Raw genomic sequence first — 71,841 nt, forward strand, 5'->3', positions numbered from 1 at the left:
TCTGTAACTATGAGTCCGTTTCAGTTTGGTTTTGTTAATTTGTTTTATCTTTTCGGATTCCACCTATAAGTAAAATCATACAGTATTTGTCTTTTTCTGTTAGACTTATTTCACTTAGCATAATATCCTCTAGGTCTTCCATGTTGTTGCAAATTGGAAGATTTCATTCTTTTTTATGGCTGAGTAATATATGCATATGTAATATATCACATTTTCTTTATCCATTCATCTGTAAATAATGCTGCAATGAACATAGTGGTTACATATCTTTTCGAATGAGTGTTTTTGTTGTCTTCAGATAAACACCCAGAAGTGGAATTGCTGGGTCATATGGTAGTTCTATTTTTGTATTGTTGAGGAATCTCCATAGTGTTTTCCATAATGACTACACCAATTTACAATTCCATCAACAGTGTACAAGATGCCTTTTTTCCACATCGTCGTCAACACTTGTTTGTTGAATTTCTGATACTAGTCCTTTTGACGGGTGTGCGATTCAAGCTTGTTTAACTCTTCTCACGGGAAAGAACCAAAGAAGGAAGGTTGAAAATATGGGGCAATTGGGGGTGGTTGCTGGGGCAAAATCCTTGAAAAGGCAAAAGGGAATGAGCTGAAGAACACAGACTGAAGGACTGATTTTAAACTGGAAAAAAGCTTCCCTCTGATTGAGAAGTACAGCCCTATCCGGTTTGGCTCAGAGGATAGGAGGTCAGCCTGCAGACCAAAGGGTCCTGAGTTCCATTCTGGTTCAGATCAAGGGCACGTACCTTGATTGCAGGTTCCTTCTTCCACAGCCCGGGTGCAGGAGTTTCACTCACATGGACATTTCTGTCTTTCCCTCTCTCTTCCATGCTCCCTACAAATCAATGGATCCTCAGGGAGGATTAACCACAACCACCAAGAAAGAAGTACAGATGGCCTTGGCCCCTGTGCTGTGGTTAGAGCAGCGGTTCTCAACCTGTGGGTCGCGACCCCTTTGGGGGTTGAATGACGCTTTCACAGGGGTCGCCTAGACCATCGGAAAACACATATGTAATTACATATTGCTTTTGTGATTAATCACTATGCTTTAATTATATTCAATTTGTAACAATGAAAATACATTCTGCATATCAGATATTTACATTACGATTCATAACAGTAGCAAAATTACAGTTCTGAAGTAGCAACGAAAATAATTTTATGGTTGGGGGGTCACCACAACATGAGGAACTGTATTAAAGGGTCGCCTCATGAGGAAGGTTGAGAACCACCGGGTTAGAGTGTCAGCCTGTGCACCAGAGGATTGCAGGTTCAATTCCCAGTGAAGGGCACTGCACTCATCTGTACAGTATTTAGCGCCACAGAAAGCCAATGGGGTGGATCTCCAGTTATACACCTTGGATTGCAAACCGAGTAGAAAAGGAGGAGATAAATGAGAAATAAGCGGTTCAAGTATGGAGATCTGAATGGAGACAAAGAAAAGCTGTGGGTGGGCGAGATTTCAGGAACTTGATTTCAGAATTGGAACGCTTCGGCGATGACAAAGGATTGCCCCCGAAAGTCCTTTCTCAGCCACCACGCAGCTCAGGTGTCCGGGCGCGTGACAGGCAAACCAGAGACCCTGGCATCCCCGCGGCCCCTGGAGACAAAAGGCCCCGCCCCTCGCGGGGCGGCAGCAGCCCGCGCGTGCGCAGTGCGCCTGTGCGGGTCAAGCCTGCGCACGGCGCCCCGCGCCCCTCCGGTTCCGGTTCCACTCTCCGTCCGTGGGCTGAATGGGCTTTGGGTTCTGCACCGCCGGGGAGTGGCGGGCGGTTGCTCCTCTGTCTCCGCGAGCGCCGGTGACTCGCCCTCCCTCGGCCAGAAACCCTCCGCCGGGGCCGGCGCAGGAGGAGCGGCGCCTCTGAGGGCTGCGGCCACCCCGCCGGCCTCGTGTCTTTCCCTGGCGGCGGCGGCGGCTTCTTCCGTGGGACAGTATGTTCAAGAGAATGGCCGAATTTGGGCCTGACTCGGGCGAGAGAGTGAAGGTCAGTGCCCGCCCCCCCCCCCCCCCCCGCCCCGGTCCTCCCTGCACGGCGTGGGGAGGGCCGCGGTGCCCCCCGAAGTTTCCAGGCGGGAGCGAGTCCGATCCCAGAGGGAGCATCTGTGTTTCCCGGGGCCCCCACCTCACGGCGTCACCATCTCCTTCCGTCCCCCACAACAAAACAGACTTCGTGCTGGCTGGGGAAGAAGGGGGCGGGGGGGGGGGGAGGGGGGCAGAACGCCGGACACAGTTGCCCAGGAAACCAGCCTCTCTGAGGCTGGGGAAAGCCCGCCTCGGTTGGTCCGCTGGGGTCCGGGTCGGCGGGTGCGACCCACCCGCTGGGGAGGGTGGGAACAGCAGCAGGTGCTGGGTGAGCCCTCCGGCTACCGAGCACGGTGGCCAAAAGCTTTTCCCGGTTCTCCACTGCGGTCCCCAGGGAGCCTGACGGAGGCCGGGTTACCCAGAGCATTTGCCAGAGCTGGGAGGTGGAAAGGACAGACAACTTGCCCAGGTTCATGGTGTTGCCAAAGCCATGCCTGGATATTAACCAGGGCATGCAAAGCGCATTGCCTGGCACATAGGGACATGGACACCAGCTGCTTCAGTGTTTAGTTCAAGTTATCATAGAGCCTAGCATAATGTTTGACACAGTGACACGTTTCCCTCGCACTTTCTTACATCCCCTCAGGCGCACGTTCATTTTTAAGGCAGGACCAACTGGTTCCCAATATAACACCTGTTTCTACCCCTTACGATGTTTATTTATCCCAGAAAGCAAGTTTTTCTTTAAAAAGAAATTACCCACTTTTGCACCAATCTAGCTAGTATAAGTTTTTAAAGAGTTCTTGGAGAAACCAAGATGGCGGTGTAGGTAAACACCGGAAATTGCTGCCTCACACAACCACTTCAAAAGTACAACTTAAAGATAAAACGGACATCATCCAGAACCACAGGAAGGCTGGCTGAGTGGATATTCTACAACTAGAAGGAAAGAGAAAAGCACACAGACTCAGAGGAGGCCCGGAAGTAAAGTGCAGAGGTTCGGAGGCGCACAAGGAAAGGGCTGGCAACTGAGGACACGGCTGTCTTTTTCAATCGGGAGGAAGAGACAAGCTCCGACTGCTCTAAAGTCCAGTTCTGGGCGAGTCTCTGAGGACCCAGACTCATACTGGGAGAAACTGGACTGTCTGGCTTCGGTCGGAACTGGAGGGTGGCTTTTTCTCAGAAGTGCTTTCGGCGATTATTGGGACACTCAGACGCAGGCCTCTTAGGGTAGGACTGAGGAGCAGCCATAGCTGCATGCTCCGCCCTGAGACCTCGCCCCACCCAAGCTTTGCAAAGAGGCTTTTGCACATGAAAGGCCTGGCCCTTTGCAATCTGAAAATTACCTAACAAACTGCAGCTGGGTCAGAGAGACACAGAACTTCCAAAAGAAGGCCCATAGCCCCGTAGCAGTTTGCATTCCTTCACAGCTGGGCCTCATCTGGGCACCTCCAAACCTCAACCAAAGAAGAGAAATCTGCAGATCTCTCCATAGCTCCTGCTGGATAGCCTCAGGCAGAGGCTAAATTAACACCTCCTTAGAGATCCAAGAGCCAGTGTACGCAGTGGTCAGAGTGGGACCATCCACATTACAATTCCTCAGATCCATAAGGGACACACTCAGGGGGCAGACTCAGTGAGCACTAAAGCCCATTGAAGCAAGTCTTGCCCCAGAAGGGTGTCTCCAGCACAGAAGTTCTCCCACTGCAGACACAGCTGATTCTCACAGCCAATTGGCCTGGAGGTCAATTCCTCACAGTGATACCTAGAACAATCAAGACTAAACTATAGCAGGATTGTGCACAAAGCCCACAAAGGGGTGCACCAAGAGTATCCACCTCAGGTAATTGCGGAGGCTGAGCCACTGGGCCTTATAGGACACCTAGCACAGAAAACCACTCTATCAACACAGGGAAGCATAAAAAATTCGGAGACAAAGAAACAGGTCACAAATGACAGAAATGGAGGAAAGCAAACCACTGGATATAGAGTTCAAAACCACACTTTTAAGGGTTTTCAAGAACTTTCTAGAAATCGCTGATAAATTTAGTGAGACCCTCAAGAAATCTAGTGAGACCCTCGAGGATATGAAAAAGCACCAACTAGAAATTAAGCATACACTGACTGAAATAAAGAATATTATACAGCGATCCAACAGCAGAGTAAAGGATCGCAAGAATCAAGTCAAAGATTTGAAATATGAAGAAGCAAAAAACACCCAATCAGAAAAACAAAAAGAAAAAAGAATCCAAAAATATGAAGATAGTGTAAGGAGCCTCTGGGACAGCTTCAAGCATACTACAAACAATCGGGGGGGGGGGGGGGCGGGAGAGAGAAAACAAGATGGCGGCATAGGTTAACACCGGAGATTGCTGCCTCGAACAACCACTTCAAAAAACAACTAAAGACAGAACGAACATCATCCAGAACCACAGGAAGGCTGGCTGAGTGGAAATTCTACAACTAGGAGGAAAGAGAATATCATACCCAGACTCAGAGGAGGCGCAGTGCTAAAGTGAAATACTCAGGTGCGGAGTGCGCACAGAGCGGGCTGGCGGCGGAGGGTGCGGTTGTTGTTTTCAATCGGGAGGGAGTTTCAGACTCTGAGCTCCAGATCCGGGCAAGTCTCTAGGGACCCAGACTCAAACGGGAGAAGCGGGACTATCTGGCTTCGGTCGAAACTCAAAGGCAGTTTTCTCTCCGAGGTTTGCAGTGGTTGCTGGGACTCTGTGAGGCAGAGCCCCTAGGGACGGAACTGAGAGCAGCCATAACTGCTTGCTCCGCCCGCCCTGTAGATCCCCAGGGACCCACCCCGCCCAAGCCCTGCCCAGAGCCTTTTGCCAAATAACCTCAGGCAAATGCTAGATTAGCACCACCCTAGAGATCCAGCACAGAAGCTCTCCCACTGCAGACACAGCGGACTCTCTTAGCCAGTTAGCCTGGAGGTCAAAATACCCCCGGTATTGCCAACAACAATCAAGGCTTAACTACAACAAGACTGCCCACAAAGACCACTAGGAGGTACACCAAGAAAACATAAAAAATGCGGAGACAAAGAAACAGGACAAAATTGTCCATGGAGGATATTGAGTTCAGAACCACAATTTTAAGGTCTCTCAAGAACTGTCTAGAAGCCGCCAATAAATGTAGTGAGATCCTCAAGAAATCTAATGAGACCCTCGATGTTGTGATAAAGAACCAACTAGAAATTAAGCATACACTGACTGAAATAAAGAATATTATACAGACTCCCAACAGCAGACCAGAGGAGCGCAAGAATCAACGCAAAGATTCGAAATGCGAAGAAGCAAAAAACACCCAACTGGAAAAGCAAAATGAAAAAAGAATCCGAAAATACGAAGATAGTGTAAGGAGCCTCTGGGACAGCTTCAAGCGTACCAACATCAGAATTATAGGGGTGCCAGAAGATGAGAGAAAGCAAGATATTGAAAACCTATTTGAAGAAATAATGACAGAAAACTTCCCCCACCTGGCGAAAGAAATAGACTTACAGGTCCAGGAAGGGCAGAGAACCCCAAACAAAAGGAATCCAAAGAGGACCACACCAAGACACATCATAATTAAAATGCCAAGAGCAAAAGACAAAGAGAAAATCTTAAAGCAGCAAGAGAAAGAAACTCAGTTACCTACAAGGGAATACCCATACGACTGTCAGCTGATTTCTCAACAGAAACTTTGTAGGTCAGAAGGGAATGGCAAGAAATATTCAAAGTGATGAATACCAAGAACCTACAACCAAGATTACTTTATCCAGCAAAGCTATCATTCAGAATTGAAGGTCAGATAAAGAGCTTCACAGATAAGAAAAAGCTAAAGGAGTTCATCACCACCAAACCAGTATTATATGAAATGCTCAAAGGTATCCTTTAAGAAGAGGAAGAAGAAGAAAAAGGTAAAGATACAAATTATGAACAACAAACATGCATCTATCAACAAGTGAATCTAAGAATCAAGTGAACAAATAATCTGGTGATCATAATAGAATCAGGGACATAGAAAGGGAATGGACTGACTATTCTTGGGGGGGAAAGGGGTGTGGGAGATTCGGGAAGAGACTGGACAAAAATCGTGCACCTATGGATGAGGACAGTGGGTGGGGAGTGAGGGTGGAGGGTGGGGCGGGAACTGGGAGGAGGGGAGTTATGGGGGGAAAAAAGAGGAACAAATGTAATAATATGAACAATAAAGATTTAATTAAAAAAAATAAATCTTTGATGCATTAAAAAAATAAAAAAATAAACTTTGATCTATTCTCTGAATGGTGCACAATTGGCAGCCTTTCACACTATAACTTCAGCTATCGAAGATCAAACTGTATACTCCAAATGCTTTTTCTTAGATGGCCCAGGCAGTAGTGGAAAAACATATCTTCATAACGTTTTAATACATTAGAGGTCATGGTGGTACTGTTTTACCCACAGTGTCTACAAGAATTGCTGCAAATTTAACTTCCTTTCACTGTGCACAAATCCATGCACTGGACCACTAGTCCATATATAATCAGCCAACTGGTGAGGGGGCTCAGAGCAGGATTTCCAAGGTGACGGAATGTGCTGGGAGCCTTTCCATCCTTACTGCTTGACACAGTCGCTGCTGGGAAGAAACATCTGCACAGCATGTTTCAAGGGACCTGGCGTATATGGCATATTGTTCTTAATATGTTTGCTCCCCTTCTTAGTGCTATGTGTTTTAACCAAGGTCACCTCTCCGAGAAAGGTTATTTCCCCAGGTAGGGATTTTTCCCTGAAATTAGGGAGGAAATAAAACCCCTTAACTAAGTGCCAGGAAGATAGTTAATCACTTTAACTACTAGCAATCACACTTAAGCTACATAATCTTCTTTACTCCCTGGAATGGAGATAAGAAACGCCCTAACCTTTGGAATAGAAATTGATAGGATTAAAATCAACTGGTATAAATACAGATGTAACAAGACAATAAGACACAGAACCTGGTTTGCTATAACGGTTTGAGGGCAGGAGGAACATCGTCCGGCATCGTTAGAGCTCCACTGAAATTGGGTTGATCTGAGCTTGCCACCAAGAGCCTAACAGTCACCATGATGCTGAGCACGGAAGGCAGAGAGGGTTTCGTGGTGAAGGTCAGGGGCCTACCCTGGTCCTGCTCTGCTGATGAAGTGATGCGCTTCTTCTCTGATTGCAAAATCCAAAATGGCACATCAGGTATTCATTTCATCTACACCAGAGAAGGCAGACCAAGTGGTGAAGCATTTGTCGAACTTGAATCTGAAGATGAAGTGAAATTGGCTTTGAAGAAGGACAGAGAAACCATGGGACACAGATATGTTGAAGTATTCAAGTCCAACAGTGTTGAAATGGACTGGGTGTTGAAGCATACAGGTCCAAATAGTCCTGATGCTGCCAATGATGGCTTCGTCCGCCTTAGAGGACTCCCATTTGGCTGTAGCAAGGAGGAGATTGTTCAGTTTTTTTCAGGGTTGGAAATTGTGCCAAATGGGATGACACTGCCTGTGGACTTTCAAGGGCGGAGCACAGGGGAGGCCTTTGTGCAATTTGCTTCACAGGAGATAGCTGAAAAGGCCTTAAAGAAGCACAAGGAAAGAATAGGCCACAGGTACATTGAAATCTTTAAGAGTAGCCGAGCTGAAGTCCGAACCCATTATGACCCTCCTGGAAAGCTCATGGCTATGCAGCGACCCGGTCCCTATGATAGGCCAGGGACTGGCAGAGGTTATAATAGCATTGGCAGAGGGGCTGGGTTTGAAAGGATGAGGCGAGGTGCCTATGGTGGAGGGTATGGAGGCTATGATGATTATGGTGGCTATAATGATGGGTATGGCTTTGGGTCTGATAGATTTGGAAGAGACCTCAACTACTGTTTTTCAGGAATGTCTGATCATAGATACAGAGATGGTGGGTCCAGTTTCCAGAGCACCACAGGCCACTGTGTACACATGAGGGGATTACCTTACAGAGCCACTGAGAATGATATTTACAATTTTTTCTCACCTCTTAAACCCATGAGAGTACACATTGAAATTGGACCCGATGGCAGAGTTACTGGTGAGGCAGATGTTGAATTTGCTACTCATGAAGATGCTGTGGCAGCTATGGCAAAAGACAAGGCTAATATGCAACACAGATATGTGGAGCTCTTCTTGAATTCTACTGCAGGAACAAGTGGGGGTGCTTATGATCACAGCTATGTAGAACTCTTTTTGAATTCTACAGCAGGGGCAAGTAGCAGTGCTTATGGTAGCCAAATGATGGGAGGGATGGGCTCATCCAACCAGCCTAGTTATGGGGGTCCTGCTAGCCAGCAGCTGAGTGGTGGTTACGGAGGTGGTTATGGTGTTCAGAGCAGTATGAGTGGATATGACCAAGTGCTGCAGGAAAACTCAAGTGACTATCAGTCAAACCTTGCGTAGGTAGAGAAAGAGCATTAAACAGCTACTACAGAAATGAAAGCTGAGCATTTATGGGGTTGAATAGAATGGGAGGGCTGTCTAGCATATCCAATGTGGTTAATGGGAAATAGATTCTGATTACTCTAGGTCAACTTTTCTCTCTCTCTCTCTCTCTCTCTCTCTCTCTCTCTCTCTCTCTCTCTCTTTTAAGAAAACAAAGGTTATGTTTAATACTTTTGCATTACAGGTTTGTGATTTATGCGTACTGCAAAATGGGAGTCAGAATTGTTTTCAAGCTCAGTAATTTTGAACACTGAAATATTCAGTATTGACCGTAACTGTTAAAACAATTTTCATCTTTCCTCAAGTTAGTTTATGTTGTAGGAGTGTACCTAAGCAGTAAGCATATTTAGGTTAAAGCAATTCTCTTATGTTAAATGTTGCTTTTATACCACAAGACATCGAAAACTTTGGATGTGTGTTGAGAAACATGCTTTTCTGTAAAACTCAAATATAGGGACTCTGTCTATAATTCAAAGTGAAAACATTTGGCATGTTTGTTAATTCTAGCTTTTTGGTTTACTATCCTATAAGGCATGTGAGTGTACACTTATTTTTATTAAGATCTTGGACAATTTTGAGATGTAATACCAATTGATACTTTAGGAGTTGGGTCATGTCATTTGTATAAAATTCTGAAGCTTTGATTTAAATCTTTCCTTGTATTGTGATTTCCATTAGTCATATTGTACTAAATGAAACTTGTTAAATAAATCCTCCTTAAAAAAAAATCAACAATTCTTTGAACTCAAGACTCAAATCTGTACATTGAAAAGGCACATTTGGACTAGGAAATATTGACCCAGAATGATGAGAACAAACAGAGTTCTGTTTGCTGCAATGGCAGAGCAGATGACTTGGGCCTGCTCTCTCACTAAAAACAACCAAAAAACCTGGAGAAATTATACAGGAGTGGGCAAAAGTAGGTTTACAGTTGTGAGTATGGGAAATGTTTATTACTGTATTGTTCATTAATTATTGTATTATTTATTATTATTATTAACCTACTTTTGCCCACCCCTGTATATCTGTTTGAAACTATCAGGAAGCAATGCATAAGGATTTATGGGGTTAAAATCTGTGATGAGGCTGCCCACATGGGGGCAGCCTTTCACAGGCTGTCAGAGCCTTTTAGAGAGCACTCAGGGGGAAGGAGGGTGTGAGTCCCAAGAGTCCATAGGAAAGGAGAGATGAGTTTGGCACTGGGGACAGCCTCTGCCAATTCTGAAAGTAGAGGCCAAGAGGTCTAGAAGCTAAAGACAGTTTTTAACAGATGCATGGGGCTGAAGGGACAAAAATTAGAGTTGAAGGCTGCAAGGAAAAATTAGATACCTCAGGTTTTAATTTGAAATGCGAAACAGTTCATCCAGATTCCAATGATCTCAATCTTGTTTGGATTAAAGGGACTACAAGTGACTAATGTCTACCTGCCTGGCAGAAGCAAAAGTAAGTTATCTAGGAGCACAACATCGTCCAGAGCTTTGAACTGTCTACAGTTCGTCGAAGGTGATTCTGCGGCTCAGTTCAAAATAACCGGACTTGCCAGGAGTCAAGATATAGACAAAAGTCAAGAGAAATGGCCATGGAAACAGGTCTGTACGGGATCTGATGCTCTAAGCCAGGGGTCAGCAGAACATGGCCCACAGGCCAAATCCAGCCCTCCACCTGTTTCTGTAAATCAAGGCTCATTGAGTCACAGCCACACTCATCCTTATGTGTGTGTGTGGCTGCTTTTGTACTGTTAAGAGCCTAGTAACAATGTAGGCTAAATAAGTATTATCTATTATAATCAGACTAGAGGCCCGGTGCACAAAAATTTGTGCACTGGGTGGTGGGAGGCGTGGGAGGGTCCCTCAGCCTGGCCTGTGCCCTCTCGCACTCTGGGACCCCTTGGGAGATAACGACCTGCTGGCTTAGGCCTGCTCCCGGGTGACAGAGGACAGGCCCAACCCCTAGGTGCAGCCCCTGGTCGGGCTCAGATCAGGGCCGACTGGGGAGTTGGGGCGCCGCCTTCTTCATGCACAGACCAGGGCGGATTGGGAGGTTGCGATGCCACCCTCAGTCACGCTCAGGGTAGGGCCGATTAGGGGGGTTGGGGCACCGCCCCCTGTCACACTCAAGGCAGGGTCGATGGGGAGATTGCGGCGCCACCCCCTGTCACACAAAGAGCAGGACCAATCAGGAAGTTGGGGCGCTGCCCCCTGTCACTCACAGAGCAGGGCCCATCAGGGGGGTTGGGGCTCCATACCCTGTCATGCACAGAGCAGGGCCGATCAGGGGGTTGGGGAGCTCCCCACTGTCACGCACAGAGCAGGGCCCATCAGGGGGTTGAGGAGCTCCCCCCTGTCACTCACAGAGTAGGGCCGATAGGGGAGTTTGGGCACCGCCCCCTGTCACACACAGAGTAGGGCGGATCAGGGGGTTGGGGCGCCGCCACTGTCACACTCAGGGCAGGGCCGATGGGGAGGTTATGGTTCTACCCCGTCACACACAGAGCAGGGCCCGTGGGGTGGGGGGATTGGGGCACCACACCCTGTCACACACAGAACCGCAGGGGGTTGGGGAGCTCCCCCTCTCAGGCACAGAGCAGGGCCGATCAGGGGGTTGGGGCGCCTTCCCCTGTCAGGAACAGAGCAGGGCCAATAGAGAGGTTGTGGCCCCGCCCCCTGTCACACACAGAGCCGCAGGACGATCAGGGGGTTTGGGCGCTGCCCCCTGTCACGCTGATCCCGGTGCTGGGAGGCATATTACCCTTTTACTATATAGAATAGAGGCCTGGTGCATGGGTGGGGGCTGGCTGGTTTGCCCTGAAGGGTGTCCTGGGTCAGGGTGGGGTTCCCCACTGGGGTGCCTGGCCAGTCTGGGTGAGGGGCTTAGGGCTGTTTTCAGGCTGGGACTGAAGCTCCCAACTGCTCCTTTTTTTCTTTTTTCTGTTTTTATTCTGGGCCAGCTTTAGCTCTGATGCTCCAGCTCTTAGGCCTCCGCTCCTGAAAGCAGCTATCTGGTTTGTTTCGGTTCTATAATCGAAACTCTGTATCAACTCCAGCTCTGAGATCCCGGCTAGCTGAAAGCTGTTTCTAGGGTTTTGTTTAGCTTCTATATTTGTAACTATGTTTCTTAAGCTGCAAGCTCAGAGGCCGACAAGGCAGGCGGGTTCGGAACGTTGGTTTCCTCCGTCACTGAAGCAAGCAAGCCTCATGTTAGTTTCAAGCTGCCTGGCTGCCGGCCGCCATCTTGGCTGGCAGTTAATTTGCATATCACCCTGATTAGCCAACGGGAAGGGTAGCGTTCGTACGCCAATTACCATGTTTCTCTTTTATTAGATAGGATAAGTCCTATCTATCCATGTTTCTATCTAAAGTCCTTCTCTAAGTTAATACCTAATGAATAAAATAAAATGTTAAAAATTGCTAGGAAAGTGACCATATACAGGTTTGTGGAAGATGGAAAAGAACCCTGAGCTCCAAAGCCTGAAGTATTTACTGTCTGGCCCTTTACAGAAAAAGTTTATTACCCCCCCAATCTAAGCAGCTACTTCAGTAATAGTGGAATAGTAAACAGAGGATCAATATAGCCAACAATTGTAAAAGATAATAAAATAGATAAACCCTAATGAGGCTCATGAAGAGAGGGACAGGGAGTGAGGTGAAGGTACAACTAACCAGTCTGAGGAGTTGAAGGGGGACACTAACATAAATTCTGCATAAATGAAAAAAATAAAGAGCATTTAACAAACAAATTATGCTAATAAACTTAAAAATTTATGTTCATTGGAAAAACTATCTTTGCTGTTAAAAGTCTTACAGATGTACCTGGTCCTCCCCCCCCCCCACCCCCCCGACCAATTGGCCCTCTCCATCCCGCTCATCTGAAAAATTCTTATGGCAAACACCAACTTACCAAAAGTGACAAACTCTAGCTGGTTTGGCTCAGTGGATAGAGCATCGACCTATGGACTGAAGGGTCCCAGGTTTGATTCTGGTCAAGGGCACATGCCTGGGTTGTGGACTGGATCCCCAAGTAGGGGATGTGCAGGAGGTAGCCAATCAATGATTCTCTCTCATTATTGATGTTTCTATCTCTCTCTCCCCTCTCTCTTCCTCTCTGAAAGCAATAAAAGTATATTTAAAAATAGAAAGAAAAGTAAGCAGTCCTCTGTCTATTAAAGAAATTGAATTTCATAATTCCCACAAAGAAAACAAGAGGTGAATTCATTCTAAAGTTCAAGGAAGAAGTAACACCAATTACAAAAAACCTTTTAGAGAATAAAAAAGGGTAATCTGGCCTCACCTGAGCAGGGTGAGGAGGGAACCCATGCCAGTCCCAAACCAGTATGTGGCAAAGAGCCCACGGGAGGTGATGAGGCTGCCCACATGGGGGCAGCCTTACATAGGCTGTCAGAGCCCAGAGATAAAGATCAAGAGAGAGAGGACAGGTGGGGAGAGAGAGAGAGAGAGAGAGAGAGAGAGAGAGAGAGAGAGAGAGAGGTGAGAGTCCCCAGTGTCCATGTGGAGGAACAGCCTTGTAGAGTGTTAGGACCCAAGGTGAATGAGGGAAGGGGTCCTGAAGGCTGCATGCTGGCACGGGAGTCAGAGCCTGAGAAAGGTGAAGGAAGCCAGCTGGGGGTTGTGACAGCCTGGTGAGGAGGGCATCCATGCAGGGGGGTGTCCTTGTGTGGGGTGGCAGAGCCCAAGCAGGGAGAGGCGATGTCTGGGTGGGTAAGAGGGGAGCAGTGGACATGAGAGGTTAATTACATGGGAGACTGAAAATAGGTAGGTTTCTCATTGTCTGAGAAGACAGTTCCAAATACAGAAAGGGTGAAGTCTAGAATGAGCCCTTTGGTTTTGGATTGGAGTTTTATGTGCATAAATATATTTCCTATGTTTGTCCGTGCCACCACCTGCTGGTCAACACACATCATAGTGAGCAATCGAACTCCCGTTCTTCTGGTTGAACTCCTGAGGTGACACTTTGCACATTAGCCATATATATATATATATATATATATATATATATATATATATATATATATATATATATATATATATATTTAACAAATGTTAAATAAGTGGAATCATTCAGCATGTATACTTTTGAAACTGGCTTTTTTCATTTGGCATACTTCCCTTAAGGTTCCGCCAAGATGTGTGTATCAACAGTTTGTTCCTTTTTCATTGCTGAGAAGTATCCCATGGTGTGGACATACCATGGTTTGTTTAACCTCAGTCACCCATTAAAAGAAATCTGGACAGTTTACAGTTTGTGGCTATTAAGAATAAACTGCCATAAACATTCATGTACAAGTTATCTTTCCTTTTTCCTTTCTCTCTGGGTAATCACCAATCTTGATGAGTCAAACCTCCTAAATATCTCTTGAACCCTATTCCACCACCATGTGCCATCTGGATTACTTGTCACTTAAAATATATATGTTGGAGAGAGGAGAAGGGCGGTATGAGAGAGGCAGGGAGGGAGGGAGGGAGGGAAGGGAGGGAGGGAGAGAGAAAGAGAGAGAGAGAGAGAGAGAGAGAGAGAGAGAGAGAGAGAGAGAGAGAGAGAGAGAGAAAGGAAGGAAGAAAGAAAGAAAGGAAAGAAAGAAAGAAAGAAAGAAAGAAAGAAAGAAAGAAAGAAAGAAAGAAAGAAAGAAAGAAAAGTAAAGAAAGACTAATGTGAGAGAGAAGCATCGATTGATCGCCTCCCATATGAACCCTAACAGGTGACTGAACCAGCAGCCTAGGTGTGTGTCCTGACCGGGGATCCAACTGGCAACCTTTCGGTGCATAGGAAGACACTCCAACCAACTGAGCCACACCAGCCTGGGCTACTTGTCATTTCTCTGGCAGCAGGCCCTGAATCCAATCTAGGGTGATTTTTTTTTAAAGCTTTTGATCCTGTTACTCTCCAGTTTCATACTTATGAATAGCTTCTCATTGTCTTGGAGATTATGTCTCAAATCGCACTGCTCTGCTCACCCCTCTAACCTCATTTCTCTTCACCAGTTTTCACCAGACATCCTCGCACATCTTTCAGTGTCTGCATGGCAGATGGAGGAAAGAGCAGGGGTGAAGACAGAGAAGAGGGTGAGTGCATGGCAGATGCCAGCAAGGGTAAAACCGCTGTCACTGGTGGGAGAGCACATGCAGAGTTCCCTAGGCTAGTGCTCTGCATTAGGCTTAGTGATTGCGTGGTAGGTTTCAAACACAATAACTTGCAGCACAGTATTGATTGGCACTACAGTAGAATTAATTCCTCTGGTGTGTGTTAAATCTCATTATTTCCTCTTGGTTTGAACCTGACTCAACACACAACAACAGCAAGACCATGGAGTAAATTAATGCACAAGTTAAATGGTTTCTGGAACTTGGATCATGTCCGGAGACTCAGGAAAGAAATGATCTTGCTTACCTCCGGGGTTAATGGAGACCTGAATCATGGAACCAAAGAGCCATGTTCAGGAAACCAATTTAACCTCTAGGGCTCTCACTTCCCACTCTCCAGTCACAGTCTAACCAGAGCAAGTCTCCATCCAGTAGTCTAGGTAATGGTGCAGTGGGTGGACATCCGTATACCCTAAGAGGGTGCAAGAAACATCACTTTGCTTTATTTTTCTGAATCAAACAAAACTTACCTCTAAGTCCCACTTCCCCAAGTGCTGAGGCACTGAGTCCTTTTTAGCTCCTTTGGCTGCTGCTGTTTGAACACTTGGAGCTGCCCAGGAGCTTCCAGGCATCTCAAGAAACTACAAAGTCCAGCAACTGCAGAGCCTGGGTGACCTTGGAGCTTCAGGCCGTGCCTGAGATGTCCACACGGGGGTTAGTGCCCACGCTGACAGGCGAATTCGAAGGCAGGATGCGCCTTCTCTGAGATTCACCGAGTCCCAAGGCAGGGCAATTTGTGATCCATGTCCCCAGCAGCTACCTGCCTCCAAGAGGCTCCTTGCCGTTGCACCCTCTGGGCCCCACTTGAAAGTGGGGATGCAGGGCCCTGACACCCTTTGAACCAGGAAATTCAAAGGCCTATCGTCTTACATCTGGCCAAACTGGCCTCCTCAATGCCCTTGGCCTCAGTGGCTCTCCTCTCCTCTTTATCGTCCCCCTAAATGAACTGAGTCTCCCAAACAAAAGCCTGCATGAGACTTAGTGTCACAGGAGCTTGGCAACTTGTGTTTTATTCCAAGAACTACAAAGGCTATTCTTGTACTAGCTTTCTTCAGTCTTTTAAAAAAAGTAATTATGCAATAAAATGATTCTACCAAAATTGCACTGTACTGAGATGGTCTCTCAGGTTACTCTCTATATAGCTTATGTGCCAATTTACTGCTCAGTGAAAATGAACATTTAACTTCTTTCCTTTTTGGGGGGTGTGTGGGGGATGGGCTCAGCCCACACCTCTTGTCCCTCCAGCAGGTTCAGTGACTTTCCTTGGTCCTGCAGGAATAGATGAGGTTGCCACACAACAGAAGGGGACAAAGTCAAGAACCTCCATGGCTGGGCGCGGGGTCTGGCGCATCAGTCAGCCACATGTCATAGAGTCAGAATGTTGAAGTCTACAGTCTGGAGTTGGCCTCTGCGATCTCAGGCCACAACTCAGGGGACTGGAGATAGGGAGCAGTCCCTCCCCACTCTGTCCTCTCCTCCTCAGAGGAGTAGTGAACCCATGGCCTGGCTGCACTGGGCTGAGGGAGGGTGTCACGTGACCTCTCCCATGTCCGGAGCCCTGCAGCACAGCAAGGTAAATGTACACAGGAGTCAAATCCCTGCACAGCTGCTGACCACACACATCCCTTGTCCACTCTGGGCCTCAGTTTCCTTAAATTTTAAAATGAGAACACATAAAGGCATCCTATCTCATAGGATTATTCTGAGGATTAAATCACTTAGTATCCATGCCCTGGTCTTCCCCCTGAAACCTGTGATCCCTGCCCCAACTCCAGCAGTCCTCTCTCCCTCAGGTATCAGCAGTCCCGAACCTAATTTCTTTCCATTGAAATCATAGAGACCATTGATCTGGGTTCAGATGAGCTGAACAGGAGAAAGATGAGTATAAAATTAAATGCAAGAATGTTCCTGAAAAATATCACCGAGTTCATACATACAGAAGGATGCTGAAGACTTCAAATAATCATTAATGAGGAATTCTGCACATTCCTGTGTATGGATGTCATTAGTAGTTTGGTCATTGCAGGTCACATATGCTGAAAGAAGAAAGCTTAGAAAATGCTAAAAAATACAAAGTAAATGAAAAATCTGAGAGGTGTTCGTAAATAACCACTGCAAACATTTCAGTGTATGTTTTTTAGTTCTTTCTCTAACACATTTAAAACATTTTATCGCAAATTATGTATGTGTATTTTTTAAATTCAAGTGAAGTGTTTTAAATTTGATGGTGAAAAATAGCCCTAACCTTTCTCATGTAATGCCCAACATTAGAGGTAATCTCTTTTTCACTTTTCTAGCTATTTCTTTTAGTATTTACTGCCATGTGTCTCAAGATCATGTTGATTCTACTAGTTCTCGATTTTCAATCATAGATTTTTTTATTTATCTCCACCAAGGAAGATGAAAATTAGCCCCCCCCCTCTCTCTCTCTCAGTTTCCCCTGCCATTGCTGTTCCTCTTTCTTATTTTTTAAAAATCTTTATTGTTGAATGTATGACATCTGTCCTCTTTTTTCTCCCATTGACTTGTTCCTCTTTATAAGCATTCACACTCACAGGTGAGTATAATATGATAGCATAATTTGGTTGTGTTTCCATTCTTGTTTTTTCTTGGTATTAGTAATTGTTTTTCTGTTTGTTTAGCTTTCCACGTGCTTATTCATGTACTGATTCATCAGCCAGAGTGTCAGCCAGAGCTGTGAACCCCCCTTCAGTGGGTTCGGACATCCCAGGCCTTCTCTGCTGTTTTCCCCATGAAGTCCACACTTGTCCACTCTCCTGGGGCCTCGCTCCCTCTTGCTCCAGTCTGGATCGGGCTCTCTTTAATCTGCAACACAGCTGTCAACGTTGGACAACACTGCTTTCTTCATTTGGTAATTTCCTCCACTTCCCTTCTGTGTTAGAACCCTGTTTCCTCTCTTATTTGCTCTTTTTTAAAATGGAACATATCCTTCAGAGCCACCCTAGTAACAGGTGCAAAGAGGCAAAGTTTTTCTGTCCTTCTGTATCTGAGAATGTCTTTTTCTTCTTCCTCTCACAATCGACTGTTTAACTGGATATAGGATTCTGAGTTGAATATCATTGTCCTTAAATGTTCAATTTTCTCTTTGTCCCTGTTTTTCTGAAACCTGATGATGATGTGATGTGTATTGCTCTGGATTTAACTCCATACCATTGTACTGGGCACCTTTGATCTGGAGACCTTGTGTCCTTCAGTTATGTAAATTTATTTTATATTTCCTTTTCCTGTAAATTCCTTTTTTAAAAATATATTTTTATTGATTTCAGAGAGGAAGGAAGAGAGTGGGAGAGAGTGATAGAAACATCAGTGATGAGATAGAATCATTGATTGGCTGCCTCCTGCAAGCCCCCCACTGGGGATCGAGCCCACAACTCAAGCATGTGCCCTTGAACAGAATGGAACCTGGCACTTTCAGTTCGCAGGCCAACGCTCTATCCACTGAGCCAAACTGGATAGGGCTTCCACTTAATTCCTTTTAAGAATTCCTATTAATTGGCCGTTTGATCTCTCTTTTTTTTAAGAATATGTTTTTTATTGATTTCATAGGGAAGGAAAGAGAGATAGAAACATCAATGATAAGAGTCATTGATCAACTGCCTCCTGCATGCCCCCTACTGGGGATCAAGCCCTAAACAAGGCATGTACCCTGACTGGGAATTGAACCAATAACCTCTTGATTCATGGGTTGACCATCAACCACTGAGCCACACCAGCTGGGCTCTTTGATCTCTTTATTCTCTAATTCTCTCATCTTTTCTCTCCTGTTTTGTTTTGTTTTTTTAATCTGTCTTTTTATGCTATTTCTGAGAACATATCTCAAATTTATCTCTAACTCATCTAGTAACTTTTTTATTCAGATCAGGGGCTCCTTTTTTATTCTCTGATTATTTCTTTATTATAGTATCCTTACTTGTTCCATGGATATGGTATTTTGTCATTTCTCTGAGGTATTCTAGATGTTCTTTAGGATTGACTTGGAAAGAATATAAAGAGAACCAAAGATTATTTATTTTAATGGGCTTCTCTCTCTTTGGGTCGGAAAATCTGTCTCATTACTTATTATTAAAGAATTAAGTTCAGCTGGCGTGGCTGGGTGGTTGAGCACTGACCTATGAACCAGGAGGTCACAGTTCTCCAGGCCTGGGTTGTGGGCTCAATCCCCAATGGGGGGTGTGCAGGAGGCAGCCAATCATTGATTCTCTCATCCTTGATGTTTCTATCTTTCTCTACCTCTCCCTTCCTCTCTGAAATCAATAAACATATATTAAAAAAATAAAAAAGAATGAAAATTAGTCCTAGCATGAAAAAAGTTCTTAATATTTTATTAAATCACAAGAACCAAGTAGTCTCTTAGAGTCAAAACAGTGAATAATCTTGGAAGCCAGCAGAAAGAGACCGCAGTTGAAAAATGAGGGGAACAACAAAAGGGTGACATTTGTGTGGCTCAGAATCTATCTTCATAAACAGATACAGAAGCACAATTTCTTCCTTCCCTCCCTCCCTCCCTCCCTCCTTCCCTCCCTCCCTCCCTCCCTCCCTCCCTCCCTCCCTCCCTCCCTCCTTCCCTCTCTCTCTCCCTCACTCCCTCTCTCTCTCCCTCCTTCCTTTCTCCTCTCTCTCTCTCTCTCTCTCTCTCTTTCTTTCCTCACCAGAGGATATTTTCAAATTGATTTTTAGAGAGAGTAAAAGGGAGGGGGGAAAAGAGACAGAGAGAGAGAGAGAAAGATTGATATGAGAGACACTCATTGATTGGTTGCCTCCCCCACATGCCCTGACCATGGCCAGGATCCAGCCTGCAACCAAGGTATGTGCCCTTGACCAAAATGGGACCCTTCAGTCCGCAGGCCGACGCTCTATCCACTGAGCCGAACCGGCCAGGTTGGAAGCACAATTTCTATTGAGTTCTGCCAGCATAGATTTTAAAAAATTGCACAGCATCCTCATATGACCATTTTTAAAGGTAACATGTAGGCAGAAATATGTGTTTATATAGTGTAGGGGGAGAAAAAAACCTTTTGTTTATAAAAAAATTTTTGTTTTCTAAAATATTCCAGTAATGTATTAGACAAAAAGTCATTAAAAAGTTATAAAAAATTCATCAGTTCATGTAATCCCGTGTAATTAATTCTTATTCTGCTTGATTTGGGGTTAGCAGTTTCAAGTGTTTTCACAAAACATCAGAGTAAAATAAAAAATTATCTGTGGTTGACAAAAGACTTAAAATGGTGTGGTTATAGGTCTGATGAGAGTTTATTTAAATGCAATTGGCAAAAAAAAAAAGTTAGTGATTTCTCTGACATACAGCATTTTAAGATGGTAGCTGAAATTATGACAGATAACATTATACCAAGACATATCAGATTTCTAGAAATTTTACACCATTTCTGGAACACTTATATTAATAACATATACCCATACAAATGTAACTCAAGGAACTATTAAATATCATTTTCATTTCCCATGCTTCCCATGTAATTTAACATATCAAATAAACCTGATTAGTTTAATATTTCTCTGTTCATAAGAACAGAGAACAAATCTTTGAGATTTCCCAGAGGCCATTTAGCAAATCTCAAAGTCAGTTTAAGGTCAAGAATAACTGTCTTTAGAATTTGATTTTGGGAAGCTGTAAAAAAATGTTGAAAGGTTTGAACACTGATTAAACAGGATCACGGGTTAGTATGAAACAATACTTGTCACTTACTCAACCAAAGTGACAATAAAAGATTTCACACACACAATTGCCTTTTGGCTAAGAACAAGTGTAGTTTCCAAGGCAAATACAGGAAGTAACACACCAGGAAGAAACCTAGTCTCTTTGAACATTGAAAAGACTCGGTTTTCCCTAAGTAATCAAAGACCCGATAAAGGAAGGACACGAAGTACTCAGGTGATTATTCTGAGGAGGCACAGAATCCTTGTTTCCCAGGCAAGTTAGTTAACAGGTAAAGAGGAATCTCTTTTTAAGTTTTTTATTTTATTTATTTTAATTTTCTAGCACCATTTATCCCCTCTATGCCCTCTTCCACCTCCAGCACAGCCCTCCCCCGCCCCAATTACCACACTGTTGTCCAGAGAAATCTTTTATTTTAACAGAGAGAGAACATTAAATTCTAGTTTTGCACAGGTACACTATCATTATTAAAGCTTATTTAACAATCCTTGTAATAAATTAACTCAGTTTTCCCCAGCTTGACCACACAAGATAAGAATTCCTCCCTTGCCCTAACCGGCTTGGCTCAGTGGATAGAGCATCGTCCTGGGGACTGAAGGGTCCAGGGTTTGATTCTGGTCAAGGGCATGTACCTTGGTTGTGGGCGCATCCCCAGTGGGGGGCGTGCAGGAGGCAGCTGATCGATGTTTCTCTCTCATCGATGTTTCTAACTCCCTATCCCTCTCCCTTCCTCTCGGTAAATAAATCAATAAAATATATATAAAAAATAGATTTAAAAAACCCAACTTACATTAAAAAACAAACAAACGAATTCCTCCCTTTTTCTCTCCCTTTCTCTAGCTCTCTTTTCCTTATTTTATTTTATTTTTTAAATTGTTTTATTGTGAAGTATTACAAAGAGTATTACATATGTCTCCTTTTTTCCCCTGCCCTTGACAATTCCCTGGCCTCCACTACCCCCCAGTGTCTTATGTCCATTGGTTATGCATACCCCCTCTCTGGTCCCCCAACCCTCCCCGGCCTTCCTGCAGTAGTTTGACAGTTTGTTAGAGGCAGCTCTGCCTCTGTATCTATTTTTGTTTATAAGTTTATAATGGTCTCTATTATCCATGAATGAGTGAGATCATGTGGTATTTTTCCTTCATTGACTGGCTTATTTCACTTAGCATAATGCTCTCCAGTTCCATCCATGCCGTTGCAAATGGTAAGAGTTCCTTCTTTTTTACAGCAGCGTAGTATTCCATCGTGTAGATGTACCACTGTTTTCTAATCCATTCATCTACTGATGGGCACTTAGGCTGTTTCCAGATCTTAGCTATGGTGAATTGTGCTGCTATGAACATAGGAGTGCATATATCCTTTCTGATTGGTGTTTCTGGTTTCTTGGGATATATTCCTAGAAGTGGGATCACAGGGTCAAATGGGAGTTCCATTTTTAGTTTTTTGAAGAAACTCCATACTGTCTTCCATAGTGGCTGCACTAGTCTGCATTCCCACCAGCAGTGCACGAGGGTTCCTTTTTCTCCACATCCTCTCGAGCACTTGTTGTTTGTTGATTTGTTGATGATAGCCAGCCTGACAGGTGTGAGATGGTATACCTAATTGTTGTTTTGATTTGCATCTCTTGGCTGATTAGTGACTTTGAGCCTGTTTTCATATGTCTCTTGACTTTCTGAGTGTCCTCTTTTTTTTTTAAATTAAATCTTTATTGTTCAGATTATTACATTTGTTCCTCTTTCCCCCCCCCCATTACTCCCCTCCTCCCAGTTCCCTCCCCACCCTCCGCCCTCACTCCCCACCCACTGTCCTCATCCATAGGTGCACGATTTTTGTCCAGTCTCTTCCCGAATCTCCCACACCCCTTTCCCCCCCAAGAATAGTCAGTCCATTCCCTTTCTATGTCCCTGATTCTATTATAATCATCAGATTATTTATTCACTTGATTCTTAGATTCACTTGTTGATAGATGCATGTTTGTTTTTCATAATTTGTATCTTTACCTTTTTCTTCTTCTTCCTCTTCTTAAAGGATACCTTTGAGCATTTCATATAATACTGGTTTGGTGGTGATGAATTCCTTTAGCTTTTCCTTATCTGTGAAGCTCTTTATCTGACCTTCAATTCTGAATGATAGCTTTGCTGGATAAAGTAATCTTGGTTGTAGGTTCTTGGTATTCATCACTTTGAATATTTCTTGCCATTCCCTTCTGGCCTGCAAAGTTTCTGTTGAGAAATCAGCTGACAGTCGTATGGGTATTCCCTTGTAGGTAACTGAGTTTCTTTCTCTTGCTGCTTTTAAGATTCTCTCTTTGTCTTTTGCTCTTGGCATTTTAATTATGATGTGTCTTGGTGTGGTCCTCTTTGGGTTCCTTTTGTTTGGGGTTCTCTGCCCTTCCTGGACCTGTAAGTCTATTTCTTTCACCAGGTGGGGGAAGTTTTCTGTCATTATTTCTTCAAATAGGTTTTTCAATATCTTGCTCTCTCTCATCTTCTGGCACTCCTATAATTCTGATGTTGGTATGCTTGAAGCTGTCCCAGAGGCTCCTTACACTATCTTTGTATTTTTGGATTCTTTTTTCATTTTGCTTTTCTGGTTGGGTGTTTCTTGCTTCTTCTCATTTCAAATCTTTGCCTTGATTCTTGCGCTCCTCTGGACTGCTGTTGGGAGTCTGTATAGTATTCATTATTTCAGTCCGTGTATGTTTAATTTCTTGTTGGTTCTTTATCATAACATCGAGGGTCTCATTAGATTTCTTGAGGATCTCACTACATTTATCGGCAGCTTCTAGACAGTTCTTAAGAGACCTTAAAAGTGTGGTTCTGAACTCAATATCCTCCATTGACAGTTTTGTCCTGTTTCTTTGTCTCCGCATTTTTTATGTTTTCTTGGTGCACCCCCTAGTGGTCTTTGTGCGCAGTCTTGTTGTAGTTAAGCTTTGATTGTTGTCGGCAATACCGGGGGTGATTTGACCTCCAGGCTAACTGGTTATGAGAGTCCGCTGTGTCTGCAGTGGGAGAGCTTCTGTGCTGGATCTCTAGGGTGGTGCTAATCTAGCATTTGCCTGAGGCTATCCGGCAAATGGCTCTGCACAGGGCTTGGGCGGGGCGGGTCCCCGGGGATCTACAGGGCGGGCCGGAGCGAGCAGTTATGGCTGCTCTCAGTTCCGTCCCTAGGGGCTCTGCCTCACAGAGTCCCAGCAACTGCTGCAAACCTCGGTGAGAAAGCTGCCTTCGAGTTCCGACCGAAGCCAGACAGTCCTGCTTCTCCCGTTTGAGCCTGGGTCCCTAGAGACTCGCCCGGATCTGGAGCTCAGAGTCTGAAACTCCCTCCCGATTGAAAACAACAACCGCGCCCTCCACCACCAGCCCGCTTCGCGTGCACTCCGCACCTCAGTATTTCACTTCAGCACTGCGCCTCCTCTGAGTCTGGGTATTGTAGTAGAGCTCAGGAAGTATGTCTCAGCGCTGTGGCTGTTGCAATGGCGTGAGCTCACTCCACCATGACATGCTTCCTCGGCACACCAGGAAGTAGCAATGCCCACCTGAACTAGCTCCTAGAGCCACATGCATAGTACCCCAGCCTTTCAGCCATTGGTCACCTATAGCAATGTGTCTCCCTCTGATTGGTCACCTATAGCAATGTGTCTCCCTCTGATTGGTCGCCTATAGCAACGTGTCTCCCTCTGATTGGTCCCCTCATGCTACATATACCCCTGTAGTTCCTCAATTAAACGGATCTGCGTCAATGAACCTGGTCCCCGGAGTCGTGCATGCAGACGCCCTAGCGCGTTGGGGCTCCGTCGTCCTCATCCCTGAGGGACCCCCTGCTTCATCTGGTGCCCGAACGTGGGGCCCCCGGAATGGCTGGATGGGTGAGCGACCCTCTACAGTTAAATGGGAAACTTTCCCCCTTCGGTGAGAGCGCCACAAGCGTGCGCGCTCCACGCCTTACTGCAGAGCAGGCGAATTAAGGTCTCTGAAAAGGAACTCCAAACTCATTGGGAGTATCTATTACAGTCCAATCTGTGGTTAATCGAGGCCCCCATTTGGAACCCCTCCACTCGGGAGAAGGTCTTGAAAAGGATTCGACCCGCTGAGGTCCACGAGGAAAAACCGTTACCCCCTTCTCTGACATTCCGGCCCCGTCGCCCGGAAGCCGCGTCTCCATCCCTCCCTCCACCCTGGGCTCAGCTCCCAAACCGTCATGGTTTTGTTACTGTCGGTGGGATTCGCAAAAGGCACCACCAACTCCTCCATTCCACCGTCAACTGTCAACAGCTGCTGCAAAGGGCACCAACTCCCGCATTCCACCTCCAACTGTCAACGGCTCCCTCAAAGGGCACCCAGTGCCTTCACTGACGCGAGGAAGCATTACTGTGCAGCAATAATAAAGTCCCTTAAAACTTCCACCAACCCCACTTATCTTAGATATACTTATCAAGGCTCAGCACAAGTAGGAGAACTCAGAGCTATAATATACGCCCTTCTCTACTGTCAAAATAGTCCAGTCAACTTATTCTCAGATAGTGCTTACACGGTGCATACGGCAAAAAAATATAGGGTATTCCACCTTAAGAGTTAAAGATACCCCGCTAGATCAGAGCCTCCAACTCCTAAAGGACATCCTAGAGAACCGTAAACAGCCCTGGTATATCCAACACTTACGGTCTCATACTGGCCTACCAGGCCCACTTTCCCTAGGCAACGCAGAAGCGGACAAGCTAGTTCTTACCCTACAACCTATAGAAGAGGCCAGACTCCTACACACCAAATTTCATATGTCAGCCTCCTCTCTCCATAAGCTCTTCCCCCATCTGCCCCTAGCTCAGTGCAAGCACCTCATACGTGCTTGCTGATCCTGCGGCCCTCTACTACCCTTCGGGCCTTTACAACCCAGAGGGGCCAATCCCCAAGGACTACAGCCCAATGCCATATGGCAAGCGGATGTCACACACGTCCCAGCATTTGGCAAATCGAAATATGTCCACACAGTCATAGATACTTGCTCAGGAGCTACGTTTGCCCAGGCCCAAACAGGGGAAAAAGCCAAACATAGCATTGCCACCTTCAAGGCTGCCTTTCTCATCCTTGGATTCCCGTGGGAGGTAAAAACTGACAATGGACCATGCTACACCAGCACTCTATTTCAAGACTTCTTAAAATCACATGACATCAAGCATACCATGGGCATCCCCTATAACCCTCAGGGACAGGCAATTATTGAAAGACTACACAGGGAACTCAAGGCCCAACTGATTAAAGAAAAAGGGGGAGTGATAGGGAGAAATCCTCATACACTACTAACCCAAGCCTTAACTACCCTCAATTATTTTCATTCTGATAAGCATGGATTAACCCCTATGTACAAACATTGGGGAGGACTCCGGGACATACCAACACCTCTTCCTTTGGTCCGGTGGAGAGACCCACTCACCGGAGCCTGGAAAGGCCCCGACCCGCTCTTAACCCAGGGGAGAGGGTTTGCTTGTATTTTTCCAGAAGGCGACAAAAGTCCCGCGTGGATCCCTGCTCGTGACGTCAAACCCTACACCATCAACGATGAGTCGTAGATCACCACCATCCCCCCCCGTGGAGGAAATGGAGGACCTGACCATAGAAGAGAACCAGCCCCGACGGCGGAGACGACCTAGACACCGACGAGCTCACCCCATCACCTGGGGTGACATCAAGGCTCTACAAGACCAAGCCTTGCGCATGGCGCCAGAGGGGAACCTGTCGGCAGGAACATTATTCTTGTTGGTGTGTGCTATCATCACAGCTGGTAGCACGGGTGCACACAGATAAGGACTGTGGACTGTGATACCTCACCCTGGCGTTCTCATGCCAGTTGGTGTTCCCAGTTTCCAGTGGCACGTACCTCTGCTACTCCTTTTACCCATCTATAGGGCCGCCCTTCTATCTCCTTCTGAGTAGTGACAACTCCTTTGCTTTGGCGCTAATTAGAAAGGAAGGGGGAGATGTAGTAGAGCTCAGGAAGTATGTCTCAGCGCTGTGGCTGTTGCAATGGTGTGAGCACACTCCACCATGACATGCTTCCTCGGCACACCAGGAAGTAGCAATGCCCGCCTGAACTAACTCCTAGAGCCACATGCATAGTACCCCAGCCTTTCAGCCATTGGTCACCTATAGCAACGTGTCTCCCTCTGATTGGTCGCCTATAGCAACATGTCTCCCTCTGATTGGTCGCCTATAGCAACGTGTCTCCCTCTGATTGGTCCCCTCATGCTATATATACCCCTGCAGTTCCTCAATTAAATGGATCTGCGTCAATGAACCTGGTCCCCGGAGTCGTGCATGCAGACGCCCTAGCGCGTTGGGGCTCCGTTGTCCTCACCCCCGAGGGATCCCCTGCTTCAGGGTATGATATTCTCTTTCCTCCTAGTTGTAGAATTTCCACTCAGCCAGCCTTCCTGTGGTTCTGGGTGATGTCTGTTCCGTCTTTTAGTTGTTTTTTGAAGTGGTTGTTCGAGGCAGCAATCTCCGGCGTTAACCTGTGCCGCCATCTTGGTTTCTCTCTCCTGAGTGTCCTCTTTTGAAAGGTGTCTATTTAGGTCCTTTGCCCATTTTTTGATTGGATTGTTTATCTTCCTTTTGTTAAGTTGTATGAGTTCCCTATAAATGTTGGAGATTAAACCCTTATCCGTGATAACATTGGCAAATATGTTCTCTGATGCAGTGGGCTTTCTTGTTGTTTTGTTGATGGTTTCTTTTGCTTTGCAGAAGCTTTTTATTTTGATGTATTCCCATTTGTTTATTTTCTCTTTAGTTTCCAATGCCCTAGGAGCTGTATCAGTGAAGAAATTGCTTCGGCATAGGTCTGAGATTTTCTTGCCTTTGGATTCTTCTAGTATTTTTATGGTTTCCCATCATATATTTAAGTCCTTTATCCATTTTGAGTTTATTTTTGTGTATGGTGTAAGTTGGTGGTCTAGTTTCATTTTCTTGCATGTATCTGTCCAATTTTCCCAACACCAGTTATTGAAGAGACTATCTTGGCTCCATTGTATGTTCTTGCCTCCTTTGTCAAATATCAATTGAGCATATTGGTTCGGGCCAATTTCTGGGCTCTCTATTCTATTCCATTGATCTATATGTCTGTTCTTGTGCCAGTACCAGGCAGTTTTGAGAACAGTGGCTTTGTAATACAGCTTGATATCTGGTATTGAGATCCCACCTACTTTGTTCTTTCTCAGGATTGCTGCAGCTATTCGGGGTCTTTTTTTATTCCAGATGAATTTTTGGAGAGTTCGTTCTAGGTCTGTGAAATATGCTGTTGGTATTTTAATGGGAAGTGCGTTGAATTTATAGATTGCTTTGGGTAGTATGGACACAGCGTCATAGGTTAGTATGAAACAATACTTAAGTCACTTATTCAACCAAAGTGACAATGAAAGATTTCACATACACAATTGCCTTTTGGCTAAGAACAAGTGTAGTTTCCAAGGCAAATACAGGAAGTAACACACCAGGAAGAAACCTAGTCTCTTTGAACATTGAAAAGACTCGGTTTTCCCTAAGTAATCAACGACCTGATAAAGGAAGGACACGAAGTACTCAGGTGGTTATTCTGATGAGGCACAGAATCCTTGTTTCCCAGGCAAGTTAGTTAACAGGTAAAGAGGAATCTCTTTTTAAGTTTTTTATTTTATTTATTTTAATTTTCCAGCACCATTTATCCCCTCTATGCCCTCTTCCACCTCCAGCACAGCCCTCCCCCGCCCCAATTACCACACTGTTGTCCAGAGAAATCTTTTATTTTATCAGAGAGAGAACATTAAATTCTAGTTTTGCACAGGTGCACTATCATTATTAAAGCTTATTTTAAAAAACCTTCTAAGGTTAGGCACAGCCTTTCAGTGTGGGTGCACGCGCAGCGCAGGCGCACTTGCGCTCTGCTCGAGGAGGCTTCTGCTGGGATGGCAACTAGCTCGTGGGGCATGGTCCCTGGGTCCGAGGGCCTGGCTCGTGCCAGGCGCCTGGTAGCTGACGTGGTGGTTGTGATTGTGGGCACCGCCAACCTGGGGCCCTACTTCGAGGGGCTCCGCACGCACGACCTGCTCCCGGCCATAGAGTATTTTAATGGTGGTCCTCCCGCTGAGACGGACTTCGGGGGAGACTATGGGGGGACCCAGTACAGCCTCGTGGTGTTCAACAGGGTGGACTGCGCTCCCGAGTGCTACGTACAGTGTCACGCTCCCACCAGCAGCGCCTATGAGTTCGTCACCTGGCTCGATGGCATTAAGTTCATGGGCAGGGGTGGCGGAGCTGCAGTCTCATCGTGGAAGGCCTCAGCACGGCCCTGCAGCTGTTCGATGACTTCAAGAAGATGCTAGAGCAGATCGAGGGATGCACTTCTCCATCGTGTCCCCTCGGAAGCTGCCTGCCCTATGGCCTCTGTTCAAAAAGCCCCCCCCCACCCTCCCCAGCCAGCAGATGTGAGCCAGGACGCAGGACACATGGTGCTGGTGCCGGGACTCCTGCTGCCAGTCGGGGGTGGCGTGGCCCCAGGCCCCCTCCAGCCAAAGCAGCCTGTCTCCCTGCCTCCAGCTCCATCCTGGAGTGCTGTGCTCTCGGCAGCCCCCCAGCAGCCTCTGCCCTCCGTCCCCCAGCAGTAACCGGTTCCTGGGAACTTGAGTGCAGCTCAGGTGGCTGCTCAGAATGCAGTGGAGGCTGCCAAGAACCAGAAGGCTGGCTGGGCCCTCGCTTCTCGCCCATCAACCCTCTCCAGCAAGCGGCTCCAGGAGTGGGTCCCCCCTTGAGCCAAGCCCAGGCCCCTGCGCTGCCACAGGCGCCACCTGGTGCCCCCAAGCCGTCTCCCACTTCCCAGCCCAACCTGGTCTCCACGGTGGCTCCTGTTCAGGGCCTGGCCCCCACTGCGCAGCCTGGGGCACGGTTGCCCCAGGTGGGGTGAGTGGCCTTCCCCAGCCCAGCTAGGGGCCTCGGCCCTGGGGGTGGGGGGGCAGCAGTCCGTCTCCAACAAGCTCCTGGCCTGGAGCGGGGTCCTCGAGTGGCAGGAGAAACCCAAACCTGCCTCCGTGTTGACGCGGTCAACACCAAGTTGACGCGGTCACTGCCTTGCCAGGTTTACGTCAATCAGGGCGAGAACCTGAAAACAGAGCAGTGGCCCCAGAAACTGATCATGCAGCTCATCCCCCAGCAACTGCTGACCACACTGGGCCCTTTGTTCCAGAATTCAAGGATGGTCCAGTTCCATTTCACCAACAAGGACCTGGAGTCCCTCAAAGGCCTCTACCACATCATGGGCAACGGCTTTGCGGGCTGTGTGCACTTCCCCCACACGGCCCCCTGTGAGGTGCGCGTGCTCATGCTCCTGTATTCGTCCAAGAAGAAGATCCTCATGGCCTCATCCTCTATGACCAGAGCGGCTTTGTCAACGGCATCCGCCAGGTTATCACCAACCACAAGCAGGTGCAGCAGCAGAAGCTGGAGCAGCAGCGCGGGATGGGGGCGCAACAGGCACCACCCGGGCTGGGTCCCATTCTGGAGGACCAGGCCAGGCCCTCACCGAATCTGCTCCAGCTCCGCCCACCGCAGCCCCAGCCTCAGGGCACTGTGGGGGTCTCTGTAGCTGTAGGGCAGCCCCAGCCCCAGAGTGCTGCCCAGGCTGCCCCAGGCGCTGCCCAAGGCCCTCCCGGAGCAGCTCCTGGCCTGCTCCCTCCTGGACCTATCCTTCGGCCCCAGACCCCTGGGGCCAATCCCCAACTGCGGAGCCTCCTCCTTAACCCACCGGTGCCCCAGATGGGGTGCCCCCACAGCAGGCTTCCCTTCACCACCTCCAGCCACCCAGGGCCCCTGCGCTGCTGCCCCCACCGCACCAGGGCCCGGGGCAGCCCCAGCTGGGATCCCCCCTCCTGCACCCGCCACCTGCCCAGTCCTGGCCTGCACAGCTTCTCCCGTGGGCTCCACTGACAGTGTCAAAACCAAAGAGAGAATGAGAGGGCCCCGTGTTTCAAAAATGGGAGCGAGACTATTTCTTTGTGGAAGTGAAGAATATGCCTACGTGTTTAATATGCAAAAAAATCACGTCTGTGTTGAAAGAGTACAACCTGAAATGTCATTATGAATCAAAGCACAGTAAGAACTTCGACCAGTATACAGACCAGACACGAGATGCGATGCTCAGTGAACTGAAAAAGGGCCTCAAGTGTCAGTAGGGTTTGGAAAGCCAACCATGGAAATGACGTGGCTGCCAAATGCAGTCTCACAGTGATGTGAAGAGAATTACCTGGACATTAAAACCGACACACGGCGAGTTTATAAAGGAGCAGATGACATGTCCTGGACAGAAAACACATCTGTTTGGGCCATTATTTAAGTCAAACAGGCGTTGATTTGCGTTGTACGGTGTGTCGAAGGGCAATCAGAAGATTGACAAGTCCAGTTGCTCGAAAGAGTCAAATCTATTGTGGCCTTTTCTATTTCTGCGCATGAACTACTTCCACCCAGTTAGCTTTATTTATTTGTGAAGTTGAGAATTTTCATGTGACCGAAGAAGTCTGTGACATGGTGCCAGGGCAGGCCCAACACTGGGAAAAGGCTTATTTTTGTGTATTTGCAGAAATGAAAAGATTTACGTAGACAGGTCCGAACTCCTAAGCACAGCCACAGACAGTTGTGGTGATGTAATCACCTGTGTATGTCACAGGGGAACTGGCCGGGACTCCACAGTCCAAGGTGGCAACGTTTGGTGAGGACAGTCAGGTGATTGTATCAGTCACCTGGAACTGAACTGTGCAAAGAGAGTCAGTGGAGCACACCGCGGTCGCCCCTGATGTGCTTCTGTATGTTCATCACAGGCAGGTTGATGGTGAACTTGAGCCAGTGTATTCCACAGAAGCCCTCTGACCTGGTCGTCACTTGATGTGTGGGAGAAGGCAAAACTGTTGCAACCAATCTACTTGGTTCATTTCCGATGAGGCAAAAGCCACACCTTGGTTTCCCTGTGAAAGTAGGTCAAAGACTTTGGGTCAAGGTTATGACCCTTCTGAACACTTTTTCTGCGCAAGAATATTCACAAACAGCGACTTGAATGTATGGTCATGTCTGCCCAGTCCTGGCAAAAACGGGAAGCCATGAGCAAGGGCTATTCTGCCTCCGTTTCCTTTGCTGCAGTTGGTTTCCAGAAATGAAAGACATGACCCGGACAGTATTTACCCAAATTGTGGGGTTAAAGACTGAATTCCCCCGAAGGCTTTCTGTATCCAGACTCTGTGAGAATGGACTAATACTGTCAGGTTGCCTTTGCTGGGCGATGCTGGTCGTGTGAATGCAGGCCACACAGAGTAGTTACGGAGCCACAGTGCAATAGGGTGCTGGTCCAGGAGCCTGCGAGGGTCTCGGCCCATCCCACCGTGCCCCCCCCCCCCGGGCCTGATGCTTCCTTCTCGGGCGGAAGGGGTGATGTCAGCCTCCTGGCTTCAACTCAAAGGAGCAAAAGAATTACAAAAGAGAAAATTTTAATAATTAGATCTATTTTTCAATTTGTATTTTTTCAACTCTGAATTTGAAATATAAACTCCAGTACCAAGCATGTTTGTATTATGTTACATGCATTCACCATAGTTCAGTAAAGATGCAATTTGATTATAAAAACAAACAAAACCTTTTAATAAATTAACTCAGTTTTCACCAGCTTGACCACACAAGATAAGAATTCCTCCCTTTTTCTCTCCCTTCCTTTCTTTTTCTCTCTTTTCCTCACTTTCTATACCTATTTAGGTCTTATCCTTTATCCTCATTTTTTCTAGTCTAAAATAGCCTTTAAATAACCTCTACATTAGGACAAAATGAGTCTTCTTTTTTGGTATTTTTATTTATTTTTAATAAATCTTTATTGTTGAAAATATTACATATGTCCCCTTTTTCCACATTGCCCTTGCCCACCCCCCTCTCACCCCAATCCTTCAACACCCTATTGTCTATATCTATGGGTTATGCATAGCATATGCGTATATGCTCAACAAAAATGCATCCTCAGCCCAGCCAGCATGGCTCAGTGGTTGATCGTTGACCTATGAACCAGGAGGTAATGGTTGGATTCTGGTCAGGGCACATGCTTGTGTTGCAGGTTTGATCCCCAGTGTGGGGCGTACAGGAGGCAGCCAATCAATGTTTCTCTCTCATCATTAATATTTCTCTCTCTCTCTATCTCTGAAATCAACAAAAATATTTTTTTACAAAATGCATCCTCATACATGAAACGTTTTGCTACCAAAAACAAATCTTAGTTTCCTTGCAAAAATTACAGAAACAGAAAGAGAAGAGAACCTAACCATCCTGATCAGCTGAACCCAGTCTCCGTGTCATCAATTCTTCGCCGCCGCCCCCACCTTTGGGAACCCACCACCACGATGGTGAACTCAGGGTCGGCGCAGAAGCGGCTGCTCAAAGAGGAAGACGTGACAAAGTGGAATTCGAGACCAGCGAGGAAGTGGACGTGATGCCCACCTTCGACACCATGGCCTGCGGGGGGGCCTGCTGCGAGGCATCTACGCCTATGGGTTTGAAGAGCCATCCGCCATCCAGCAGCGAGCCATCAGGCAGATAATTAGAGGGAGAGACGTCATCGCGCAGGCTCAGTCTGGCACGGGCAGGACCGCCCCCTTCAGCATTTCCGTCCTCCAGTGTCTGGACAGCCAGGTCCGTGAGACCCAGGCTCTGATCTTGGCCCCCACGAGAGAGCTGGCCGTGCAGATCCAGAAGGGCCTGCTCGCGCTGGGCGACGACATGAAGGTGCAGTGCCACACCTGCATCGGGGGCACCCACGTGGGCGAGGACGTCCGGAAGCTGGACCACGGGCAGCACGCGGTGGCCGGCACGCCGGGGCGTGTCTTTGATACGATTCGGCGCAGGAGTCTGAGGACACGTGCGATCAAGATGTTGGTTTTGGATGAGGCTGATGAGATGTTGAATGAAGGTTTCAAGGAGCAGATTAACGACGTCTACACGCACCTGCCCCCGGCCACGCAGGTGGTGGTGCTCAGCGCCACGCTGCCCCACGCGATCTTGGAGATGACCAGCAAGTTCATGACGGACCCCAGCCGCACCCTGGTGAAGCGTGATGATTTGGCGCTGGAAGGCATCAAGCAGTTTTTCGTGGCGGTGGAAGGAGGAGAGTGGAAATTGGACACGCTGTGTGCCCTCTGCGACACGCTGACCATCACACAAGCCGTCATCTTCTGCAACAGCAAGAGGAAGGTGGACTGGCTGACGGAGAAAATGAGAGAAGCCAGCCTCACGGTGTCGATGCACGGGGACGTGCCGCAGAAGGAGCGGGAGTCCATCATGAGGAGTTCCGCCCCGGCGCCAGCCGGGTGCTCATCTCCACCGACGTCTGGGCCCGCGGCCTGGACGTCCCTCAGGTGTCCCTGGTCATCAACTACGACCTGCCCAACCACCGGGAGCTCTACGTCCACAGAGTCGGGCGGTCGGGGCGTACGGTACGGCCGGAAGCGCGTGGCCATCAACTTCGTGAAGAGGGACGACGTCCGCATCCTGCGGGACAGGGAGCAGTACTGCTCCACGCAGACGCCCGAGATGCCCGTGGACGTGGCCGACCTGATCTGAGGCGTCTGCTGCGCTGGGGACGAGCTGGCCAGCTCTGTCCCCTCGGGACTGTCCAGGGCAGTTTGTTTAAGGAGGTTCATGGGAATTGAACCTTGACCCCTCTGACCACTTTGTCAGGGCGTGACAACACCTGCAGCTCACGGGGAGAATGTAGGAAGGACACAAGGTTCTGGCAACGGGAATCAAGTCTAGCGGTGCCTCGCAACCGCCCAGGATGCGGTTGTGGGTCTGTCTTCTTTTCTTACCCACCTGTAAATAATGCTTTGCTCTTGGTCTTTTTCATTAAATATTTTAAACTTTGAAAAAGAAATTACAGTAACAACTTAAAAAGTTAAACATGTGGCTTTATTTTTCTGCCATCTTAACATACATTAAGCAAATCATTTTTATTGTATGTTTTGTTCTTAGGTTGAAGTGACAATTTTATCATCTCAAACATCTAGCAGAGATAAGCTTATTTGACTAGCCTTAAAGATTATAAGTGCTTATATTTTCTTTAAGCCAACTAAAAGGAACTCTTTTACAAGTTAGTTTTTAGAAATAATACCTGGAGGGAGAAAAATATTACATAAATAACATACATACAAGCACCGACAGATGAAATCAGAGACCTCTGAGCTTTTATTTTAAAAGCCACAATAATACAGGTACAATAGTACAAAACTCAACTAGCTTATAAATGAATGATTGGATCTAAGTGGTGTTTTTGGCAGAAGGAAAAGGTTAAGTTTACCTACTCAGATGACTAAAGCTCCTTACCAATATTTGTGGAGAAGACTTGGGAAATTTTTATTTGTCTTTAATAGGTAATCTTATGGAGTCTGTGGACTAAAATTTTGGTCAAGGGAACCTATGGAAATAGCAAGCAGCAGTTTGTTTTTTAAACTCTCCTCTATCCCCTGTCTTGGGGGTTGCTTTAACCAGCACTTATCTATCAGGATGCTTACATTTTAAAAACATGAAAAGATTAATATTTCCATGGGACTGAAAAAAGAAGTAGGTTTTATCTAAGAAGGAACTCAGGGATATAGTTGCTTATTACCAGAAATCTAGGTACTATTTAAGGTGCTTTTTTTTTTTTTTAAGATGTGAGTCCAATGAATTTTTTTTTTCAGTGAAGGCCCAAAATACAGGTGTCCCCCCAAAAATGTATACACACTGTGAATAATGATGAGGCAGAATATATTTCATTTTCAAAATGTAATAGACTATGCAGCTATCGGTTGTTAAAGTGTGTATACATTTTTTATTGTTGTTAATCCTCATCCAAGGATATTTCCCCATAGATTTTTAGAGAGAGTGGACGGGAGTGGGTGAGACACAGCCACAGAAACATCGATGTGAGAGAGACAATTTATTGGTTGCCTCCTGCACACCCCCGACCAGGGCTAGGATCCAGCCTGCAACCAAGGTACATGCCCTTGACTGGAGTCAAACCCGGGACCCTTCAGTCCGTGGGCCAACGCTCTATCCACTGAGCCAAACCCTGCTAGGGCTAAAGTGTGTATACATTTTTGGGGGACACCCTGTATAGGAAGTCCTGGACCTTATGGGGTCTGCTTACAGAGTAAGGAACAATAAGTGAAGTCTTTGTTGCATTTTCTGGGTCTTCCTGAAAGCAATTTCCGGGCTACCAGTACTTATGTAAGTTTCACACCTGCTTCAGTATCACTTGCAGTTTTGACATTTGTGTGAAGCTTGGTCTCCACCTCCTAAAATTGTGAAGGAAGTGTTTTGGGGTTTTTTGTTTGGTTTTATTTGTTTAGTGTTTGTTGCATTTTTAAAAATTAAATTTATAGAGGTGATTGGGTTAATAAAATTAGATGGGTTTCAAGTGTACAGTTCTATGATATATCATCTGTATATTGTATTGTGTGCTTACCACCCAAAGTCAAATCTTCTGTCATCATATATATATTTTCCCCTTTATTGAATTGTAAGGAGACAGGAAGGGAGAGCGATAGAGATAGAAACATCGGTAAGAGAAACACATCATTGATTGGCTGCCTCCTGCATGCCCCCTACTGGGGATTGAGTCTGAAACTCAGGCATGTGTCCTGACCAGGAATTGAACCAGTGACCTCTTAGTTCCTGGGTCGAAACTCAACCGCTGAGCCACACCAGCTGGGCTGTCACCACATATGTGACCCCTTTACTCTTAGCTAAGCCTCCCATCCCCCTTCCCTCTGGTAACCACCTTACTGTTGCCTGTGTCTAGGAGTTTTTGTTTGCCTTGTTTGTTCACTTGTTGCTTCCAGTTTTATCTCCCACATATGAGAAGCCATATGGTTTTTGACTTTTTCTGTCAGACTTATTTCACTTAGCATGATATTCTCAAGATCTATCCATGTTGTTGCAAATGGCAGTATTTCATCTTTTCTCACAGCTGAGTCGTATTCCATTGTATACATTTATCACTTCTTTATCCAAGAATCTACTGAAGGACACTTTGTTTCTGTGTCTTGGCCACCATGAATAATACTACAATGAATATAAGGGTGCATATATCTTTGTGAATATATGTTTTCAAAATGTTTAGGTAGATACCCAGAAGAGGGGTTGTTGGGTTATATGTAACTCTATTAATTTTTTTTGAGGAAACTCCATACTTGTTTCCATAGTGGCTATAGAGTTTACATTCCTACTAGCAGTGAATGAGGGTTCTTTTTTCTCCACAGCCTCTCAAAACTTCTTACTAGTCTTGTTGATAACAGCCATTCTAATAGGTAGAAAGTGATATCTCCTTGTAGTTTTGATTTGCATTTCACTAATAGCCGGTGAAGTTGAACATCTTTTCATATAGCTATTGGCCGTTTGTATGTCTTCTTGGGAGAGGTATCTTTTCAGGTCCTCTGCCTGTTTTTTATTTGGATTGTTTGTTTGTTTGGTGTTGAGTTGTATGAGTTCTTTAATGTTTTGAATATTAACCTTTTGTCAGAGCTGTTGTTTGCAAATATCATCTCCCATTCAGTCACCGCCCCCCCCCAACACACACACTAAGGCATTCTTCTATATCTATCTATCTCTCCCCTTTCTTCCTTCTTTCTTTCCTTCCTTCCTTCCTTCCTTCCTTCCTTCCTTCCTTCCTTCCTTCCTTCCTTCCTTCCTTCCTTCCTTCGTTCCTTCCTTCCTTCCTTCCAGTAGGACATTTGTTTAGGATAAGAGCTCTCTTGAAAATTCTTTTAGATGTGAAAGGCCAGATCTTCAAAGATGTATCTATTTCAGTTGTCACTACATACCAATAAGCCTTTTTATGGCTTAACCATGGACATAAGAGCTGTCTCCAAAGAGTGCATAAAAGATGCAGATTTCTCAAGATGCAGAGCCATTCCAAAGATAACCTAAGAAAGCAAAGACCTCACTGTCACAGGTAGTAAAGAAACTTCTATCTCCCACAAATTGAGACACCTTAAATCACAGACCCATTCATCCATGTTACTGGAAAAGAGATACTGGGATGGGAATTTTTCCAGCGCAAACAAGGCAACTAAGGTAGATATGACAATGGTTCTTTATATTTTGGGACTCTTTATTAAGGTAAACTCTCCAGCTTGGCTGCCGTGGCTCAGTGGTTGAGTGTTGACCTATGAACCAGAAGGTCACGGTTTGATTCCTTGTCAGCACATGCCCGGGTTGCAGGCCCTGTTCCTTGTGTGAAGCATATGCAGAAGGCAGCCGATCAATGAATCTCTCTCATCATTGATGTTTCTATCTCTCTCTCCCTCTCCCTTCCTCTCTGAAATCAATAATATATATATATATTACATACTCTCCGGAAAGCTGGCACATTTAGATGAAGAGAATGCTGCTTTTCACGTCTTAGGTTCCTAGCCAGCTGGCTGCCTGATGCAAGCTTGACAATGAACGTCCCTCCCCACCCACAAGTGGCAGAAACCAGAGAGCATTCTCACTGGTTACAAAGCCAAGTTTTTGGTTCATAAAATAAGACTAATGGAGATGCTCAACTTATGATTTTCATTTTTATGAAAAATGACACAAAAGACAGAGACAAAAGAAAACCTGACTGTTTCTGGCAAGCTCAGAATCAATAACCTATGGGTGCCCCAAAGCAAATTTATAAGAGTCATAATTCAAGATCTATTTTTACAAGTGATTTTCTCCTGCCATTGTAAATTTGGAAAGAAGAGACAAGGAGAAAATGTTACCCTCCTCTTTTGACTAGTCCGATATGGGACACTGACCTGGTGAGAATTCTTACCTTCTGTTGTCTGTTGTCACTTATCCCATAACTCAACTGCAGTCTCTGGGGAGAGTGGACTATCCCAGTCTTTTAATGTCCCATCCTCATTGCCAGAAACAGTACAAGAGGGAAAAAAATCCCTTCCCTTCTACCCTATTAGAGTTTCAGCTGGGACTTTGTAACAAAAGACAGATTAACAAGAAAAAAGAAACATGTTTATAAAATGCACATCTCATATATGCTTGGGAGAAATGCAGGGTTGAGTAACTCCAAGAGGTGGCTAGCACCTGCGTTTTCATAGCATCTTCACCAAGAACAATACATTTTTAGAGAAATGACAAGACAGAGGAAAAGAGCCTTATTCTTCCAAGGGCAGCGAACCGTGGGAAGCTGAATATATGCGGAACTAATGGAAGATAATAGCTGGTCAGTAGAGTTTGTTATGTGCTGCCTCAGGGCTGACAAGCATCTTCCGTAATATTGTAGGTTATTAACTTCTGTACAAATTTATGTTCTGCTTCAGGCACATAATTGCCTTCAGCTCAAAGGCTTAAAATAATTAATCTGGCAAGGGGGCTGGTTTTCAAGCGGCATATTCTGCTATTCTGTAGGTTTGATTATAAAGTTCCCCAACTTTATAATGACCCCTATGTTTTAACATGGAAATTTGAGGTAAGGCATGTTGAAAAGGTGTTAGGGATGTTATTCACATGAGGCTTATTTATTTAAAAAAACACACGTATCATAGTAATAAAAAAAATTTAAAGTAGACCAGCCGGTGTGGCTCAGTGGTTGAGTGTTGACCTATGAGGTCACGGTTCGATTCCTGGTCAGGGCACATGCCTGGGTTAAGGGCTGATCCTGTGAGGTGTGCAGGAGGCAGCAGATCCGTGATTCTCTCTCATCATTGATGTTTCTATTTCTCTCTCCCTCTCTAAAATCAATAAAAATATATTTTTAAAAAATTTTACAAAACAGTTAAAGTACAGATCTGGGCTTGGCAACATCATGTGGTGCTATATGCCTGTTAAAACGACAGACAAGGTGTCACGTTCTTTATGCAATGAGTACATAAAATAATTTTAAGTTGGAAAAGATGAAAACAGCATGTGGACACACACAAAACAATTTTTTTTTTTTTTTTTGCTATGCACAAGCTTTTTATTTTGATATAGTCCCATTTCTTTACTTTTTCCTTAGTTCCCATTGTCCTCGGAGCTGTATTGGTAAAGATACTGCTTTGACATATGTCTGCTATTTTGCTGCCTATGGATTCTTCTAAGATTTTTATGGTTTCCCATCTTATGTTTAAGTCCTTTATCCATTTTGAGTTTATTTTTGTGTATGGTGTAAGTTGGTGGTCTAGTTTCATTTTTTGCATGTATCTGTCCAGTTTTCCCAGCACCATTTATTGAAGAGACTGTCTTCACCCCACTGTATGCTCTTTCCTCCTTTGTCAAATATTAATTGAGCATAATGGCTTGGGTCGATTTCTGGGTTCTCCATTCTGTTCCATTGGCCTATATGTCTGTTCTTGTGCCAGTATCAGGAAGTTTTGAGAACAGTGGCTTTGTAATACAGCTTGATATCTGGTATTGTGATCCCTCCAACTTTGTTCTTTCTCAGGATTACTGCGGCCTTTGGGAGTGTTTTTGTTTTTAACTGCATGTAAATTATTGGAGAGTTTGTTCTAGGTCTGTGAAATATGCCATTGGTATATTAATGGGGATTGCATTGGATCTATAGATTGCTTTGGGTAGTATGGACATGTTAATGATGTTGATTCTACCAATCCATAAACAGGTATATTCTTTCATTTGTTTATGTCTTCCTCTATCTCTTTTTTCAACGTCCTGTAGTTTTTGAAGAACAGGTCTTTTACCTCCTTAGTTAAGTTTATTCCTAGGTAGCTTAATTTTTTTTGTTGTAATGGTAAATTGGATTTTTTTTTTTTTAGTTTCTCTTTCTGTGAGTACACAAAACAATTTAATGAAATGAATGTTAATGAAAAATCAGAGCTCATTTTCATTTTGTGTAAAGTGTTCGTTTGTGGGTTGTTTTTTTCCTTTAGAGTTGCTTAAATTCATAAAAATAAGAGAGCCCTGACCGGCTTGGCTCAGTGGATAGGTGCCAGCCTGTGGACTGAAGGGTCCCGGGTTCGATTCCGGCCAAGGGCACATGCCTGGGTTGTGGGCTCCATCCCCAGTACGGGGCGTGCAGGAGACAGACAATCAATGATTCTCTCTCATCATTGATGTTTCTATCTCTCTCTCCTTCTCCCTTTCGCTCTGAAATCAATAAAGAAATATATTTTTTAAAAAAATAAGAGAAAGTTCCCGTTTTGAAAACAGTGCTAATACCAATTATTCCTGAGCCAGGTCTTTAAACAATGTCATTTCATCAGTTTCGTGTGGATTAATTCTTGTAACCTTTTGAAGTCAGTGAGCCAAAAAATGGTTCCTGTTTTCCACATAGCTCAAAGGGTGGAGCCTCCAAACCACTAGGAGAAGAAGGAAGTTAAAAGAGCTTAAATACTGGGGCCAGCCTCCCCTGGCCAGCTGAGCGGTCTGGCTTCGCAGTCAACATGAAGGCTCTCCTGACTCTGGGGCTTCTCCTCCTCTCTGTCGCCGTCCAGGCCAAGGTCTATGAGAGGTGTGAGCTGGCCAGAACCTTGAAAACACTTGGAATGGATGGCTACAGTGGAGTGAGCCTGGCAGACTGTAAGTTACCTCTCCCTACTTCCAAATAGCCAGCCAGGTGTGCAACAGATACTAATAGAGGATGAATACTGAGAAAGGGGCTTTGCGTGAATGGACTTCTTTAAAAAAAGTTATTTGAGGATTTTTATACTTAAAATGGTTAAAAAATTATATCAACTTGTTCCTTTATAAACAGAAATGCCAGATGAAGGAATGAGAGCACGGGAGTGCAAAATTGTGCACCATTCTAAGCAAACCACCACCCGTTGTACTCTCCGAGTGCTACCAAGCTGCCCCTTGCCACAGACTCAGTGGCACATGCAGGCTGACTGGTACATTTGAGCACCTGAGAAACCTCTGCCACGTCTTTGGTGCTGAGCTCCAGCTCTTTCCTGGTGGAACCTGGGCTCTGTGAGCCTAGAATAATGCAGCATTTTTCTCTTTTTTAATCCCCCTGCATGACATGAGGCTTTTCTTAGCAAAGTGTTTTGTTTGTTTGTTTTTAATTACGTTGATATTGCAATACAGGGGCTGTAGGAACCTATTTCCTCTCAATCACTGTTTATGTCAGGATAGCTGAAATGCAGCATGAAATGCCATCTTATTATTCTTTCTCGCTCCAGTTAACTGTTTTCATTTTCTTGTATGCAATCCTAGATGTGCCTGTGTAAAAGTTACTTTGTATTTTAGCCCATTTTTGTCAATGTTATCAATGTATGTTTAGGTTGAATTCAAACACTTCCCCTTAATAACTATTTTTGAATGAATGAATGAATAGTTTGATGGATATATGGATGGATGGACTATGAAATAGTCTTCCCTCTTCTACATCTTTATGCTTATAAAGTGAGTCATTAGTAAAATAAAATTAGCTATATAGAACTGATTATGGTATGCAGTATGTATCATATGGTATTGCTATTTATTACTAAAAATATGTTATTTTCAGGGGTGTGTTTGGCCCAGTGGGAAAGTAGTTACAACACACAAGCTACAAACTACAATCCTGGAGACAGCAGCACGGACTATGGGATATTCCAGATCAATAGCCACTACTGGTGTGATGATGGCAAAACCCCAGGAACAGTTAATGCCTGTGGTATAAACTGCGATGGTAAGAGAAAATAACGTTTAAGTGATGGCACAGGACCCATCTGGTTATGCTTACAAGAATAGAGATTCAATACAAATGAAATGGTTTTGAAAAGTTCAACAGGGACCTAGACGAATGCCATCTCGCTCTGGCTGGGTGGCTCAGTTGGTTGGAGCATCATCCCGTACAACAAAAGGTTTCGGGTTCGAGTCCTTGTCAGGGCACAAGGTGAGGTATACCTAGGTTTCGAGTTCAGTCCCTAGTTCGGGTGCGTATGGGAGGCAACCAATTAATATTTCTCTCTCTCTCTCTCTCTCTCTCTCTCTCTCTCCTTCTTTCTCTAAAATTGAAAAACACACACACATATCCCCAGGTGAGGATTAAAAAAAAAAAGGTGACTCTGACTTTAAAAAATCAAATCAAATCAAATCATAAAAATGAAAATATTGGATAAGTATTATAAAATTGATATTGTTAAATTTCTAAATGTTAAAATTCTAGTAGAAAAGATTATTCTTAGAATATTCTTTTGTATCCAGTTAATTTATTTTAAAAATATATATATATTTTAAATATATTTTATTGATTTTTTACAGAGAGGAAGGGAGAGAGATAGAGAGTTAGAAACATCGATGGGAGAGAAACATCGATCAGCTGCCTCCTGCACATCTCCCACTGGGGATGTGCCCGCAACCCAGGTACATGCCCTTGACCGAAATCGAACCTGGGACCCCTCAGTCCGCAGGCCGACGCTCTATCCACTGAGCCAAACCGGTTTCGGCTAAAAATATTTTTTATTCTATAATAATCTTTGGTCACTGAATAAAAATTCTTACTACCAAGACACTTATGACTACTAGTAACTTTAGGTATATATTGTTCTAGATAGAATACATATCAATCATGTCTGTAAATATAAAGCTATGTCATGTATAAATATACCTACATATAAACATGTAATAATGTGTGCTGTTCTTTATGGTTATTTTTTATTATTATTACTGATTTTGGAGAGAGAGGAAGGGAGAGGGAGAAACATCCATGTGAGAAACATGGATTGGCTGCCTCCTGCACGCGCCCTACTGGGGATTAAGCCCACAACCAGGGCATGTACCCTGACCAGGAATCCAACCGTGATCTCCTGGTTCATGGGTTGATGCTCAACCACTGAGCACACCGGCCAGGCACAATGTGTGTTTTAACAAAAATGAAATTGTACTATATATACTGCTTTACAATTTGTTCTTTATCACACGAAATTATTTATATGTTAACAAATACCAATCTTGATTTATTTTTATATTTTATTTTTATTATTTTATTTTGGGGAAAAATGGATCCTTTTTCCCTTTTTTTTTAGATAGAGGGGAGGAGAGGGAGAGGGAGAGGGAGAGGGAGAGGGAGAGAGAGAGAGAGAGAGAGAGAGAGAGAGAGAGAGAGAGAGAGAGAGAGAGAAACATCAATGTGAGAGAGACACATTGATTGGTTGCCTCCCACATGTGCCCAGACTGGAGCCATGGATGGAGCCTGCAACTGAGGTACATGCCCTTGACTGTGAATCCAACCCTCGACCCTTCAGGTCTGCGGGCCGACGCTCTAACCACTGAGAAAAACTGGCCAGGGCTCTTATTTCTTTAGGGGAAATTTCTAGTAGTAGAATTGCTGATTGAAAATTATTAGGTGGGTCCCTCCTTTTCTTCTAATAGTTCCTATTACAAAGAGAACTATCTATCCATCACATTAGTTGATAATTCCAGAACTTCCAATGACTTTGGTATCTGAGATTCCTCCCAACATTCACAGATGCATAACTTGTGGAAAAGAACTGTAGTGTCCATTCCTTAGCCTAAGAGAATAAAATGGGCTAAACCTAAACGTAAAATGAAATTTCTGTGAAAGTTGTCTTCATTCCTCACCACCTGTTTTTCAGTTTTGCTTCAAGATGACATCACTCAAGCTGTAACCTGTGCCAAGAGGGTTGTCGAGGATCCACAAGGCATCAACGCATGGTATGTGTAAGCTTAGAGGGGAAAGCTTTTTTGCCCTGTGTTAGGAGAGAGGTGAGAGAAGATTTTCAAGGGCCACCATATGCTCCTGAGAACTGAAAGTTGCAGCTTTAGGTGTATGCTAAACAAAGTATCACTTAGAAGCAATCTATTTTAACATTTTAACGGGTTCAGAATCTTTTGTCTTATTCGTCCATTAATTTGGGAGGATTTCTAGAATTTTTAAGATTCTCCACACTCTACCAGTTCCTTGTCCGATTTTGAAATGTTTGGAATGAGGTAAATGTAGAATGCACTTTGCAGTGGCTGTTAGGAAATGCACGTGACTCTCGTGGTCAGCATACTATGCTGTAGCCAGGGCTTTGGGGAGAAGTGAAGTACTGGGTGTACATATCTCCATTTAATAAATAGCAATACCTGGATCTATCAAAAGCCTGTATTTCATATCGTGTTAAAGTAGTTTATCCTCACAAAGGATTTGCTGTATGGCTATCACAGTGAAGATATGCTTTAACCTTATCACCATGTGTTTCACCTTTCCCTACAGGGTGGCCTGGAGAAATCACTGTCAAAACCAAGATCTCACTCAGTATATCCAGGGCTGTGGAGTGTAACTGGACAGATTTCCTTCTTCAGCTCCTTTTATCTCATTTTCCTATTCAGGAAGTAGCAGTTGAGTAAAAGTTCACACTTTTTTCAAATAAATAATGTTTTTACAGAAGCAGGAGCAAAATACAGTCTTTCTTCTAAGAGGCTAATGTTGTCTAATGTGTTAATTATTGGGTAGTAAGTCTACAACATGTTTCAGTGTGCTGATAGAGCTACTGCTGGTGAAAATTTACCTAAATCTTGATTACCAAATACGTCTCCAGTACATTCAGTTCTTAATCAAAGACTTGATCTTGAATGACACCAGTATTCCTCAATGTTTGATATATATGTAACAAAAGATTATCTTAAAACACATTGACTTCAGGCAAAATCTCAGCTGTGTAGGCATTTGATGTGTTCATCTGTTCATTCGTCTCCCAAAACAGTAAAAGATAACCATTCTTTGTTGGGCAATATCAAATTTACAAAAGAACAGAATGCCAAATAGCTGAAAATGGAGATGGCCTGGATTAAGAATATTGTTTTTATTAAGAGTGATTTTGGGTTTAAATGCTTTCTTAGAAATGTTACTTTTATACAGCTTTAAAAATGAACTCACAATTTATATATCCATCTACTTTAGCCCTTTAAAGAATGTTTTTATGCATCTTGCTGATCATGAAGGAATACCAAGAAGGATTAGATTAGCTGTTGCTGTTTCTTAATTTTAAAAGCTTAGATTCCTGCATTATGACTAAAACTGGAGGCAAATGAGTTTGAAAGTATTGAAATAATTGCTAATTAACCATCAGTGTGAACTTATCATGTTGTTAAAAAAATAAACATTTTCATTAAAGGACTCATACCTTGTCTTTCTCTAGTGTGAAAAAAAATGACTTAGCCCTCTTCACATTTCCTTATACCTCACCTATACCCAAACAGGTTATATTGCTGGGGGAAAAAAGACAACCCACAGGCATGCTGACAGATCTCACTTTAAATTCATAACCACACCTGGCCAGTGTGGCTCAGTGATTAAGCATCGACTCATGAGCCAGGAGGTCAGGGTTCAATTCCTTGTCAGGGCTCATGCTTGGGTTACAGGCTTGATCCACAGTAGGGGGCATGCAGCAGGCAGCCAATCAATGATTCTATGTCATCGTTGATGTTTCTCTCCCTCTCCCCCTATCTGAAATGAATGAAAATACGTTTAAATTCATTACCACAAATCTCATATGGGCCCTCAAATCTGCCAGGCATCTTAGTCACCTGTCTGCAATCCTTCTGGATTGGTGTCCCCACTCTCCAAAATGACTATTACTATTTTACTTCCCTACCCCCTCCTTCAAAGCCATAGCACAGGTGCCTGACCACTCACCTTCTACCCGTCTCTGCTCTCAGTATTGGCCGCATAGTACACTGAGAGCGTAGAAACAATCTCATATAAATTCTCCCCTTCTCAGGGCCCACACTTCCCCTAGGCCCATTCGTCCTTCTTGCCCTGCTCTGCTCCTGCCAATGGCAGTGTCGCCACATGCAGTCTCCGTCTCATCCCGCTCACTGCTCCACGGTAGGCTGTTTCCTGCATCCTGGGTCTCTCCCTCTTTGCAATTACTCCATCATTGTGCAAACTGCCCCATAACCTCCATTACAAATGACTCTCTATTGAGCCTACATAACCATCCAACTACTGCATTATTCTCTGCTCCCTTTTACAGCTACATGTCTGAGGTAAGATATCTATACTCACTAGTTCCAGTTCTCACCTCCCATTCTCTTTTTGCTGTTCTGATTGGATGCTTTTTGCTTCCTCATATGCCAAATTGCTGATTTGAATCTCCGTGTCCTCTACTCTACTATTTTTAAAAAATATATATTTTATTGATTATTTACAGAGGGGAAATGAGAGAAATAGAGAGTTAGAAACATCGATGGGAGAGAAACATCAGATCAGCTGCCTTCTGCACAACCCCTACTGGGGATGTGCCCACAACCAAGGTACATGCCCTTGGCAGGAATCGAACCTGGGACCCTTTGGGACCCTTCATTCCGGAGGCCGATGCTCTGTCCACTGAGCCAAACCACTTAGGGCTCTACTCTACTATTTTCTTTTTTTAATATATTTTTTATTGATTAAGATATTACATATGTGTCCTTATCCCCACGTTACCCTCTACCCACCCCACCCCGCTCATGCCCTCACCCCCCCCCCCGCCCCCCGTTGTCCATGTCCACTGGTTAGGCCTATATGCTTGCATATAAGTCCTTTGGTTGATCTTTCCCCCTTACCCCCACCCTCCCCTACCTTCCCTCCAAGGCCCGACAGTCCAATCAATGCCTCTCCCTCTCTGGATCAGTCCTTGTTCATCAGTTTATGTTGTTCATTATATTCCAAAAATGAGTGAGATCATGTGGTATTTATCTGCTCTCCAGTGCCATCCATGCTGTGGCAAATGGTAAGAGTTCCTTTTTCTTCTTCCTCTTCTTAAAGAATACCTTTCAGCATTTCATATAATGCTGGTTTGGTGGTGATGAACTCCTTTAGCTTTTCCTTATCTGTGAAGCTCTTTATCTGACCTTCTATTCTGAATGATAGCTTTGCTGGATAAAATAATCTTGGTTGTAGGTTCTTGGCATTCATCACTTTGAATATTTCTTGCCACTCCCTTCTGGCCTGCATGGTTTCTGTTGAGAAATCAGCTGACAGTCGTATGGGTACTCCCTTGTAGGTAACTGACTGTCTTTCTCTTGCTGCTTTTAAGATTCTCTCTTTGTCTTTTGCTCTTGGCATTTTAATTATGATGTGTCTTGGTGTGGTCCTCTTTGGATTCCTTTTGTTTGGGGTTCTCTGTGCTTCCTGGACTTGTAAGTCTATTTTTTTCACCAGGTAGGGGAAGTTTTCTGTCATTATTTCTTCAAATAGGTTTTCAATATCTTGCCCTCTCTCTTCTTCTGGCACCCCTATAATTCTGATGTTGGTATGCTTGAAGTTGTCCCAGAGGCTTCTTACACTATCTTCATATTTTTGGAATCTTTTTTATTTTTTCTTTTTCGGTTGGGTATTTTTTGTTTCTTCATATTTCAAATCTTTGACTTGATTCTTGGGATCCTCTTGTCTGCTGTTGGATCTCTGTATATTATTCTTTATTTCAGTCAGTGTATGCTTAATTTCTAGTTGGTCTTTTTCATATCCTCCAGGGTCTCACTAAATTTATCGGCGGTTTCCTTAAAATTCTTGAAAAACCTTATAAACCTGGCCTTGAACTCTATATCCAGTAGTTTGCTTTCCTCCATTTCTGTCATTTGTGACCTGTTTCTTTGTCTCCGCATTTTGTATGCTTCCCTGTGTTGGTCGAGTGGTGTTGTGTGCTAAGTGTCCTGTAGGGCCCATTGGCTCAGCCTCCCCAGTTACCTGAGGTGGACACTCTTGGTGCACCCCCTTGTGGGCTTTGTGCAGTCTTATTGTAGTTATGCCTTGATTGTTGTAGGATCACTGGAAGGAATTGACCTCCAGGCCAATTGACTGTGAGAATCAGCTGTGTCTGCAGTGGGAGAACTTCTGTGCTGAAGACACCCTTCTGGGGCAAGAATTGCTTCAGTGGGGCTTTGGTGCTCACTGAGACTGCACCCTGAGTGTGTCCCTTATGGATCTGAGGAGTTGTAATGTGGATGGTCCCCCTCTGACCACTGGGTACACTGGCTCTTGGATCTAAGGAGGTGCTAATTTAGCCTCTGCCTGAGGTTACACAGCAGGAGCTACGAAGAGAACTGCAAATTCCCCTTCCTTTTTTGGAGTTTGGAGGTGCCCTGATGAGGCACAGCTGTGAAGCAATGCAAGCTGCTGTGGGGCCTTGGGCCTTCTCTTGGAAGTTCTGAGTCTGTCTGGCCCAGCTGCAGTTACATAATTTTCAGGTTGCAAAGGGCCGGAGCATTCATATGCAAAAGCCTCTGCTGCAGCCTGGGTGGGGCAGGGTCTCAGGGAATCAAAAGGCAGAGTAAGAAGCTATGGGGATTCTCAGCTCTGCCCTAAGGGGCCCCACGTCTCAGTGTCCCGGTAATTCCTGCAAGCACCTCTGAGGGAAAGCCACCCTCAAGTTCTGAGTTCTGCCCGCTGCCAGACAGTCCAGTTTCTCCCCGGATGAGTCCTGGGTCCCCAGAGACTTCCCGGAACCGGAGTTCAGAGCAGTGGGGAGCTTGTGACTCCCTCGCGATTCAGAAAGACAGCCTCGTCCTCAGGTGCCAGCCCCTTTCCCCGAGCACGAGCCTCCGTACCTCGGCACTTTACTTCCGCAGCTCCTCTGGCTCTCAGTGTGCTTTTCTTTCCTTCTAGTTGTAGAATTTCCACTCAGCCAGCCTTCCTGTAGTTCTGGATGATGTCCGTTTTGTCTTTTTGTTGTATTTTTGAAGTTGTTGTGGGAGGCAGCAATTTCCTGGTGTTTATCTATGCCGCCATCTTAGTTTTTCCTCTCCACTCTACTATTTTTTTTAAAGAATAAATTTTATTGATGTTTTTACAGAGAGGAAGGGAGAGGGATAGAGAGTGAGAAACATCAATGAGAGAGAAACATTGATTGGCCACCTCCTGCACACTCCCTACTGGGTATGTACCTGCAACCAAGGTACATGCCCTTGACTGGAATCGAACCTGGCACCCTTGAGTCCGCAGGCCGACGCTCTATCCACTGAGCCAAACCTGCTAGGGCTCTACTCTACTATTGATTCCCTGAAATTATTCTTCATTTCAGGTAGCGTATGCTTCATTTTGATTGGTCCTTTTTTAAGTCATTGATGTTCTCTTAAAGTTCCTTGAGTTTGCCACTAAGTTCCTTGATGTTGTTACTAAGTTCCTTGAGCATCCTTATAACCATTGTTTTGAACTCTGTTCCTGATCATTTGCTTGCTTCCATTCCATTTAGTTCTTTTTCTGGAGATCTCTTCTGTTCTTTCTTTTGTGACATGTTTCTTTGTCTCCGAATTTTTGCTGTTTCCCTGTGTTTGTTTCTATGTATTAGGTAGAGCTGCTATGTCTTCCTGTCATTGGAACCCTGGGCTGAGGGTGGTGTGGGGCTAGGACCCCTCGCTCCTCACATTGATGCATTTTTTTCCACAGCCAGGATATCCCTGCCCAGCAGGCATGGCTCAGTGGTTGAGCATTGACCTATGAACTAGGACAGTGGTTCTCAACCTTGGCTGCACATTAGAATCACCTGGGAATCTCTTTAAAATCCTGATTTCTGGGCCTCATCCTCTAGAAATTCTGTTTCTTTGTTACTAATGTTGTGGCCCCACCCCATGAGGATGCAGTGAGAGGACGGCCATCTGCAAGCCAAGGAGAGAGGCCTCAGAAGAAACCAAATCTGACCTTCATTTGGACTTCTAGCTTCCACACTGTGAGAAAATAAATGTCCGTTGTTTGAGCCACACAACCTGTGGTATTTCACTATGGCAGACTTAGCAAACATACAGATGCTCTTTTTTCCCCCCAATATATTTTTATTGATTTCAGAGAGGAAAGGAGAGGGGAGAGAGAGATACCAACATCAATGATGAGAGAGAATCATTGATTGGCTGCCTCCTACTGGGCATCGAACCTGCAACCCGGACATATGTTCTTAACCAGAACCGAACCTGGGACCTTTCAGTCTGCAGGCTGATGCTCTATCCACTGAGCCAAACCATCTAGGGCTGCATACAGATGTTTTTATCTTTTATTTCCTACTAGAGGCCCGGTGCACAAAAATTTGTGCACTCAGGTGGGTCCCTCAGCCTGGCCTGTGCCCTCTCCTAGTCTAGGACCCCTCGGGGGATGACCACCTGCCGGCTTAGGCCTGCTCCTTGGGGGATTGGGCATAAGCTGGCAGTCAGACATCCCTCTGGCAGCCCGGCAGCCCACAGGGGATGTCCACTTGCCAGCAGGGAGCAGGCCTAAGCTGCAGTTGGACATCCTTAGCGCTGCTGAGGAGGCGGGAGAGGCTCCCACCACCACTGCTGTACTGGTAGCCTTCAGCCTGGCATGTGGCTGAGCAGAGCTCCCCATGTGGGAGCGCGCTGACCACCAGGGGGCAGTTGCTGCATTGAGCGTCTGCCCCCTGGTGGCCAGTGTGTGTCATAGTGACCAGTCATTCCCAGTCATTCTGCTGTTAGGGTCAATTTGCATATTACCCTTTTATTATATAGGATTTTCTATCTCTTTGTCTTTTGTTCTACTTTCTGGGAATTTTCTTTGATATTATCATCCAGTGTTTTCATTTCTGCTTTCATATTTTTAATTTCTAACAGCTTTATTTGTGTTGTTGTTGTTCTCTGAATGTTCCTTTTTTTCTTGTGTTGTGTCAGATTTACTACTTCTTATTTTATCTGAATACAGTAATAACTAGAGGCCTGGTGCATGAAATTCAGGCACTGGGCGAGAGTCCCTCAGCCCAGCCTACACCCTCTCCCAGACTGGGAACCCTTGGGGGATGTCTTACTCCATGGGGAGTGGGCCGAAGCTGCAGTCTGGCCTCCCTCTGCGGGAGGTCAGAGGGACTTTGAAGGGCAATACAGTGATAGAAATATGCAGGATTAAAGATGTTGTTATGGGTTCACACAGTGAGATAGACCACCAATTCCGAATTTAAATTTAAGGGCCTTTATTAAGCTGGCCAGCTGACCATAATCACAGCACCCTGCTGAAGCAAAGGCTGAACTGCAGCCCAGACTACAGGAGTTACACTTTATTGAATTTTGCAGAGGCCCAGAGAAAATGTGTCTTTCAAATTATGGGCCCCCCAATATGGAGGAAACTCTCTTTATTTATACTTTTCCCAGTCTTTTGTCTCCCAAATTTGGAATGAGACTTCCGGGCCTTCTGAGAAAGAAGGCCTGCGTGCTGGGAAGGGGCCATGAGACCGTGTCTCAAGGCCTGGCCTGATGTCAGTACCTTCCTAGCTGTGTGTTTTAGGAACAGACAGCACAACATGACCCTTCTGGCCAAAGCACCAGATATGCAGCCCAGTACATTCCCCACTAGTTTTATGTACATGAGTCAAATCATTGACTCTTTTGGGTCATTGCTGGGGAGGGACCCCTGAGGACTATAAGCTTGATAGAATTAATTCTTTGCCGAATAAAGTCAGTGGGCCTGTTTATAAGATAAGGGCCTGGAATGAGGGCCAGGAGTAATCTTCAGAGGGTCCAAAGAGTCCTGGACTCTCTATTTTGCCTGGGCTGTCTTAAGCCGGGTGTGATGAGGCCACATCAGGATCCCGTCAACCTTGACTGCCATGGGGGTGGTCCTTTCCAGGCAGGAGTCAGTCCTTGGGTGGCAAATTTCTTTACCCAAACAGAGTCACCAGGTTGGAAGGGATGAACTGGATACAGGCAGATCATCTCAGACGTGCTTCTGGTCTGCTCTCTGGGTAGACTGTAAAGCCTGAAAGAACTTGAGTAAACTGGTGAGATGAGTAGTTGAGGGTCTGGAAGAGTCACTAGAATCTGTAAAGGCCCCACTGGTTTTAGGGCAGCCTCTTGGGCTGCTTCGTCTGCAGCCTAGTTCCCTCTTGCTTTTGGGGAGTCAGTGCCAGTTGGCCCATCGTCCTTGCTCTGCTCATGTCTGTCTAACTGCCTACTATCACCTCAAGGATCCTGGCTCTGAATTCTTTCAGGGGAAATGGGCGTTGAATTCTCTTCTGTAACTGCTTCGTGCTGAGGAGGGACAAAAGTTTCTCTCAGAGCCAAGAGATCCTTGCTGTCTGTCAGAGGGACGATGAGGCCTGGGCACAGAAGGAGGTGGGCTTGTGACCGGTAGAGACAAACTGTAACAAATGGTCTGGTGGGAGGGAAAGAAAACATTTCAGTTTTAATAACCTCTATTGAAATAGAGTTTTCTCCTTAAAATTATCCCTCTGTTTATTAAAATACTAATTTATTTACTGTATTTAATTTGGCCTGATTGTTTGCATAAACACAACAAGAATGGCAACTGACTATCTTTGCTGGAATTTCATGATTGAATCCCAATGTGCCCCATAGGGCCAGGAAGCCAAGCCATCCAGCCGCCATCAGGCCTGCCTGCAGTATCTGCTGCCCATTGTCCTTGCTTCAAGGCCCTTCTCAGCAGCCCTCCTACTCCTCACGGCCCAGAGTGTGTGAAGGTTCCTTGCTCCCCTTCTACTCGGATGAACCGCCAGTGATGGTAGGGCATGGGCCTGACGCTCCAGCACCAGCCATTCTCAGGGCTACCAAGCAAGATACCAGGCTTTCTCCGTGGCACTCTTATTGTCTTCAAGTCTTCAGAGCTCAGACAGGGCTCCTTAAAACATGATATTCATCAAAGTTTTCATTCAATAAAACCACTATTGGAAACTGGTCTTATTGAATTTATGCAAAGAAATGTATTGCCATGATTTATTTAGCATTGCCAAATTTCAGAGGAATTACATGAGGAGAAAAAACCACTGACCTGCCTTAAGATCTTCTGATTTTCCTTGTCAGTCCTTTTTATGGACTCTCCAGAGTTATAACAAAACAATAACTGTTAGATTTCTTTTATCATTCCCCCACCCCCCAAGTACTTTGGCATAACTATTTACCCTCTGTTTAGGAGGCAGAATGTAATTTATTTACTCTTCCTGGCTTATTGGCCTGTACTATTTGATTAATTTCCTTTCAACATTTCTCTTCTCCTTCTTATCACATACACAACATTTCTAAATTTTATACTTTCAAATTAGCCTTTAAACCTTCTTTCTATGTCTTTTAAAAATGCATAACCATGCCTCAGACCTTCTACTCAGTAATTCCTTATTCTTAGAAACCTCAATCCTTTAATGATTACCATAAAGTAAACAGCCAGTATTTCTTAGATTACTAAAACCAGGTGCTTCCATCCTTATGCAATTTCAAGTATACTGTATTCGCCTAATTTAGTCTTGGAAGGGTTAAAGAGAACAAAACGGGGCAGAGAGAAACTTACTGAGCTTAGCAGCTTGCGGCCTTGAGTCCAGCAGATAAGTAAAAATCAACAAAACTTCTGGTCTGCTTTCCCTGCCGACGGCCCCTCTCTTTTCTGTATTAACCATTTCCTCAGCTGCTCTCCCTCCTAGATTTTTCCTTCTTTACTCTAAGCCCCAGAGGCTCAAATCCTTCTCCTCTTATACTACTTTTGACCTCTCTGATTATCCCCCTGTCCCCGAGCCTAGGGCTCCTCCATCTCAGCAGGCTGATAGCCTACCATCCTATCTAGTGAATCCTACTGCCACTACCCCATCTCACACCCGCTCCGGAGCAGTTTTCAGCTCTCTTCCTCCCCCAGTCAGAGCGGATGCTGTCCCCAACAGAGACCTACTGTAAAGAGAAAATGTACTACTCTTAACCTAACAAGCTTTTGTTTAAACTTCTTTGGGTTGTAACCTTATACCTTTAAATTAACCCTAGACTTCTAAAATTTTAACCTAATACAGCAAAATTATACATCAGAGCAAAGAAATTAAAAGTTCTCTACTGTCTTCCCCTTAAAGCAGGGTTTTTTCTATCTTTAAACAAACAACAGACAGAGATAACAAATACCCTTATGTGTATAGCCAGACAGCGCAAAGTAGCTTTTGCTTCACACTTACATTCATGCACCAGACAATCCAAGTTTTTGACTTCTACCAAATGTTTACTCAGAGTTTAAACAATCCAACTAATTCCTGACTAATTGCCTAAGGGAGCTCTATGGCTTCCTGGGAGGTGATCAAGCTCCCCTTCCACTCACTTGGAGTGGGCCTGATTGGTAGGGTGTCGACGAAGACGACTGACCCTGACCCATTTTGACAAAGACAAAGACAAGAAACAACAAAGACAACAAACCCTGTGCAGCCTAAAGCCGCACAAACCAGGGACCCCGGCCACCATTGTGGCCGCGGGTCAGGACCAGGAGTACCGCTGCGTCCAGCCCTCCGTATAGGTCCTTCCGTGGGACATCCCAATTCCAGATTAACGACCGGTCTTCCTGACCTCTCCCGAGAGTCCAGGTGGCGTGGTTTCCGACTTGAAAGTTTGGGGTGGACTGGAGGCCTCCTTGGTAGTCGTTCCCCACAGGGATGTGGGGTATCTTGCTGCGTGCCCGGTGACAAGTGGGGGAGAGCCTCCTGCCTTGAATAGGGGGTCCCTCTCACCCCTGCTGGGGGAGAGCCTCCTGCCTTAAATAAGGGGTCCCTCTCACCCCTGCCGGGGGAGAGCCTCCTGCCCTAAATAGGGGGTCCCTCTCACCCCTGCTGGGGGAGAGCCTCCTGCCTTAAATAGGGGGTCCCTCTCACCCCTGCCGGGGGAGAGTCTCCTGCCCTAAATAGGGGGTCCCTCTCACCCCTATCGGGGGAGAGCCTCCTGCCCTAAATAGGGGGTCCCTCTCACCCCTGCCGGGGATCTCGCTGGGGGCCTCCAAATGTTATGGGTTCACTCAGCGAGATAGACCACTGACTTAGAATTTAAATTTAAGAGCCTTTATTAAGCTGGCCAGCTGACCACAGTCACAGCACTCTCCCGAAGTAAAGGCTGAACTGCAGCCCAGACTACAGGAGTTACATTTTATTATTAAATTCTGTGGAGGCCCAGAGTAAAATGTGTCTTTCAAATTCTGGGCCGCCCAATATGGAGGAAACTCTCTTTATTTATACTTTTTCCAGTCCTTTGTCTCCCAAATTTGGAATGAAACTTCTGGGCCTTCTGAGAAAGAAGGCCTGCGTGCTGGGAAGGGGCCATGAGACCATATCTCAAGGCCTGGACTGATGTCAGTACCTTCCTAGCTGGGTGTTTTAGGAACAGACAGCACAGCATGACCCGTCTGGCCAAAGCACCAGATATGCAGCCCAGCACACGTGCAAAGCGCATTGCCTGGCACATAGGGACATGGACACCAGCTGCTTCAGTGTTTTGTTCAAGTTATCCTAGAGCCTAGCATAGTGTTTGACACAGAGACACGTTTCCCTCCCACTTTCTTACATCCCCTCAGGCGAACGTTCATTTTATGGCAGGACCAACTGGTTCCCAATATAACACCTGTTTCTACCCCTTAGGACGTTTATATATCCCAGAAAGCAAGTTTTTCTTTAAAAAGAAATTACCCACTTTTGGATTAGGATTAACTACTTTCTTTTTCTTATTATTGAATTTATTGAGGTGACACTGGTTAACAAAATTATACAGGTTCCGGGTCACAATTCCACAACACATGATTTGTAGTATGTATTGTGAGTTCACCACCCAAAGTCAAGTCTCCTTCCACCACCCCCTGTACCTTCATCCACCTCTCCCCACTTTAATTTAAAAACAAATGGTGATGTAGAGAAATTGAAGCCCTTGTACACTGCTGGTGGGAATGTAAAATGCTGCAGTCACTATGGAAATCAACATGAAAGTTTTTCAAAAAAATTGGAAATAGAATTACCAAATGATCAAGCAACCCCATGTTGAGTATATATTCAAAAGAATTGAAGGCAGGATTTAGGATTCTGTAGTACTTCTTGCTGGAATCCAGTGTCAACAGTAATTAATAAAAATGCAAGAAGTCCGGTCAGAAGGCTGAATGGGGCTTTTTGACACTCACAGGGATAAATATCTGCATTTTATTACCTACTGCTGATGACTCAATGGCCTAAAGCAAATTCCCCCAACCTGATAATCTTACTCTTTACCAAACATCACTTTGATATGTCTGTTTGCATTCCTAAAAGGCAATTGTGTATTCTAGTAAATAAAAGCAGATAGGAATGGAGACTCAGTGGAACTTGGTCCCTTGTATCAAGATCACAACTGGCTTCCCCATAATTTCCAAATTTATATTTCTTGTCCTGTGTTTTATTTTGCATGTCAGCTCTTTCTCCAAGTCTTTGACCCTGAGGCCACGTGGGCCGTGGCTTCACATTTGGCTCCTGAACAGGGACTTGGAGAAAAAGAATTCGCCAGAGCAGAAAAAGAAATCACCTGATTGGTGGTGGAAGATTAACTGCGTGCAAAACTCGTGTCAGCTGAGGCAGCCCACAGATCTGTAAGTGCTTGAGAAATTTCTTTTGTTTCACCCAGATCATAATGGGGCAGAATTCGTCGAAAGGGGAGAGACTTTCTTGTAGACTTTTGGCTTGCATTCTCAGGGATAAGGGAATTGCAGTGTCAGAGATCTTTTTTTAGAGTTTCTACAGATTATTATGGAATATAGTCCATGGTTTCTGACAAAGATACATTAGATGTTGAATGTTGGGAAAGAATGGGTCAAAACTTGAAAGAAGCTCAGCAGCAAGGGAAAAGCTTGCCTCCAAATTGTTTCTCCTTGCAGAAAACGGTATTGCATTTGCTAGAACCTTTCAGAGAGGAAAGACCTCCTCCCTTTGCACCCTCTGCTCCTAAAGAGAAGCAGAAAGATAAATTGGAGGGGTGACCTTCATGTCCTGATTCTGAAACATTTAAATTGCCGCTAATAGAATCACCTATGCAAAGAGCTATCCGAGAAGGATTAAAGGACATGACAGTGGAGGATAGACTTGCTTTTCCTATTACATAGGTAGGTAATCCACAATTCCCAAATCAAATAATAAGACAGCATGAGAGATTTGACTTTAAAATGATAAAGGCCTTGCATGATAGTGTAATACAAAATGGCCCCAATGCTCCATTTACTGGAGAAATTATAACTAACATTTCTGATGCATTCCTAGCTCCTTATGATTGGTATTCTCTGGCCCATGCAACTCTGAATGGAGATTATTTGCTATGGAAAGGAGAATTTTTAGAGAAATGTCAAGAACAAGCTTCTTTAGATCTCAGACAGAATGTTCTCATAACCTTTGAGATGCTTACAGGACAGGAGCAATTTAGTGAATCAGCTCCAATACATCCAACAGGCGTAAGAGCAATTAGACCTTGTGGAAGAAAAGCCTGGTGGACTTTACCAGTAAAGGGGGAACTTGAGGGAGCCTTCAGTAAGTGCATGCAGGGGCCCACTGAATCATTCTCTGATTTTGTAGCTCGCCTCACTGGAGCAGTGAGACGGCAGATTCAACATGAGACAGCAAGAGACATTTTGACTCAGCAATTAGCTTATGAAAATGCCAATGCTGATTGTAAGAAATGTCTAACGCCACTAAGAAAAAATAGTACCATTACAGAAACAATTCGAGCATGTCAGAATGTGGGGTCAGGCTTTTTTCAGGCAAGCTCATTAACTGCCTCAATTACAACGAGAAATAAATCATGTTTCAACTGTAGACAGCAAGGACATTTTAAAAAGGAGTGTAAACAACCAAAAAGGACACAAGGTGGCGCTCTATGAGAAGGCGTGAGCATCCCCCCTCCCAATTTAGATAATGCAGACTTATGTCCCAGATGTCAGAAGAGGAATCATTGGACCAACCAATGTAGATCTAAATTTCATAAAAATGGCTAGCCATCAAATCAAGACATAGGAAATGGCCAGCTGCAGGGAAACGGCCAGAGGGGTGTTCTCCCCCTCCCCCACTTAGTTGTTAAATAAGGGGAATTTCCACCCTGCCAGGCCCAAAGTATATTCCCTCGTTCAACTCACTCCAAGAAGTGCTGGTTTAGATCTCAATAGTACAATAACAATCACTCTGATCCCTGATATGGCCAGACAAGTTGTTCCTACAGGAATTTGGGGACCTTTGCCACAGGAATGTCAGGTTTAGTCTTAGGAAGAAGTGAAAATACTCTAAGAGGACTGACTGTTTTTCCTGGAGTCATAGATTCAGACTATGAGGGAGAAATCAAGGTAATATTAGAATCCAAACATATTATACTAATTACTCCAGGACAAAGAATCACTCAGCTACTATTACTTTATATTCAGCAAGGTGAAGTTATAAATAGGAAGAGAGGAACACAAGGATTTGGAAGCTCAGATATATACTGGATACAGGAAATTAGCAAGACCCGTTCTATGATCAATCTAAGAATAGAGGGAAAACTGTTTAAAGGTTTAGTAGACACTAGAGCAGATATTAGTATTATCAGTCAAGAATTCTGGCCTCCAAGTTGGTCCATGGTAGAAGCTATAGGCTCTATCACAGGAGTTAGAATTCCTGATAACACGCAACGCAGTGCTGCAGTGTTAAAAATGGCAAGATGAGGAAGGACAAATAGGATGGTTTCAGCCCTATGTAGTCTCTGAAATTGCAGTCAACTTATAGGGCCAAGATGTTTTAGAAGGTTTACAAGATTGTATTATTATTGGCAAAAGGACAACAGTTAATAACTCAGATGGGATATCAAGCTGGTCAAGGTTTAGGAAAAGATAATCAGGAGATTAAAAAACCTGTTCAGGCCAAAGGAAACACAGGAAGACAAGGATTAGGATATCAGCCTTTTGAGGAGTGGTCACTGCTCAATCTCCTCACCCCCATGCTGAGCCTATACAATGGGAAGATGATAGACCTATATGGGTGGATCAGTGGCCATTAACCAAGGAGAAATTAAATCATATTCATGAACTAATACAGGAACAAGTAGAGGCTGGTCATATAGAATCTTCCAGTAGTCCTTGGAATACTCCTATATTTACAATCCCTAAGAAGGCAATAGGAAAATGGCAATCTTAGAGCCATTAACGCTACTATGCATACCATGGGAGCTTTACAGCCTGGACTCCCTGTGCCTTCACAAATCCCTCTTCTTATACTAGTAGATCTTAAGGATTGTTTTTTCACCATTCCCTTGGCACCACAAGATAAACAAATATTTGCCTTTTCAGTGCCATTTTTTACCTAATAATAGACAAACATGCAAATTGACCATACCTTCGCTACACGCACCAGCCAATCAGATGAGTATGCAAATTAACCAAACAAAGATGGTGGTTAATTTGCATATGTAGGTCCCCAGCGGCAATCGGAGCCTGCAATCAGAGCTGAGGGGTCCCCTGCCCAGGCCTAACGTCTTGGCCACAGGCATTAGGCCTGGGCAGGGACAGAGCCAGCAATCACGGGGAGCAGGGGTGGATCCGGCGATGGTAGGGAACTGGGGGTCCCATGCTCAAGCCTAATGCCTCAGTCAGAGGCATTAGGCCTGGGCAGGGGCGGAGCTGGCGATGGCTGGGAGCAGGGAGGAAGCCAGTGATGGCAGGGAGTAGGGAGGGAGCCAACGATTGCGGGAGCTGGGGGTTCCCTGCCCAGGCCTAATGCTTTGGCCAGAGGCGTTAGGCCTGGGCAGGGGCGGAGCCAGCGATTGCGGGGTGCAGAGGTGGAGTCGGCGATCGTGGGGGCAGGGGTGGAGCCAGCGATCGCAGGGTACAGGGGTGGAGTCGGCGATCATGGGGATCTGGGGGTCCTCTGCCCAGGCCTAATGCCTCAATCAGGGGCATTAGGCCTGGGCAGTGGTGGAACTGGTGATGGCGGGGAGCAGGGGCAGAGCCAGTGACCAAGGGGAGCAGGGGTGGATCCGATGATTGCAGGAGCTGGGGGGTCCCCTGCCCAGGCCTAATGACTCAGCCAGAGGCGTTAGGCCTGGGCAGGGGCCAAGCCGGCAATTGGTGTGAACTACAAAGGAAACACCTTTTCTGGCTGCTCATTGGCTAAGCTCCCTGTATGCCACTGGTAGTATTCTTAGTAACTTGGGTAATAAGAATCCAATAAGGTTATCTAGGGTTTTTCACCACACTCTTGGAGAAGAAAAGGAATGTCCACTCTTGGAGGGCTAAGAAATGTCATATCCTGCCCTAGCTGGTTTTGCTCATTGGATAATGCCTCGGCCTGCCCACCGCAGGGTCTGGGTTCAATTCTGACCAAGGGCATGTACCTAGGTTGCAGGCTCCTCCCTGGCCCAGGCCCAGGTCAGGGCTCATGCAGGAGGCAACCGATCAAAGTGTTCCTCTCACTTTGATGTTTCTCTCTGTCCTTCCCTTTCTCTTCCACATTCTCTAAAAATCAATGGAAACATATCCTCAGGTGAGGATAAAAAAAGAAAGAAAGAAAGAAATGTCATATCCTATGAAAGACACATCTTGAAAATGCCTAAAGAAAGTTGTCATTTTTTCATGGTAAAGGGCCTAGAGTCCATGTTGATGAAAACACCTTGGTGGCTGCGGTGACTGGCAGTGGCTGCAACAGCGGGATGATGGGGCTGGTGCCTTCCCCTGACCAGCCCAGTCGCCTCCCACAGAAGGAGGCCAGACTGTGGCTTAGGCCCGCTCCCCAAGGGGAGCAGGGAGAGGGCCTAAGCCGTCAGTAGGACATCCCTGAGGGCTCCCAGTATGTGATGGGGGCAGGCTGCGCTGAGGGACCCCCCCCTTCAGTGCACAAATTTTTGTGCACCAGGCCTCTATTAATATAGAACCTATGAAAATATATCAATGGAAAGTTTTGCCTCAAGGAATGGCCAATAGCCCTACTGTATGTCAAAAATATGTAGCTCAAGCTATTCAGCCTTTAAGGGACAAATATTTTGTGTTATATTGTCCATTACATTGGACGACTTGCTCCTAGTGAGTCCACGGGAAGAACAGACTTTAGCAATGTTTTCTCAATTAGAAAAGGAACTTCCTAAATAGGGCTTAAAAATTGTTCCAGAAAATGTACAGAAAGAAATGCCTTTCAAATATCTAGGAACCATAATTGAAAACCAATGTATTAGGCCTCAAAAGATGGAAACACGAAAAGATTGCCTGGAAACCTTAAATGACTTTCAAAAATTATTAGGGGACATTAATTAGTTAAAACCTTCTCTAAAAATCTCTACAGGAAAGATGACAAACTTATTTAATATACTTAAAGATGACTCTAATCTTTCCTCACCCCAAATATTGACAGATGAAGCTAGAAAGGAGTTACAAAGAATTGAGCAGGCAGTCTCCTTAGCCCAAGTGGCACGAGTACTGCCTGAATTGCCTTTATTGGGACAGATTAATCCTACTACAAATAGTCCCACTGGAGTCATCTTCCAAAATAAAAACTCTCTTGCTATTATTGAATGGGTCCATCTAAGACATCAATCCTCTAAAACTGCAGTTACATATGTAGGACTTACAGCTCAGTTAATATTTCAACTTAGAGAGTGCTGCAGACAGCTTAGAGGAGAAGAACCTAAATATATTTACCTTCCCCTCACTGGGAAGCAATTAGAAATATTATTTCAGACTGATTTAAATTGGCAAATTGGACTGAGTGGTTATTCAGGAGAACTTAGTTGTCACCTACTAAAAGACAAATTATTACAATTTCTATATTATACCCCTATTATTATACCAAAAAATACTATGCAGGATCCTATTCCTATTAACTATTTTTACTGATGGATCATCTAATGGCAAAGCTGCTTATCATACAATGAATTTAGACCAAGTCATCAAATTAGAAGCTATTAAGGCTGCATTACAGGATTTTTAAGAGCCTCTTAATATTATCTCTGACACTTCTTATGCTGCAGGTTTAGTAAATAGAATTGAAACTGCTCGTTTAAAATGGCTCAATGACCAAAGTTTATTTTTACTATTCAAACAAGTTCAGCAGATTGTACAACAGAGACGATATCCTTTTTATATTACTCACATAAGGGCTCACAGTGTATTACCTGGCCCATACCTAAAGGAAATGCACATGCTGATCAATTGGTTACTTTATTAAAACAGGTCACAGAATCTCATCAGCTTTTACATCAGCCTGTCAAAATGCTATCAAGACAATTCTGAATCTCTCAACAGCAGGCAAAACAGATTATTAGAGAATGTCCCACTTGCATGTTATTTCTACCTTAAGGGCCTAACACAGGAATCAACCCTAGAGGGTTTGCTAAGGGACCACATCTGGTAAATGGATGTAACACATTATATACTCCCTTTGGACGCCTTGGGGCATTGCATGTCTCTGTAGACACCTTTTTAAAAGTCCTATGAGCTACTGCATCTACAGGGGAAATGGCAAAACAGGTTATTAATCATGGCCTAGCTGCTTTTGCTGTCATGGGAATTCCAAAAATTATTAAAACTGATAATAGGCCTGCTTACACAAGCTGTCATTTCCAGCAATTTTGTAAAAAGTAGAAAATTCAGCACATTACAGGAATACCATATAATTCCCAGGGACAGGCCATTATTGAGCGCCAACATCAGTGGCTAAAATTCTAACTTGAAAAACTAAAAGGGGAGATTATGATGGAGAAATCATCTGTGGGTAGGCTGCACCAAGCCTTAATTACTTTAAATTTTTTCACTTGTGATACTGATGGCATGACACCCATGGAGTTACAATGGGGTCAGAATAAAACAAAGGAAAGTGGTCTAGTTCAGTGGTTGGCAAACTCATTAGTCAACAGAGCCAAATATCAACAGTACTTCTTTAAAATAGACTCACCCAGGCCGAAAACCGACTTCTGCGCATGGGCCACGAAGTTTCAATCTCACTGTACATGTGCGCCCGCATGTGGTATTTTGTGGAAGAGCCACAATCAAGGGGCCAAAGAGCTGCATGTGGCTCGCGAGCCGCAGTTTGCCGACCACGAGTCTAGTTAAATGGAAAGATCCCGAGTCTGGTTTATGGAAGGGACCTAACCCATTGCTAATATTTGGTCGAGGATATGCTTGTATATTTCCAGAAAATTTCTCCAAACCTGTGTGGATTCCCGCAAGAAATATTAAACTGCAACATGGATCGGAGAGAGGAACTAGCCAGGTTAATGAGGACCTTGCCGCCTGGAGCCACACCTTGCAGCTGTAGGTAATTGGCTACCCGGACCACAGATAGCAGCAGCCCCAGGCAACACACTGAAGATAAGGAGTGGAAGAACACCACAGTGGACGATAAACAGCTTAGAGATGACTTGGGGAGTAATAAAGAAAACAGTCCAGAAAGCTGAACGAATTTGTGAAGAGACTAAAACCCCAAGAATGCCTGAAAACATCTTTCTTGCCATGCTGGCAGTCACCAGCTGTGCAGTAATATCACCAAGGGCAAATGGGGAAGTCCTCCCTGGGTAAAATCCCTTGTGTGGGCTGATCCCCCGCCTAGTATAGTAAGTATATGGGCAAAGCTTCCCTTTTTATATGACACAGAAGCAAACTACTGCTCCTTTGTGTGTAGAATTAGAGGTTTTTCTGGCTAGCATCAACACCAAAGGAGGGGGAAGCAAAAACCTAAATACAATTACTATCACTGCTTACTCCTGGGAGAGGCAAAGAGAATTTAACATTACTAAGACATCCCCCCACTAAGCCATTATGTAAAAAGTCTTATAAATGGCACCCCAGCAGCAAACTTAAGAACAGTTTTTTCTTTTGTGGATTGGAGACCCTATGGGTCTACGCATAGTAATAATCAATGGAAATCAGCTGCTGTACTTGCACCAATAAAATGATATAGTTTTAACTATAGTTTAAATAATTCCATTCATACCTTATAGGGAACTCCCAACAAGCCAGTATTTACGACCACTTATGTCAATGAAAAAATCAACTTCTTGGTGCTTAAAGTAAAAATAACACCAACCTTGATATTTTGGAATTACAGCAGCATCTACACCAGGGGTGGGCAAACTTTTTGACTCGAGGGCCACAATGGGTTCTTAAACTGGACCGGAGGGCCGGAACAAAAGCATGGATGGAGTGTTTGTGTGAACTAATATAAATTCAAAGTAAACCTCATTACATAAAAGGGTACGGTCTTTTTTTTTTTTTTTAGTTTTATTCATTTCAAACAGGCCGTAGTTTTCCCACGGCTGATCTACACTAATAAAAGAGAAAGATGGAAATTAACCATCATTCCACTACTCCGCTACACCCACCAGCCAATCAGGAGCGAGTATGCAAATTAACCCAACTAAGATGGCGGCAGCCATGGAGCTGGAGCAAGCAGGAGGCTTGGGTTGCCCCCTGCGATGGAGGAAGCCAAGCTTCCCGCCTGCCCTGGCCGACCCTGCACTCCACTTAAGGCTACAAAGATTCAATTATAGAAGATAAATAAATCCCAGATACTGGCTTCCAGCCCACCCTGGCCTCCTCTCAAGGAGGTGCTGGGGAAAAGAAAAAGGAGAGGCTGGGAGCTTGGGTCACTGGGGGGCGTGGCCAGCCTGAAAACATCCCTCAGCCCCTCACCCAGGCTGGCCAGGTACCCCAGTTAGGACCTCCACCCTGAAGGGGTTGTGGCCAGCCTAAGATCATCCCTCAGCCCGTCACCCAGGCTGGCCACTCCCACATGGGGTGAGGGTCCTCACTGGAGGGCTTTGCCAGCCTGCAAACAGCCATCAGCCCCTCACCCAGAATGGCCAGACACCCCAGTGGGGACCACCCCCCTGAAGGGGGTGTGGCCAGCCTGAAAACAGCCCTCCGCCCCTCACCCAGGCTGACCAGGCACCCAAGCGGGACCCCCACCCTGATCCAGGGCATCCTTCAGGGCAAACCAGCCGGCCCCCACCCATGCACCAGGCCTCTATCCTATATAATAAAAGGGTAATATGCAAACTGACCCTAACAGCAGAAAGACTGGGAATGACTGGTCACTATGACACACACTGACCACCAGGGGGCAGGCGCTCAATGCAGGAGCTGCCCCCTGGTGGTCAGTGCGCTCCCACAGGGGAGCTCTACTCAGCCACAAGCCAAGCTAACGGCTGCCAGCACAGTGGTGGTGGCGGGAGCCTCTCCTGCTTCCTCAGCAGTGCTAAGGACGTCCAACTGCAGCTTAGGCCTGCTCCCCGCTGGCAAGTGGATATCCCCCAAGGGCTGTCAGGCTGCCAAAGGGATGTCTGACTGCCAACTTGGGCCCAATCCCCCAGGGTGCGGGCCTAAGCCAGCAGGTGGACATCCCCCGAGGGGTCCCAGACTGCGAGAGGGCACAGACCAGGTTGAGGGACCCCTCCCCGAGTACACAAATTTTGTGCACCGGGCCTCTAGTATTGTATAATTATCCCAGGCAAACTTACAAACTAATTCCTTAGATACCTGGCAGCAATTTAAAGGCAATTTAACATAACCATGGTTCCCTGTCTCATTCTTGTTCTGATGTTTAATTTTAGTCTGCATATGTGGAATAAAAATCTTAAAAGAATCTGAGCTCTGCAAGTGGCATATCAACATCTATTAAGAAATTAAAGAAGGGGGAAATGCTGGAAGTCATGATAAACAGTAATTAATAAAAATGCAAGAAGTCCGGTCAGAAGGCTGAATGGGGCTTTTTGACACTCACAGGGATGAATATCTGCATTTTATTACCTACTGCTGATGACTCAATGGCCTAAAGCAAATTCCCCCAATCTGATAATCTTACTCTTTACCAAACATCACTGTGATATGTCTGTTTGCATTCCTAAAAGGCAATTGTGTATTCTAGTAAATAAAAGCAGATGGGAATGGAGACTCAGTGGAACTTGGTCCCTTGTACCAAGATCACAACTGGCTTCCCCATAATTTCCAAATTTATATTTCTTGTGTTTTAATTTGCATGTCAGCTGTGGCTTCACAATTTCTGCCAAAGATAACATAGCCTGAATCTAGACATGAGGAAAAATCAGACAAATCAAAATTAAGGGACATTTCTATAAGTTAAAGTACCACAAGTTTCTGTCAAGCTCATCAAAGTCAAGAAGAAGGTCTAGGGCCCTGGCGGGATAGCTCAGTTCACTAGGGTGTTGCCTGGATATGCCAAGATTGTGGGTTCCGTCCCCAGGCAGGGCACATATAAGAATCAAGCAATAAAAATTGAAAAAATTAAAGGAATCAAGCAATGAATGCAGAAATAGGTGGAACAACAATTCAAAGTTTTTTCCTTCTCTCCCTCTTTCTCTAAAAGTAACAAATAAAAATTTTTAAAAGAATAGTACATAGAATAACAGGATAAGGATTTGCTCTCCTTCTATAGAGAACTAAAAAATTAGACAAATATTTTTAAATGATTATTTTGAGACATTGGATAACAACTAGCCCAGGACTGTGATTCCGGAGTGGAGGGAAACAGGAGAAGTGAACACTAATGGCCCCAGTTTTTGTCTAGAGAAACATTTTGGATGCAGTGCAGGTAATGGATCCCAAGCAGAGTTGCAACAGATTGAACGGTACAGAGGCTGAGGCAGCAGGCAACAGAGCAGCGTTCCAGAGAAGAGGGTGATACCCAGAAAAACAGGTCCAGAAATCTGAGTAGGGGTCTCCTTGAGTCTCTGCTGACTATCAAGCTGTACATTGTAGAGTGAAGGAAGGGACTGGCCAACAAACAACCAGGGAGCTGTACTACGTGGTTTCAAGATGTACTAGTACGAGACAAACTGTCATACACCTTGATTTCAAGACATACTGTGATCAGATGCTGTGGTAATGGCATAAAGGTAAACATGGAAATCAATGGGACAGAACAGAGAAGTCAAAAATAGATTCATACCGATAGAGCCAGTTGTTTATTTAAATAAACGTGTTAAGGAAATTCAAAGAGGAAAAGAGAGTCTTTTCAACAAGGGTACTGTGGAAAAAGAGTGAACATCTACTCTCATTTCATGCCATACATAAAAATTAACTTGAAATACATCCTAGACCTAGATATAAAAGCTACAACTATAAAATAGGAGAAAACAAGAAAAACCTTCAACTTTAGCATAAGCAGAGATTTCTTTTTTAAAAAAGATTTAAAAATTGATTCTGAGAGAGAAGAAGGGAAAGAGACAGAGTCATAGAAACATTGGTGTGAGAGCCATACATCCATCTGCTGCCTCCTGCATGCCCCCTACTGAGTATTGAGCCCGAAACCCTGGCATGTGCCCTGACCAGGAATGGAACCAGCAACCCTTTAGTACCCAGGACAATGCCCAACCAACTGAGCCACACTAGCCAGGGCCGCATAGATTTCTTAAATAGGACACAAAGCACAAACAATAAAAGGAAATATTAATAAATTGGACTTTATAAAAATTAAGAAAGTTTGTTATTTGGAAGTTATTGAATGTTCAAAGAAACAAAAAGGCAAGCCACAGACTGGGTGAAAGATTCACAATACATATAGCTGGCAAAGAGTTGTTATCCAGAATATCCTATATAATAAAGAGCTAATATGCTAATTAGAACAACAGAAAATCCAGATGACCTTGCAGAAGGAAGCCTTGGGCCTCTAGTTTTTATAAAACTGGATTAAGTAGTAACTTCCCCAATTTTACAGTGGGCAAAATTTTACAGTGTGCACTTCCCCAAAAAATATATATGATGGCACATAAGCACATGAAAAGATGTTTAACATCATTAGTTACTGGGGAAATGCAAATTAAGACCACAGTGTAATAATATACACACTAGAACGGCTAACATTGTAACATCTGACAATACTGTGCGGTGGAGCTGGAACGCGTTGGGTGTCTAACATGGTGCTACCACTTTGGTGAACAGTTTAGCACTCTGTCTCAGTTATATACACTCCCACATGACCGAGCAATGATCCTAGAGGGGTGGAAACATACACAGGCTTGAACATGAATTTTCATAGCAGATTTATTCACAATAACTCAAAAATGGGAACTATCCAAATGTCCATCAAGAGGGGAATGGATACATTATAGTATATCCATACGATGGATTATTGCTTAGCAATAAAAAACAATGAACTATGAATGCATTCAAGAACAGGATAGATCTTGAATCCAGATAGAAAAGTTTCTAGTATCTCTTTGCATTCCTATTGTTATGATCTTATTTCATCTTATTATCACTTGTCTTGATTACCAGGCTATAAATTCCCCTCCCATGATTACATCCCAGCCCTACCTCTTTTCCAAACCCCCCTCCATGCTTTAGAAGCACAGTACCTGGCATATTGTAAATCCACACAAAAGTGTTTGAGTGAATGTAACTTCCTCTTCAATGGTTATATCTGGCAGCAGGGGCCATAACAGTCCTTTGGGGAATCATAGACAAGCAGTGAAAATGATGGATTCTCTACCTAGAAAAAATTACATTATGTATATACAATATTTTGTATAGAGTTTCAAAGTGGTTCATGGAACTCCTGACACATACATAATTAAGAACAACAAAATTGGCCTGGCCGGTGTGGTTCAGTGGTTGAGCAGCGACCTATGAACCAGGAGGTCATGGTTCAATCCCCAGCCAGGACACATCCCCAGGTTGCGAGCTCCGTCCCCGATGGGGCACATGCAGGACACCACAGATCAGTAATTTTCATCATTGATGTTTCTATCTCTCCCTCTCCCTCTCTGAAATCAATAATATATATATACACACACACACACACACACACACACACACACACACACACACACACACATATATATATATATATATATTTTTTTTTAAGAACAACAAAATAGAAACTCCTTAGCTCAACCCTTCATTATCTCAGCCTCCTACACTTCCAGTGTTTTCTCTGGCTGTGCCCCCTTTGCATTCATAGTCTATCCATGGAAACTGCTTGCACTTTATAAAAAGAATTCAACTGTTTAAAGTCGTCATGTCTTTACATTGTGCTGCTTCCATTAACATGCTTGTGCCACGATATTAAAACAGTTTTTGTTACCAAACATTTAATACAACAAATATCTCTGATGTGTGCTACTTTGGGGAATGGGAGCAGTGAAGAATGGTGTAAGGACCGATACTGATGAGAGGCTCAGAAATGGAATCAAAATGGCTTTTTTGGTATACTGTAATACTTTAAAATGACAAAAAATAATTAAATGGAAAACTTATGAAACTGACAGGAAAATAGGCAAATGTTTCTTCAACTTTTACAGATGAGAAGCAACTAGAAACTTTGACGCCAGGGCCAGAAACCACTTTTTAAAAAATGTTTTATAAGTAACAAATGATAATTGCAGCAGTAAGTAAATTTCTGACAGGAAAGAGCTTCTGTTTTGACTACGCATTGATGAGAACCTAATCTTCTGCTTCCAGTTTTATTCCCCCGACAACTGGACAGAATTTCCCCAAGGGTCTTGTGACTATATATTTTTTTCTTCCTGTGCCCATGTACTTATGGTGCTGAGTGTGGTAGGACATGTTGTGCAATAGAACGTCCATCCCTGCACCTTCTTACTACGATGCCTGATGCGTGGCACAGTGGATAATAAGGGTATCCCTGGAATTCATTTCTAACACCAGGTTGACTAGCAGTCATTTAACTGCATGGAAGGATTGCCATCCACATAACTCTGTGGAGTCTGCTTTCCCTTAACCATACCCCCCCCCCCAAAATGCTGACAACCAGGTTCCCCTTCTGCCTCCCCCACACATCACACAAAAGGAGAAGCGAAAGGAGGGGAATTTGGAGTGCAAAGGAACAGCAAGATTAGCTCTTTGAAGTTAACATATCTCATTTTTGCAGTTTTTACAAAAACATTTGACCATGTAAACATCCTTAGGGCCCCTCCTAGGGCCGTATGAAAGGCCCATGCAAGTGCGGGGCCCCAAAGCTTAAACTTCGTTAGCTTTATGTTTAATCTATTTTATACCATCTGCACATGGTAAAAATTCAAAAGGTACGGAAGGATAATACAATGCAAAGTTTCTTCCATACAAGTCCCTCAGCCACCACTTCTCTTCCCTGAAGGCAATAAATATGTTCAGTTACCTGTGTCCTCCCTGAAATATTATGCATGGATAAGCATGTGGTGCTGAAATATTTGATCAACCCTCCCCTGTCTGTTCTTAAACAAATATTATCCTGTTATATACAATGTCTTGCACCTTGCTGTTTTTAGATTCCTTTACTGAGATATAGTTCATATACCACACAATTCGTCCATTTAAAGTGTGTGATTCAATGGTTTTTTGTATAGTCACAGCTATGTTTATCTGCCATGAATGTTGTTAATTTCAGAACATTTTCATCTTCTCAAAATAAACCAGGTACCCTTTGGCTGTCACCCATCTATCCTCTTACCCCTTTCTGGGCCCAGTCTTAGGCAACCACTAATCTACTTTTGTTCTCTCTATATTGCCTTGGTCCAGACATTTTGTGTGAATGGAATCATATAACATGTGGTCCTTGTGGCTGACCTCTCTCACTTAGCATAATATTTCAAGATTCATCCTTGTATCAGTACTTGCACTGGTTTGCACATGTACTAATCAGCACATTTGTGTCTTCTCTTTTACTTGGTTAGCCTAGCAGAGGTTCATCAATTTTGTTGGTCTTTTCAAAGAACCAGGTTTTTGTTTCATTGATTTACTTTATATTTTCCTGTTTTCAGTTTCACTGAATTTGTATTATTTCCTTTCCTCTGCTTATGTTAGGATTAAAATGTTCTTTCTCTCGTTTGCTAAGGTGGAAGCTAAGATTTTTGAAAAATTTCAGATCTTCTCTACTAATATATATATTTGATGCTATAAGTTTCTCTCCAAGCCCTGTTCTTGCTACATCCCATAAATTTTGATAAGCTGTGTTTTTAAATTTTTCTTTAAAAATTTTTTGCCTTAATCCTCACCCAAGGATGTTCTTTTATTTTGATTTTAGAGGGGGGGGGGGAGGAGAGAGGAAGAGAGAGAGGGACAGAGAAAGAGAAACATCGATGCAAGAGAGAAGCATTGTACATGCCCTGACCAGGGATTGAACCTACAACCTTGGTGTATCCAGATGATGCTCTAACCAACTGAGCTACCCAGCCAGGGCTTGTTAGGAGCTATTTTGATTTGTAAGCAGGGGGACTCACTTTAAAAACAAACAAACAAACAAAAAAACAAAACAAAACAATTATCTATTGTTTACAATTTTGTTCTTTTTCTAAGGCCATACAACAAAATAAATAAATAAAACAAAAGTAAAAACAATCGAGTTCTAAGCAACCTACAATGCATATAGGAGAAAATGTAAAGATGATAGGTACATTTTCATCCCACTTTATTGTTATCTTTTTTTAAAAATGACAGATTGTCCAGTTCATCTGTGGACACCTGGCAATTATATAATCCTCATTTGCCTGTGTTTTCCACACCAGCTTCGAATTGTCAAAATAATTCTATTGAAAGATTTTTCCATAAAAGAGAAGAGAAGGAAGAGGGTTTTACTTTCAGGAAAGTTTATTGCAAATATAGAAGTCTTTTCAGTATATCTGGCAAAACTATTTGTCATAAATAAATTATGTTCATAGTAGTTTTCTAACTCTTTATTTTGAAATAATTATAAATTCATAGAAGTTCACGGAAAATGTACAAAGGACTCCTGTGAACTTTTCCTCCAGTGTCCTCCATTGTTAATATCTTGCACAACTAGAGTACAGCACCAAAGTCAAGAAATTGATATTGATACAATCTATAGAGCTTATTTAAATTTCACCAGTTACTTTGTGTGTGTGTGAGTGTGTGTGTGTGTGTGTGTGTGTGTGTGTATGTGTGA

General features: G+C 44.5%; 2 protein-coding genes and 2 pseudogenes across 2 annotated transcripts; all 4 read left to right on the top strand.

Moving 5' to 3' along the window:
• The first annotated feature begins 7,027 nt into the window (after positions 1-7,027).
• Positions 7,028-8,592, top strand: LOC132227901 (heterogeneous nuclear ribonucleoprotein H2-like). The gene has a single exon (XM_059683560.1). The coding sequence runs from the start codon at positions 7,125-7,127 to the stop codon at positions 8,472-8,474; it is 1,350 nt and encodes a 449-aa protein (XP_059539543.1). The 5' UTR covers positions 7,028-7,124; the 3' UTR covers positions 8,475-8,592.
• A 19,670-nt stretch (positions 8,593-28,262) lies between these two features.
• On the top strand, positions 28,263-31,744 carry LOC132227902 (mediator of RNA polymerase II transcription subunit 25-like; annotated as a pseudogene).
• A 1,013-nt stretch (positions 31,745-32,757) lies between these two features.
• On the top strand, positions 32,758-34,007 carry LOC132227903 (eukaryotic initiation factor 4A-III-like; annotated as a pseudogene).
• A 6,656-nt stretch (positions 34,008-40,663) lies between these two features.
• On the top strand, positions 40,664-45,422 carry LOC132227914 (lysozyme C, kidney isozyme-like). Its single transcript, XM_059683579.1, has 4 exons — positions 40,664-40,894; positions 41,823-41,987; positions 43,897-43,975; positions 44,520-45,422. The coding sequence occupies exons 1-4, from the start codon at positions 40,759-40,761 to the stop codon at positions 44,584-44,586; spliced, it is 447 nt and encodes a 148-aa protein (XP_059539562.1). The 5' UTR covers positions 40,664-40,758; the 3' UTR covers positions 44,587-45,422.
• The last annotated feature ends 26,419 nt before the right edge of the window (positions 45,423-71,841 follow it).

This window comes from Myotis daubentonii, chromosome 2, assembly GCF_963259705.1.
Source record: "Myotis daubentonii chromosome 2, mMyoDau2.1, whole genome shotgun sequence".
In the NCBI taxonomy this organism is placed as follows: Eukaryota; Metazoa; Chordata; class Mammalia; order Chiroptera; family Vespertilionidae; genus Myotis; species Myotis daubentonii.

Excerpts from the sequence above, each read along its gene's own strand:
- LOC132227901 (XM_059683560.1), top strand. The coding sequence starts at position 7,125 with ATGATGCTGAGCACGGAAGGCAGAGAGGGTTTCGTGGTGAAGGTCAGG.
- LOC132227914 (XM_059683579.1), top strand. The coding sequence starts at position 40,759 with ATGAAGGCTCTCCTGACTCTGGGGCTTCTCCTCCTCTCTGTCGCCGTC. Across the intron at positions 40,895-41,822 it reads TGGAGTGAGCCTGGCAGACT|GGGTGTGTTTGGCCCAGTGG; the intron begins GTAAGTTACCTC and ends TGTTATTTTCAG. Across the intron at positions 41,988-43,896 it reads CTGTGGTATAAACTGCGATG|TTTTGCTTCAAGATGACATC; the intron begins GTAAGAGAAAAT and ends CCTGTTTTTCAG.